Source organism: Salmo salar, chromosome ssa14 (genome assembly GCF_905237065.1).
Source record: "Salmo salar chromosome ssa14, Ssal_v3.1, whole genome shotgun sequence".
Lineage (NCBI taxonomy): Eukaryota > Metazoa > Chordata > Actinopteri > Salmoniformes > Salmonidae > Salmo > Salmo salar.
Window position 1 is genome coordinate 13,052,101 of NC_059455.1, and position 62,224 is coordinate 13,114,324.

Genomic DNA, 62,224 nt, shown 5'->3' on the forward strand with positions numbered 1-62,224 from the left:
GGCTGCAGGTAAGAAACCCAATAATAAAAAAACATCAGCATAGTTATTGAAGATAGAAATGATAATGCTTTGCAGTTGTGTTTTGGCATTACAACATTAATGATAGGCCAACACAAACAATTGTTAAGCCACGTTAGGGCAAACATGCGTTTCTATTTTTCTCTAGGGTTATATTGTGATTGTCAATTGCTGTTTTACTAAACGAAATAATAAACGGTTTATATTGGGCACAGTTTTATGGCCAGTTCATGTGATCACAAATTATGGAAATCTCAAAGCAAATTCGCATCCCATGTATTGTGCCACCTTGTTTTGAAATGGTCATGGATCGGTTACCGTATCGATCCATTCTACACACATGAATGGTGCGTGCGTTGGCACTCAAGGGCAAGCTTGTGGATGCGGAAGTGTAGTTAATAAATCGTTTGTTTCTACAGACAGACAATTTTCTACAGATTGTCTCATTATTGCCAACACTAGGTTGCTGTGGTGATATGGGCGTTGAGGTCAATTAAATTCAGGGGTGGATGATTGGTAAAGATATCCCTTTTTATGTTAACGTATGTGTCTTATATCCAGTATAGATTACTCAATTCTAGTCCTTCTGACGGCCCAACGTGTTCAGTTGTTTTTAATTCCAACCAATTACTCAGATGGCGGCTTTTCTGTTAAAATCCCTTCAGCATTGTTTGCTCTAAACCTATTATTATAAAAGACATGTTGATGGGAATGTGCTTGCCCCATATCCAAAATAAGTGTCTTCATTTTATTATATTGATTGACACCTTCATCTTACATGAGCTTGCAATGAGAATGTGCTTTTGGTTGTGAAACGACCTGCTTGTATCTTTGAAAATACAGCACACTGAGGCACATCATTTTCGGCATGCTTATGCTCTGTACATTATCATGCATATTCTACATACAAGGGTTTCAGAATCAGAGCAAACGGAACAACCTACAAAATGACTATTAATGAGAAGACCTACAGAACTAGGCCAGAGCTATAATATCTTTACATATAGGAGGGGAATGAACAGCAGGGGACATGGCTGTCATAGACTAAGTTCATAATCAAACAGCCTTTACCTTTTGCAAGACTATCTTTACTGCCATTGTCACCATTTTAATGAGTTGCTCTATCTCAATTCCAGAAAGAGCTGAGCCTTCCACGAAGGGGGAACATGTAAGTATCACTAAAGATCATCACTGGTTAACTGTGCTCTTGTTAGTGTTTGATACAAAACCAAAGGGTGTCACAAGGTGTTATTTGTCACAATAGCTGACATGTACTTGGCACTTCCATGAGGCAACACCTCTTAAAAAGCTGCTTGTGAATTGTCTGTAGGCAAATGTGGTTTCACACCCCAAACCAGTTTTGCTAGTGCCTTGAGGTGGCAGATAGGCCTTACGTTAGAAAATATAGTTGGACATGTTAACAAACAGCAGTAGATTGAATGAGAATATCAACTGAGTGCACAGAACATTAGGAACACCTGCTCTTTCCATGACATAGACTGACCAGGTGAAAGCGATGATCTTTAATTGATGTCACTTGTTAAATCCACTTCAATCAGTGTTGATGAAGGGGAGGAGACGGGTTAAAGAAGGATTTTTAAGCCTTGAGACAATTGAGACATGGATTGTGTGTGTGTGTCATTCAGAGGGTGAATGGGCAAGACAAAAGATTTAGGTGCCGGGGCCTCCCGAGTGGCGCAGCGGTCTAAAGCACTGCATTGCATTTCTTGAGGTGTCACTACAGATGGGTTCGAGGCTGGTAACAAGGTGTCGCACAATTGGCCCGGCATCTTCCGAATTAGGGGAGGGTTTGGCCGGCCGGAATGTCCTTGTCCCATCGCGCTCTAGCGACTCCTGTGGCGGGCTGGGTGCATGCACGTTAACACGGTCGCCAGTTGTACGGCGTTTCCTCCGACACATTGGTGCGGCTGGCTTCTGGGTTAAGCGAGCAGTGTGTCAAGAAGCAGTGCGGCTTGGCAGGGTCGTGTTTCGGAGGACGCATGGCTCTCGACCTTCGCCTCTCCTGAGTCCGTACAGGAGTTGCAGCGATGGGACAAGACTGTAACTACCAATTTGGATATTGAGATCATTATATTTAAGTGCTTTTGAACGGGGTATGGTAGTAGGTTCCAGGTTCATCGGTTTGTGTGTCAACTGTAACGCTACTGGGTTTTTCCCACGCTCAACGGTTTCCCATGTGTATCAAGAATGGTCCACCACCCGAAGGACATCCAGCCTACTTGACACAACATGGGCAGCATCCCTGTGGAACACTTTCGACACCTTGTGGAGTTCATGCCCTGTCGAGTTGAGGCTGTTCTGGGGGCAAAAGGGAGTGCAACTTAATATTAGGAAGGTGTTCCTAATGTTTTGTACACTCGGTGTATAGATGCATCTAATCAAACGTACACCCACACATTTTATGAAAGGACTATACGTATGTTTATAGTATGTGTGCATGCATATCCAATGCTTTGAGATCTTGTCAATTAGTATGGAAATAAAATCTGTGTGATTCAAAATAAATAATTTCACATGTCATGCATTGAATTCTACACATGTTTCCTAATGACAGTCAGTCAGTCAGAATTTGTGTATTTGCCTAGTGACCCTGTCATAGCCTATTGCAGAGCTCCAAGATGAAGCTCTGGCATATTCCATTGGTGTGCAATAAGACAGATATTGTTCTGTTGTGGGCTTCTTATTGGCATAGTCAGACAGTAATGTGTGTCATCAGGGCCTTCTGAGGGCCCTGAGTGAGATTTTGTCATGGGGTGGAGAGAGTTTTAAACTTGGGTATGTGTTCTTGGGCCCGTGTCTGGTCTGTATTCGGCCATGATAGCTGGCTAGACTAATTTACCAATCTAAAAATTGTTAGCTGAAATGGCTAATTGAGTGACTGACTGACATGAGAAGGGAGAACTGCTGATGCACAACCAAATGTCGAACTTGCACCTGGTGTATTCTACTATTCGAACTCTGAACAGTAAGTGTTGCAGTTTTAAAGTGAATTTTTTACATATTTTGCCGTGGAGCGTAGAGAGAATTTTGCAGTTTTAAAGTTCATTTCTTGCAACTCTATTGACATAAGATAAAAATTCCTGACGCAAAACCAAATTTTGAACATGCAGCTTGTGTATTCTACTATTCTAATTCTCAACCGTAAGTTGAGAACCTGATTAAGTTCCTAAAAAAATGTAATAATTATTATTATTTTGGGATCCCTCTAGCGGCCTGGGCCCTAAGTGACAGCTCATGCCTGGAGGCAGGCCCTGGGTGTCATAAAGAATGGAGCATATAATGGGAAAGTCTTGTAAAATAGACATGTCAATAAACAATTCAAATCTTTCTCAACATATAGGCTAAATATATTATTTGTTTTTCATTTCTGTCGCGCGTTTTTGTAGAAGATTAATGATTTATTACGGAATGATAAAAAAAATAGGCCACTTTAATGGTTGCACTAGGTAATATTTGATCAATTTACTTGAGTCTTTTTGAAATGGTCATAACCACATAGGCCTACAGTGACCACGTTTACATGCCCACACTGTATTCCGATAGTAGCTCATGTCACGCTTAAGGTCTTATTCGGCATAAGCTGTTTACAAGCACCTTTTTGATATCTCGCTCACAAGTATCCATGAATTAACAGAATATTATAAAAGGTTTAAGTTCATATGGGTTATATGGAATAGTAACTAAAATATGGATACTGACTGGAGGCCTATAACTTCTCACATATCGCGTAATATATTAACTCCTGCAGAATTATGCGTTTCTTACAGTAAAAGGATACAACAAGTGTTAATTTTGTCTCGAACAGGTCGTGGAGAAATATTTTTTGGAGAAAATGGGAATGGGCATGTAACGTTATCTTTGACACTTATGCAAGCAGACAGTATTTCAACCACATAAAGTAGGCACCCAAGACGAACAGACGTATTATCAGAAATGTGTTTAATCGTTTTCTCAGCTTTTTATTTCCTTAAAACAAGTCAAACTGTTGATATTTTGCACAGGACCAATCGTTCCACTGTTTTGGAGTTATTGCGTCTTCTCCCCGGTCCCTAAATGAAACTGACAACTTTACCTACACTGAACAAAAATATAAACGCAACATGCAACAATTTAAAAGATTTTACTAAATGAGTTAATAAGGAAATCAGCCAATTGAAATAAATTGAGTAGGCCCTAATCCATGGATTTCACATAACTGGGAATGCAGATACCTTTAAAAAAAATGAGGGGCATGGACCAAAAAAAGTCAGTATCTGGTGACCACCACTTCCCTCATGCAGCGTGAGTTGATCAGGCTGTTGATTGTGGCCTGTGAAAAGTTGTCCCACTCCTCTTCAATGGCTGTTCGAAGTTGCTGGATATTGGTGGGAACTGGAACACGCGGTCGTACATGTCGATCCAGATCATCCCAAACTTGCTCACATGTCGATCCAGATCATCCCAAACTTGCTCAATGTGTGACATGTCTGGTGAGTATGCTGGCCATGGCAGAAATGGGACATGTTTCAGCTTCCAGGAATTGTGTACAAGTCCTTGCGACATGGGGCCATTCATTAACATGCTGAAACTTGAGGTAATGGCAGCGGATGAATTACATGACAATGGGCTTCAGGATCTCGTCACGGGAAGTCTGTGCATTGAAAATGCTATCAATTAAATGCAATTGTGTTCATTGTCCGTAGCTTATGCCTGCCCATACCATAACCCCACCATAGGGCACTCTGTTCACAACGTTGCCATCGGCAAACTGCTCTCCCACATGATGCCATACATGCTGTCTGCCATCTGCCTGGTACAGTAGCGGGATTAATTCATGAAGAGTATACTTCTCCAGCGTGCCAGTGGCCATCGAAGGTGAGCATTTACCCACTGAAGTCGGTGATTACGCCGAACCGCAGCCAGTGCAAGACGGTTTCAGACAGTTTGTGCAGAAATCCTTTGGTTGTGCAAACCCACAGTTTCATCAGCTGTCCGGGTGGCTGGTCTTAGACGATTCCAGAGGTGAAGAAGCCAGATGTGCAGGTCCTGGGCTGGCGTGGTTACACGTGGTTGAGGCCGTTTGAACGTACTGCCAAATTCTCTAAAACGACGTGGTAGAACATTCAGTTCTCTGGCAACAGCTCTGGTGGACATTCCTGCAGTCAGTATACCAATTGTACACTCCCTCAAACTTGAGACATCTGTGGTGGTGTTGTTGTGTGACAAAAATCCACATTTTAGAGTGGCCTTTTATTGTCCACAGCACAAGGTGCACCTGTGTAATGCTCATGCTGTTTAATTAGTTTATTGATATGCCACACCTGTCAGGTGGATGGATTATCTTGGCAAAGGAGAAATGCTCACATTAACAGGGATGTAAACACATTTGTTAGTCATATTTTGTGCACAATCTTTTTGTGCATATCGAACATTATTTCAGTTCATGAAACATGGGACAACACTTTACATGTTGCGTTTACTGATCAAATCACATTTTCAAATTGTATTTGTCACATTCGCCGAATACAACAGTGAAATAGTTACTTACAAGCCCTTAACCAACAATGCAGTTTTAAGAAAAATAACAAGTAAAAAATAAGTATAAAAATAACACTAGCGAGGCTATATACAGGGGGGTACCAGTACAATGTGTGGGGGCACAGGTTAGTTGAGGTAATATGTACATGTAGGTAGATTTATTACAGTGACTATGCATAGATAATGAACAGAGTAGCAGCAGTGGTAAAAGAGGGGAGGGGGGGACAATGCAAATAGTCTGGGTAGCCATTTGATTAGCTGTTCAGGAGTCTTATTGCTTGAGAGTAGGAGCTGTTAAGAAGCCTTTTGGACCGATGTGAGACATTATTCTGGTGAACACTACTTTATTTAGTCTTCTGGCGCAACAAGTTATGACAAGAGAAGCTGCATGTATCTAACTATAGCCTAGTTGACAAACAAATGGACTCCCTAATGTTGGAAATGATAAGTGGAAACGTATAAGGGGTGAAAGTAGCCTAAGCCAGTAGGCTCGGTGTATCAGAAAAATACATTATTATGGCGGATCAAACTGCGGCATGTGTAGCCTACTTTTTAAAAGTGATTTGTTTGACAATCCGACGACTCATCACACCACACCCATGATATGCGAAACTGAGCCTGCGCAGACCGTGAAAAACAACAGTAAACGGGATAAGGTGTCGACATGTCACAGTATCCCGTCTAAAATCAGCTTATCCCGGGCATCTTATCCGGGTTTCTCATGAACGGGAATCAAGATTTTTAGGGTTATTGTAAACGGGATAAGATGTTTATATGCGTCAACTCAAAAACAGAATACTTTAGTATCCCGAGAATAACTTGATATTGGTATAGATGTAAACGTAAAACCCATGATCAAACTTTCCTGTGAGCGCAACAATCCCCAAATGACAACTTCCTCCCATCGGCGGCAATCCCTCCTCCAACCGATGGGCTGACACATTTATCTGTACAATTATTAGCTGTATCTGGGAAGTTTTTTTTAATCCGTTTTGGTGATTTGGAAATATTGATGTGCGCGAAAGACTTGTAATGTAGTGCGCGAAAATTCACAGGGAAGAAATAAAGCGATGACGGCATCATTTACGGTTGCTTTATCGCCTGAACTGCCACGGGTATGAAGTTAGATAGTGCTAACCATTGTCGGAGTTTTTGGTTTCGGACTCCGAGTGCTTTCCGAGGAAATAACAATTATGTTACTCAAGAGATAGTGAACATTTACGAAATTTGATTCAAAGTATCGCTTTAATTCATCATGTCTGATCAGAATTACTACTGGACAGTCTTGCCCAGCTACAAAACAAGTTTTGTGACTGGGGCCATGATGAAAAGATCGAAAAGGTAATCTGATTTTCTTCTATCATCTGATTTGTCAAACTACTTCAATCAGTGATAGTGTAAGACTTATGGATGGGACCCGCGCATTTTAGCCTATTGCTTTGACTAAGACAATTGAAACGCAAAATGCAATCACCAGACGACAGACTAAAATGACGTCGCTTATTTCATGTTTTTTGTTTTAGATTTTCTCTTAACAGTAACTTTCCCATTTACAGCCATAGTACAAATTTGCCTTTGCTTTCATGTTGTTCACTATGGTTTCGCGTTATGGTCTCAACTACTGTATTTTGTCGGTTTACATCCGCCCTAGTTTTGTTTTTCCGATAGAGAAACGTGGCCATTGTAGACTATGCGGTTATTGTTGCCTATGTATTGTCTTATAGAAGCAGCAGCTGTCCATAGGGACACGGTATTGTTCATGCACAAGGCTCACAACTTGTTCATTACAGTATAGGCCCCACAAACTCAACTCTTGACATCGAAGCCAGTTCCATTTTTTTTTTTTTTTTTTAATTGTTCCCCTCTACAGATTTAGACCTGGGACACCAGGTGGGTGCAATTATCAGGTAGAACAGAAAACCAGCAGGCAGCTGACCAAGCATAGGGTAGGAGTTGAATGCAATTGGTATAAGTTATACAATAGTCGAGCTAAAAATGCAACCTGGACTCAGGGGTAGATGTAACATAGTAAATGGAAATCCAGGATACTCAAATTAGTATATGTAGTGCTGAGCGATTAACCAACATTTGTTATTTTTTGGGTTAATTGACCAACTTCAGATCAATTATTTGAATGCCATTTCTGTAGAGAGAAATCAGATCAAGCCTGAGTTGTGCGATGTTGTAGGGAGTTGTTGTTTCCAACAGGCAAATATTCTGTGTCGTTTAGCACAGAACATGGTAATTAACTACAATGACCATAATCCATTGCGTGCCCCCTTAAACTTGTCCGTTCTGTGCGGTGCAGACACAGAGAATGAGAGAACGCAAGATCTAGAGGGATAGAAAGCAGTTGTGTCGTGACCCTGAAAATGCATGATCTAAGTGATTTGATAGTTGGTATTCAGTAGTCATAAAAGTATACCTTATTTACTTTGAACTACTAAAATGATTTTGTCCGACTGCATAGGCAACAGCTCTATAGAGATGATGACTTGGAATGAAATCATATCACCAAATAAAACAAAGATTTTATTAAAGTAATGTGAGAAAATGATGGATAATAAGCAGTAATGTGCAGTCACTACCATCATGGGGCTTTTATTACATGTTTTATTCCGTGTTACAGCATTCATCCCACATAATCCATAGTGCATTTAATGTCTAAAAAAATGTGAAAGGGAAAACTTTCTTTTTATTTTTTTAATCGAACCGAAACTGAATCACTCAGCACTAATGGAAAGGAAAGGGGGATACCTAGTCAGTTGTACAACTGAATGCATTCAACTGAAATGTGTCTTCCACATTTAACCAAACCCCTCTATATGTTAAAGTTTGGTATGATATGTATTAATTTGTCGACATCCTCATCTATTTTGTATGTATTGTTAATAATTACTTTGGATGTCCATCAATTTCATATATGTTATGAATTTTTGATATGTACTGTATGATATGTTACGAATCCCAATTTGTTGTGGCTAAAGTTGGCTAGGTGGCTAATGTTAACTAGGCTAGTGGTTAGAGTGACCTTAGGGGTTAGCTAACATGCTATGTAGTTGCTAAAAGGGTAAAGTTATCCATGATGAGATTCAAACACAACCTTTGCGTTGCTAGACGTTCGTGTTCTACACCCACCCAACTTTTTGTTTCTGCCTTAAGTAACCTTCTGTCTTATGTAACCATATCTTACTAATTTCCTAGATTCTCATTTATTATGTTACGTCTAGTGTATGAGACTAGGCTGAAATATAAAGCAATACTGTATAATTTACCTTTTAATAGCTGGGCAAAGGCGCACATTTCAGCAAATAAACGCCTGTTTCAAAAAACGCCGATGTAAATAAATTGTTTACGAGGTTACCATGAATTGAGGTTTAAATTAGCAAAAGCTGTGTGCATTAAAGCTGCAATATGTAACTTTTGGGGCGACCTGACCAATTTCACAAAAATATTGTGAGTTACAGATATGTCATTCTCATTAAAAGCAAGTCTAAGAAGCGGTAGATCTGGGGCGACCTGACTGATTTTATTGCTTTTTGAGGTCAGTTCACAGATCTGTTCTATGTGTGCTATTTCTACGTTTCCCGTGCTTAAGATTTTATTTTTTTGTGTCTAACTTTCTGTTTTTTACACCAGCTGAAAATACAATATTATTGGTTATGGAAAATATATTTCAGTGGTTTAGATGGCACAATGATTCTCTTCGCTATACTTGCTTGTTTTGTCACATAATCTGAAATTAGGCGAACTATTCGAATTTTAGCAACACGGAGATGGCAGAGCGATTTCTGCATAGTGAGTCCATCTTTAAGAAAATAAACACCCTGGCTATTAATTGAAGTTGTATGGTATTCACATGGGTTCTCTATTTAGTGATATGAACTTAATAGAAAAAGCAGGGTTGGCACTGAATATTTATTGGCACTCAATGTCCTTTAACATTTTAGTATAATTTTTGTAACATTTTGTAGAAAAGGTATTTCACTACAGTAGCTTACATTGGCGATTCATTAAATGTCTGTAGCCTACATGTTTGACCACAGCCTACTACATTTTTTTTAGAATCCCGCACCTCAAGGTGCGCCTGACCGCTAACACCAGCAGTGTCAACAGCCAAGCATTCACCACAGTCTCTGTTCATGACAAACCTGCCTATTTTTTTATTTATTTATTTACACTTCGCTTCCTTATGCATGGTACTGGGTAAAGTCCCTACTAGCAATACAGGTTGTTGATAGACTGAGACAGAAATCATTTCCATTGCCTCTGTGTTTTGATTGTGATTTGATTTCCACAAAGTTTGACGAAATAATAGTCATGAAAATAATTTTATTACAAGGGGCATCTTTTGTAATCCGATCTCTATGCCAACCCAGAAATGTCAGACTCAGTTGTCGTCTGAGCTCCTCAATTATTTTAGGTCACTGCCAGCGAGATGGTTTTGATATTACAGTGGCAGCCCAACATCAACAATGGGGGCTGGGGATCCGTCATCTCCGAAAACAAACAAACTGAAAATGAGTTCCTTCCATTCTGTAAATCTACCCCTGGCCATGGAGCCTGGTGGGTACACACCCTGCAGCACTGTAGCCCTCTAATAACAGAGACAGTTTTGAACCAATGGACTGCTGAGCTCACTCATTTGGGTTTATCAAAATTGTGCAATTCAACCAAATTAGATGGTCATTACGGCCCTGCCTAGATTGTGATGGGGAACTATAAGCCAAAAACAGAAGGTCCAAATTATTTTCCAACACAATTTGAATGATAAATCTGCTGTACCATGACTTCTCAAAACTTGTGGTGAAAGTATGTACTGTATCATACAGGCAAAATATTCATAACACCTGCATGTTACATTCAAGCCCCATATCACAACTCTGTTTACATTCCACTATAATGTGTCACAAAGCAATTCTCTCCCTTTTTTTTCCCACGCAGTTGCCGTAACAACAAAAGGAGTCTGGCGGTCGGGACCCCCTCGCCCTCACTCTCCCGACCACTCTCACCTCTCCCCCTTGCCACAGGTAGGTGTTGTTGTGAGCTGTCTCCGCACTGCACTCTGCATGCGATAGAGATACCAGACCTGCATGCGATAAACACATAGCAAACCAATCAGCATGTGACATTAGAGACAGCAGACCAATCAGGCCTTTCCAGTGCATTGTGCCAGCAGAGCACAATGCACACACACACAGCTAACCACATGATATGTGTTCAGAGTTTTCTCAGACAGGCGAACGCAGCAGCTGAGCTGACAAAGCTCAAATTACTGTTTGGCTTCTGTTTTGAAGCTGAAGTTACCGAAGACGTTCATGTACAGATCACGATCTCCCTACTGCGAAACCGGAGGGGTTTGTATCGCTTTAGGGGAATAACATGAAATATACTTCACATGAAAGAGAGAAAGGCTTCATTCATGGTTATTGGTTGTGAGCCAGTGGAGGACTTAGTAAATCTGAGACTTGTTATCCTCTTCCATTGTAACAAGCAGACAGTCGAGCTTATTTTCATCATAACAAATCCGGATGGCCAGACAGTTAATAAAAGTTCAATGCTACGGATGGAGTTGAGACTTATCAAGGGAGCGTGAGTTAGGCCCATCACAAAAACCCTGTCCTCTCCAGATCATATGGTCGTAAATATGCGTTGAGTTTATTGAATTCAGTTCCACCTGAGACCGATTGCTTTGCATTTAGGGTCGCTTGTCCTTTACTTGTGCGTCATCAGCTCCCAAGAATGACAGCGGGCTACAGTTATAGCAACATGGCCTATTTCTTCATAGTTAAAAAAACATGTCCCAGTGATAAAACTCTGACAGTCTGATTTGTTGTGTTTCAGCTGGAAGTAGTCCCCAAGAAAGCACCAGAAATGTATCCGCCAGTGCCTCTGCCAACTTCCAGTTTGCGCGCAGGTAAGAAAAAGTCCTATCTTTTCAATAAATTCAGTTTAATAGAAGCAATTTAGTTTTTAATTTGGCTGTGTTATTGAAGTTCCAAAAGTATTGGGTCAGTGACAAAGGTTTTGGCTCTGTACTCCAGCACTTTGGATTTGAAATGATACAATGACTGAGGTTAGTGCAGACTGTCAGATTTAATTTGAGGGTATTATATCGGGTGAACCGTTTAGGAAGTACAGCACGTTTTGTACATAGTCCTCCCATTTTAGGGGACCAAAAGTATCGGGACAAATTCACTTATGTGTATTAAAGTAGTACAAAGTTAAGTATTTGGTCCCATATTCCCAGCACCCAATGACTACATCAAGCTTGTGACTCTAAACATTTCTTGGATTCTTTTGCTGTTTGTTTTGGTTGTATTTCAGATTATTTGGTGGCCAATAGAAATAAATGGCAAATCATATAGTGTCAAAAAGTATAGATCCTTCCAGAATTGCAGAGGAACGAGATGGTTTGGTACAGTAGGTAACCTCCATCACTCCCATGACCACAGCATGAAAAACCTATTAATGAGGAGGACAGTGCTTTAGAACGAAGCCAGCTGAATGGCTAGGGGCACTCGCGGGACATGGGACTTGTTATTTATCAGTGCAATTTTAAAGGGAGCGTCACTATGCATTGCCCATGCTCATTATTCGTGGCTGCCATTATGATGTGTTCCGAGCAGAGCCTCATGTCAAGTCTATCATGCTTCACATTGTATCCAGTGGTGGGCTTGCTCACAGTCATTCATCCACTTTGGTGGTTAACAGCGCAACCCAGTCAGGCTTGAGGACGGTGAGGTAAAGCCTTTTATGGTACAGTATCACTGTACCATACCATAAGCCTTAAAGATAAGCGGGGGAAATCACACGGGACATTTTAGCCGTGCGCAAGTTTGCGTTAACTTGCATGACACTGCTAAATTTACGGAGGTTTCCGAGATGCTGCTGTGGACAGATGCTGTGGCTGCACTATGTAAGGTGTTGAGCTGGGATAGTTGTTGACCTACTCATAGATTGCAGTCTGTTGTGCATGCAATTATTTGGCCACGTAAACAACACCATGCGAGTAATACTGTCACATAATAAAATGGGTGCCATGGGTATCTTTCAATCAAAGCTGTTACCGGAACTTTGTTATGGTGGAAAGCTCCCAGGTTATGTCCACATTTTCCAGATGCTACAACCAAGTGTGTTTTTGATTTAATGTACTAAAGCAAATGTTTAACCGTGTGAAACAAGAAGGGACTCAACTGTACACTAGGCTGTCATTGTAAAGGAGAATTTGTACTTAACTGACTTTCCTAGTTAAATTTAAAAAAAAAATCGAATCACATAATTCGCCAATTGTTTTGGCTTGCCCGGAAACCTCTGTACACAGGTATTGATAAAAAAAAACACACATCAAAACAGCCTCCCTTTTCATTCCTCTCCAGCGGTATGGTACCTTAATATTAAATAATATCACTATTATTAACCCCTTACACTCGTGGAAATTGGCCTATATCGATAGAGTCCAATTGAAATGTTTCTAACACAATTTTAAAAAGCATACGCATGACTATGGTAGCAATTGAAAGGGAACACTGGGAGATTATGGGGAGAGAATAAGATCAGAAAAAAACGGTTACTGGCGTTTGAGTAATAGATCTAACTGGGCGGCTACACACCTCATCAAACTGTGCAAAGTTCCTGAGTGATTTCAATGCACCTTTTATGACTCAAGGAAAGAGCCTTAAAGCTCTCCTAGCTTTGCCTTTTGAGGAAGTGTTTGGAACACAGCCCTGCATTCCCACCTTCGCACAATTATAGAGTGCATCTAATTTACTGTTGTAATCCAAAAACCTTCCATTATAAATCGCAATCTGGTTCAGGTGGGCATCATTTTGAAAGCGTATTATATTTCCAACATGGCTACCTCAGCTATAAAACACAATCTTACGGTGTTAGGCTTTTTAAAGGCACTTCAGACCAACCGATTTGTAATTTTGGTGCGCAAAGAATGGAGTCATGAGTGCATTCAAGTGCGTGTTTCCGTGGCAAATGTTCTTCACAGTACGACAAACAGGCTCATTGTTGTCAGGACAAGCCAGGGTATAACGCATGTCATCTTTAGAACTGTGGATCAAACACAGCGATCATAAACGTTGGTACTGTAAATTACAGGAGTTTTCCAATATGTAAATGTTGTTTGGACTTAAGGGTGTGTGGTTTTGCGTGTATGACATCAAAGTGGTGTTTATTATAATCTTCAATGTCTCATCTTTCAGAACACATCGACTCCTTTCGATTCGCAGCGTTTCCCTCACTTGGACAACAACAAATGTGCAAAAGTAGCCCAATTAGCGGGGGTGGGGGGGGTTGTTGCGGGCAGTGCTTAAGTTTAATGTCTGTCAGTCAAAACCCATACAGCGATCTGAAGCGGAGAACCTGAGATCTGACGTCATGTATATAACATGTTACTGTACAGCCACTGCGTTCCAATTTAGGTGCTTATCAATGACAAAATCTGCCGTTTTCAACCCATCTACGGGATTGACGAGTCCTATGAGTGGAAAGGTTTAATAATACATCTGAGATATGAAGAGAAAGGGACATATTTCAGCCGACTAATCCTTGCCCTGATACCCACAGAAACCCCAATCTCATTAAGTCAGACCTGATTTGTCGACATGTCAGTCAAGCTGGTTGTACAGGACGCTAACCTGATGCATGAGGAATATTGTGGCACACATGCCATTATGGATCAACTCCATCCTAGAACCTGTCAGGGGAAATGGGCCCCGAAGTAACATGTTTGTCAACATGGCGTGTCACATTTTGTAAATGAAGATGTTTTAGTGAGTTGTGGTGAGGTGGGAGATTTGGCTAGGATGTAGACTGAAGTGATTGAGCTGAAGGGGTAGTGCAATGTGTGTGTGAAATGACTCATTAGGCAGGTGCCAATGTGTTCATAGCATTGTTGCCTGATATCAGCTGTTCAGATGTTGCCTGATGTTCTGAACCTTGACTCCAGTCTGTGAGCTTCTGACCGCTCCACCGTCTCACTGACTGTTTTTGTCTGTCTCTCTGTCTGTCATAATGTGATGAACCAGTCACCTGGCCCGCACTGAAAGGTAGGAAAACATTTGTCTCCTTTCCCCCCCCCCCCCTCATGTCAATTTTAAATGCTACTCCATTTAAACACATTAAACAGCTTTTGGTAGTGCTTCGTGATTAACTCTCAAGAGGATGTGTAAGAGATTGAAACGCTCACAAGCGCCATGTCTTTCCAGAGCGGATGGCCGGAGATGGTCTGTGGCCTCCGTCCCCTCGTCTGGCTATGGCACCAACCCCCCCCAGCTCCTCAGTGTCTGTAAGTGGTCCCTCTCTTCCTCATTTAAATATTTAAGCCCTTCTTCCTCCAAGACCAGCAAGGGAGTTTTTTTTTTTTTTTTTATTTTTTTTTCCTTGTCGTCAATACTCAATATAGCTGTCAATCAAATGTCTATGTAGCAACACCACCTTAGAACATGTGGCTGTTAAGTTCAGTATTTTAAGGTTAGTAATAGAAAGTAAGACATTTTATACAGTAGAAGACCTCTAAACAGGAACCAGGGAAGACGAGGCACATGTAAAAAAAAATATATATATATAAAAAAAAATTGGGGGGGGGGACGACTCGTCTGGGATATTCTGTCCTTTTTGGGGCTTGGGTTGCATATTCTGTTTTAGGCGCTTGTCCGGGATATTCTGTGTGTGTGCCTTGTCGTTGTTCCGGGATTTAAGTCTCCTGGCCTTGACGTGGCTGTAATGGTTCACCACAGAATGGGTTTAATGTTCATCTCTATATTGTCTGTTGGCAATATCCCCTATAAACAGCCGAGTGTCCTTTTCAGCACATCTGTGAATGATGTAAACCAGCTGTGGAACAGTTGTAAGAGCAGGACTCCAGAGTCACCTGATGGGAGAACAGTAATACTGATGAAACGCCTCGCAAGCCCTCCTCATCCATCTTAAGCTTTTTGTCAGTGTTTTGGCTTGAGGGAGTTATGGTAGAGTGGAACTTAGGAAAATGACTACTTTGTAGTTTTTGTACAATGATTTATTCATTAACCCCCATGATTAAAAGCCCAAAATAACCTAATTTGATGTGAGATCCTCACTTAACTTTTCAGTTGCTCAGGGCATTGGTTGTTTGCTTTGCACTGCTTAACGTTATTTCTGTAAGGTTGATATACTTTGGTATTTTTATATTTGTTTTTATTCCCATTTAGTTTTTTAAATTAGTCATTCATTTTATTTTTAGTTAGTTTTCAGACCTGACTTGCTAGTTTTAGTTATATAAAAAAAAGTGTGTCTTAGTCAATGTATTACAATTATAAAGTCAATTTCAATGTGTCTTAGATTCAATAGGAAGAGTGCCGAGACAAGTAAAAAAAAAATGGTGGAAGGAAACTCTCATCCATGTTTATATCAATCTAATCCTTTAGAATTTTAATGGTACATGTAAGAAGAATCAAGTTAGCTACCTGTTGATAGTCATGCACAAGCTAGGCGTGAAAAGCTTGAGGCCATCTCCTGGCCGCACTTAACAACCATATTCAGTAAATCCTCCAAAAAGCTTGAAAACCTCATTAATTTTCTTTTTATTCCTCCCAAAATTTTAAAAAAAATCTAAAATTGAATATAATTCCTGATGGTATTTAATTAGTTTTGGAGTCAAAGATAATAGTTTCAGTATAGTTTTAGTTTTTCGAACAGGTTTGTTATTTTATTTCAGTTTACTAAGTCGTTTTTTTCTTGACTAGTTTTGGATTAGTCTCCCAGCACCATTTTAGTGTGTCGGACCCCTTTTTCCTAGCTATATATCCCCCCCCCAGCCTAAGATAACCTGGGTTCACCCAATAGGTGACAAATTAACAATAAAACCTAGACCTGTGGAAAAAACAGTACATTACCAGCCAGACAAGTACTGGATGACATTGCAAATTTTCCTCGTACTGCACTGTATACAGGAAGTCAAACCAAGGGCAACTAAATCTGTCAGCTGTGTCTGGGTCTTGTGGCATTGTTTTCTTTTTTTGGAGTTGTCGAAAGATACCCCAGCCGGCGGACAAACGAGGCCCATTCTATTCAGGCTGCTATGTCTGGGCTGTGATTTTTTTTTTTTTCTTCTTTTTCCTATGGCTAAATGCATGGCTTAGGCAGTGAGGTCAGTCCCTCCCCTCCCACACAATGCCCCATTCACTGCCTGGTGTCAGTTAACTCATTATGTAGTGCTCCGGTTCCCTCCTCAGAGAAAAGGTCAGATGATCCTCCTTCAGGGAAACACAAGCTTTTGGACGCTAATAAATTCCACTGTCTGCGTGTTGCGCATTTTGGTTTTAAATGAAAATACATTGTCATCTATGCCTCGGGCTACTGTGGAAACAAATACTGGTTCTGGTGACACACTGAAAGCTCACGGAATCCTTTTTTTAAGACCAAATTGGATGCAGGACGTTGTTCGCAGTCCCACAAAATCCAATTTAGCTTAGACATTTAGTTGGCTCTATAGAAACATCAAAGACAATTCAGCTACTAAGCATTATGCGTTGACTTATAATACGTGGCAAGGTGATGTTATAGCTTACTTATGGAAAGGGAAATCTTTTCAGCCAAATCTCATTCATCTTCAGAGCTGAGTTAACCTGAACACTTTTTGTCAGCACTTTTAAAATCAACTTAGGTAATGAGTTCACAAAGGGCGTTGCGTTGATTGCATGTACGCATATTTACAGAACTCTAGCTTGTTGTTGGTGTATCAAGGCCTCAGGGCCCCATCTTATGGAAGAAAAAAACCAACTTTGTCAGAACACATACTGATGATCTGTCTCGTTCTCATCTCTTTCTCTCTTTCTTTCCTTTCTTTTACTCTTTCTCTCCTTCTTTCTCACTCTCCTCCCCCAGTCCTCCTCCTCCTCCCAGGAGCACTTGCACCAGCTGCCCTTCCAGCCCACGGCAGATGAGCTTAATTTCCTGTTTAAACACTTCCGGAGCACAGAGAGTTTGGCGGACGAGGAAGGGCAGCCTTCATCCCTTGTGAGGCTCCGCTCCCGCAGTCTTAGGTAGGCACGCCACCAATCAGACCACCAACACACTTAAAGGGACCGTTCGCCCCCAGATAAAGGTTTTTCAGATGTTCCTAATGCATTTATGAATCTACACAACAGTTGAAGTGTTAAAAGAAAGATTCAAAATAAAATTGTATTTGTCCCATGCGCCAAATACAACAGGTGTATACTTTACCGTGAAATGCTTACTTAGATTCCCCCATTTTGAATTATTGTTTTTGCGCCTTTCTCATTTCATGTTTTCATTTGTATCTCAGCCATTGCCGTTCAAGGAGGCAGAAATCCACCTGGTATGATGTAGAATTGTGATAAACTACACTGGAAATTCAATAGGAATACTACTTTTAGATCGAAAACGTCAATCATGCATTTCAAATTTCAATACTGTTCGATGTCATAACGCAGAAGGTTGTCTTCTCTCGAATGAGCCATTGATCATATAACTAGCTACTTCACATGCTGATATTAACTTTCAAATTGTTGTGTGTAGCTACGTTTGTTTGCTTGCTAGCTAGCTAGCCAGCCAGCCAGCCTAAAGAGAGCATTGCGTTGTTGGTTTTGTAGTGGAGTTGAGCTGCAACAGATTTCCACAACGATTTTCACGTTGCTACCAACCTTATTATAACTACAAAATTAAACATTTGTTCACCAAAAGTATTGTTCTCACATATTAGTGTTATTTAATACTGTAAATGATAGGAATTTGTTTTTTTTGCTAGGTACCGTGAGCTTGCGCTAGTCGGCTGTACCTGCGCCAAAACTACAGCATTGTTCATCCTATAGCTTGCTCGACAATATCTTTTTAAATAGTTAGCCACATTTTTTCAGCACTTTTTATTTAATTTTCGTGACTCATTTTCTCATGCTTTCCCTTGTCTCTCTGCAAATCAAATGTTATTTGTCCCATGCGCCGAATACAACAGGTGTAGACCTTACTGTGAAATGCTTACTTACAAGCCCTTAACCAACAATGAAGTTTTAACCTCTATGGGCTATGTGGGACGCAAGCGTCCCACCCCTGGTACACCCAATCAACAACAGGTGAAATATCAAGAGCGCCAAATTTGAAAACAATTAAATGTCATAATTCAAATTTCTCAAACATACAACTATCTTACACCCTTTGAAAGATAAATATCTCCTTAATCTAACCACGTTGTCCGATTTCAAAAAGGCTTTACGGCAAAAGCATAAAGTTAGATTATGTTAGGAGAGTACATTGACAATAGTTGTGTGTAATGTTTTGTCAATTCAAAGACAGGCGTCACCAAAAGCAGAAAACCAGCTAAAATGATGCACTGACCTTTGACAATCTCCATCAGATGACACTCCTAGGACATTATGTTAGACAATGCATGCATTTTTTGTTCTATCAAGTTCATATTTATATCCAAAAACAGCGTTTTACTATGGCATTGATGTTGAGGAAATCGTTTCCCTCCAATAACCTCCAGTCAAGCAGCACAACAAATTAAATAATTACTGTTCGAAAACATTGGTAAAATATTATATTGTCATTCAAAGAATTATAGATTTACATCTCTTGAACGCAACCGGATTGCCAGATTTAAAAATAACCTTACTGGGAAATCACACTTTGCAATAATCTGAGCACTGTGCCCAGAAAAATACGCTTTGTGATACAGACTGACCGCCATGTTGGAGAGATCGAAAATACTATGTAAATAATCCATTACCTTTGATTCTCTTCATCAGATGTCACTTCCAGGAATCCCAGGTCCATAACAAATGTAGTTTTGTTCGAAAAAGCTCATTTATGTCCAAAAAGCTCCGTGTTGTTAGCACATGATCTATGCCAGCCGGACTTCTCGTCATGAACGAGGGGGGAAAAAATATTTACGTTCGTTCAAACATGTCAAACGTCATTAGTGCCTTTTTTAACCAGAACATGAATAATATTCAAGGCGGACGTTTGCATTCTCTTTTAAAACGTTTTGGAACGAGAGTACCCAACATGAACTCAGAGTCTAATCGGCCACCACCGTTCCAAGGCTCTTGTTCGTTCAGGTCTCACAGTATAAGACTCAAAACACTTTCTAAAGACTGGTGACATCTAGTGGAAGCCATAGGAAGTGCTCAACAATTAATAAGCCCCTGTGTGTTTCAATGGCATAGGCTTAAAGGTAATTCAACACATCAGGTATCCACTTCCTGTCAGAATTTGTCTCAGGGTTTTGACTGCCATATGAGTTCTGTTATACTTACAGACACCATTCAAACAGTTTTAGAAAATTCAGAGTGTTTTCTATCCAAACCTGAACAATAATATGCATATTCTAGCTTCTGAGTTGGTGTAGGAGGCAGTTAAAAATGGGCACATATTTTTTTCAAAATTCTCAATACTGCCCCCTAGCCCCAACAGGAAAGTGTTAACATATTTACTAAATAAAATAAGAGCAACAATAAAATAATGAGGCTATATACAGGGGGTACTGAGTCAATGTGTGGGGGTACAGGTTAGTCGAGGTAATATGTACATGTAGGTAGCTGAGAGAACAGTCTATGACTAGGGTGGCTGGAATCTTTGACAATTTAAGGCCTTCCTCTTACACCCCCTGGTATAGAGGTCCTGGATGGCAGGAAGCTTGACCCCAGTGATGTACTAGGCCGTACGCACTACCCTCTGTAGAGTCTCTGACCACCTCCCTATAGGCTGTCTCAATGTTGTCGGTGATCAGGCCAACCACCGTTGTGTCAACGGCAAACTTAATGATGGTGTTGGAGTCGTGCCTGGCAGTGCAGTAATGAGTGAAAAGGGAGTACAGGCGGGGACTAAGCACGCACCCCAGAGGGGCCCCTGTGTTGAGGATCAGTGTGGCAAATGTTGTTACCTACCCTTACCACCTGGGGGCGGCCCGTTAGGAAGTCCAGGATCCAGTTGCAGAGGGGGGTGTTTAGTCACAGGGTCCTTAGCTTAGTGATGAGCTTTGAGGGCACTATGGTGTTGACTACAGCTTGGCATTCAATGAACAGCATTCTCACGTAGGTGTTCCTTTTGTCCAGGTGGGAAAGGGCAGTGTGGAGTGCTATAGAGATTGCATCATCTGTTGTGGTGGTATGCAAATTTAAGTGGCAGCAGACATGTAGTGAGCAATATGTTCCCAGATAGCACACACATCTGCCCAACGTAGGCACGATGTCTACAGGATTCATTGGGAAGATGCAGTTTAGACAGCGTTTGTTCGTCGGCAAGATGTCTTGCAGATCTATGTAGCATTCTAAGTTCTACATTGTTTATACTGTACGTTGGCCAGACATCACGACTCTATTCTGTCTCGCTGACGTCTTCCCAAGGTGCCAACCCTCTCCAAACGACATACTCCCCACGCAATTTGATACGTAGGCCAAAGTTGTGCGTGTGATCTAGAATCATGAGAAATCGCAATACTGTACATAAGTATTGCGACTATATCGTATTGTGAGGTCCCTGGCAATTCCCAGCCCTTGCAAATAGCCACTTTTTCGATAAGCCTTCGTTTTTTTACTGAATGAAAACATACTAGAAAATAGATGGTATTCATGTTATGATTAATCTCTCGTGGACTGACGAAACGGCGAGATCCTGTCCATGTTCACATAGAATTATGTGACTACGAGCAGCAGTAGTTCCTGGTTTTGGGTTTTCGTTGTTGCTTATTTGGACGACTCAAGATTGAGCGAAGGCGGTGTTTAAACTGGTGCAGTGATTTTCAAGCCCATGTGCGGATGGTAAATGGTTTCCATTAGATTCCACAGCCACAAAGTCAGAATTGGCTGTATCGTAAAAAAAAATGTATGAAAACAAAAATGTTCTTTTGGCCATGATAAACACTGAAATTTAGTGAAGGGAGGGGATTGGCTGATCGTTTCTGTTTGCAAGGGAGGAGACTTAGCTTCTTTGCAAAAAGGTAATCGCAATAGTGAATGGCATTCTCCCAAGACGTAAAACAAGAAATGAGACTTTTGCAACAATTTTACTTCTGGGTAACTGAGATTGTCATGATTTGCTTCTCACTCACAATTCTTTCACATTGGTTTCGGTTCGTATCTATGCACAGAGGTGAAGGCTTTTGCATCTGCTATGCATAAAGCTATTGACGACTGAGATTGGTGACTACATCCAGCCATCCAGTCTCTACTTGCATCAATAAAAAAAATGGACCCTTTTCTACACTGCTGCTACTCGCTGTTTTATTATCTATACATAGTCACTTCACCCCCACCTACATGTACAAATTACCTCAACTAACTTGTACCCCCGCACACTGACTCGGTACAGGTACCCCCTATATATAGCCTCGTTATTGTTACTTTTTATTTTCGTCTACTTGGTAAATATTTTCTTAACTCTTTTTGAACTGCACTGTTGGTTAAGGGCTTGTAAGTAAGCGTTTCACGGTAAAGTCTACAATTGTTGTATTCGGCGCATGTGACAAGTAAAGTTTGATTTGAAAAAGCAAAGGTGTCAGTCAGCCGCAATTATGAAATGGTGTTCTGGACAAATGTTTATTTTTACCGGTTATGGGGATCCCCACAACCTTACTATTTTTAACTGATGCGACTGTCCTGGTTTATTAATAAAGGGAAAACTCTACTTCATATTCATCTCCAGCACTACATCTACAGTGCCTTTGGAAAGTATTGACCCCTTGACTTTTTCCACATTGTTACATTATAGCCTTATTCTAAAATGAATGTAAAAAATCTACTCAATACCCCATAATGACAAAGCAAAAAAAGGTTTTAGCAAATTTATTAAAAATAGAAAAACAAAATATTACATTTACATAAGTATTCAGACCCTTTACTCAGTACTTTATTGAAGCACCTTTGCCAGTGATTACAGCCTCGAGTCTTCTTGGTTATGACTCTACGAGCTTGGCACACCTTATATTTTGGGAGTTTCTCCCATTCTTCTCTGCAGATCCTCTCAAGCTCTGTCAGGTTTGATGGGAAGCGACGCTGCACAGCTATTTTTAGGTCTCTCCAGAGATGTTCCATCGGGTTCAGGTCCGGGCTCTGGCTGGGACACTCAAGGACATTCAGAGACTTGTCCCAAAGCCACTCCTGCGTTGTCTTGGCTGTGTGCTTTGGGTTGTTGTCCTGTTAGGTGTACCTTCGCCCCAGCCTGAGGTCCTGAGTACTCTGGAACAGGTTTTCATCAAGGATCTCTAGTCTCCCAGTCCCTGCCGCAGCAAAACATCCCACAGCATGATGCTGCCACCACCATGCTTCACCGTAGGGATGGTATCAGGTTTCTTCCAGACGTGTTGCTTGGCATTCAGGCCAAAGAGTTCAATCTTGGTTTCGTCAGACCAGAGAATTTTGTTTCTCATGGTCTGAGAGACTTTAGGTGCCTTTTGGAAATCTCCAAGCAAGCTGTCATGTGCCTTTTTACTGAAGAGTGGCTTCCATCTAGCCTCTGCCATAGAGGCCTGTTTGGAGGAGTGCTGCAGAGATGGTTGTCCTTCTGAAAGGTTCTCCCATCTCCACAGAGGAACGCTAGAGCTCGGTCAGAATGCCCATTGGGTTCTTCGTCACCTCCTTGACCAAGGCTCTTCTCCCCTGATTGCTCAGTTTAGCCAGGCGGCCAGCTCTAGGTAGAGTCTTTTTGGTTGCAAATTTCTTCCATTTAAGAATGATGGCGGCCACAGTATTCTTGGGGACCTTCAATGCTGCAGACATTTTTTTTGATACCCTTCCGCAGATCTGTGCCTCGACACAATCCTGTCTCGGAGCTATATGGACAATTCCTTCGACCTCATTGCTTGGTTTTTGCTCTGACATGCACTGTCAACTGTGGTACCTTTTTATATAGACAGGTGTGTGCCTTTCCAAATCAAGTCCAATCAATTGAATTTACCACAGGTGGACTCCAATCAAGTTGTAGAAACATCTTAAGGATGATTAATGGAAACAGGATGCACATGAGCTCAATTTTGAGTCTCATATCATATTGTCTAAATACTTACGTAAATAAGTTATTTGTTTTTATTTTTTTCATCCAAAATGTCTAAACCTGTTTTCGCTTGGTCATTATGGGTTACTGTGTGTAGATTTGAGGATTTTTATTTATTTAGTCCGTTTTAGAATAAGGATGTAATATAACAAAATGTAGAAAAGGGAAGTGGTCTTAAATATTTTATGAAGGCACTGTATGTGAAAATGGTGCGTTTCTATGTGTTGTAGTAAAATAGAATAAAAAAATGAGCTAGGCAAGTCAGTTAAAACCTCTTCGGGCTAGGGGGTGGTATTTTCACGTCCGGATGAAATGCGTGCCCAAAGTAAACTGCCTGCTACTCAGGCCCAGAAGCTAGGATATGCATGTAATTGGTAGATTTGGATATAAAACACTCTAAAGTTTCTAAAACTGTTAAAATTATGTCTGTGTATAACATCCAGGAATTTTTGTTGAGGTGACGGTTTTCAATTGGTTTTCTATGTGAATCTAGATTTCTGAGGCATCTGGTTGCAGTTCCTAGGGCTTCCACTAGATGTCAACAGTCTTTAGAAATTGGTTGATGGTTTTCCTTTGAGAAATGAAGAAGTAGCCCTTTCCTTTCTGGGTGTATAGCCAAGTGGACTGTTTTGTTTGGGACGTGGGACCTGAAGCTTGTTCCACTTTAATTTTATCTGCTATTGAACACAGTTTATCCCGTCTTAAATTTAACGATTATTTACGTTTTAAAATACCTCAAGTTGGATTAGGAGAGTTGTTTGGACAAAGTTTACAGGTAACTTATTAGATTTTTTTTGTAGTCATATTGGGCGAGTTGGAACCGGTGTTTTTCTGAATCAAACGCGCTAAATAAATGGACATTTTGGAGATATAACGACGGAATTTATCGAGCAAAAGGACCATTTGTGATGTTTGGAACATTTTGGAGTGCCAACAGAAGATCTTCAAAGGTAAGGCATGAATTATATCGTTATTTCTGAGTTTTGTGTCGTGCCTGGCGGATTGAAATATGATTGTCATGTGTTTGAATGATGGGGTGCTGTCCTCAGATGCGTGGTTTGCTTTTGCCATACAGCCTTTTTGAAATCTGACATGGTGGGTGGATTAACAAGAAGTTAAGCTTTAATTTGGTGTATTGCACTTGTGATTGTATGAAAGTCAAATATTTCAATTTTTTATTTTATTTCACGCTCTGCAATTTCACTGGATGTTGAAATTGCTAGCGGAACCCCTAGCCATAACATTAAGAACAAATTCTTGTTTACAATGAAGGCCTACACCGGCCAAACCCAGACGATGCTGGGCCAATGGGAGTCCCATAGGGCGGCGCACAAATCATGGCTGGTTGTGATACAGCCTGGATGGAGGAAGATGTGTTTCCAATGACATCAGTGTGCATCCTGTGATTTTTGACCAAATGTGAGTAGGCATTGTCTACTAATTGGTTGATGTCATTGGAAACACTTATATATCGTTATCTTTTTTTACTACAAAACATAGAAATGTGCCATTTTAAACACAGTATGTTGATGTTAAGTTGGTGCTGTGAGCCCCACACTTCGGACACCCATGTAAGACAGCAAGGTTGTGGCAAGTGGCATTTGATACATGTTTTCTCTGCTTACAGTTGAACTACTAGTCTTTTTAAAATTGCTTATAATCGTGCTATAATCCCAAGTCCCAGAATGTGAGTGATTTTATGAATTGTTTTCTTCCTCCAGCCCTGGTCGGACATGCGGCAGCTTTGATAATGAGATTGTAATGATGAATCACGTTTACAAAGAGCGTTTTCCCAAGGTAGGTATTATTATTTTCTGACTAACCCCACTATTTTCCCTAGCACATCAATAGATTCATCGTCTTCACAAAATACTTTTGTGTCCACTTTTATATGTAGCTTTTATCTGCTTTTCATTTGCCAGTCTTATCTTGGAGATGATTCAATCTTTTTAATTATCTATGATGTGCTTTGTGACGTGCGTTGTTTGTGGTGCACACTTTCTCTAAAGTTTATCGTAACAGTTGATGTGATCTCCAGGCCACAGCTCAGATGGAGGGGCGTCTGTTGGACATCCTCGCTGACTGCTCCCCAGACTGCACCCTGCCTCTGGCTGACGGCGTGTTGGGCTTCATCCAGCACCAGCTAGTGGAGCTGGCCAGAGACTGCCTGGACAAGTCCCAGATGGGCCAGGTCACCTCGTGCTACTTCATGGAGCTGCAGGAGAAACTGGAGAAACTACTGCATGAGGTGAGGTTCTCTCCAGAACAACTCAGCAAAAGTCTAATGCAATATGTGTGCATGAGGTAGGCTCTCTCATAGAAATAGCTTTACATGAGCGTATTCAGGGACGGAGCTTTTTAGCACTGTCAAATTGCCGTGGTCTGAGGAGCTGCTCTCATTTCTATTGGCTCTCTCCTGAACGACTCCGTTAAGTCTGATGCAGTATGTGGACTGTTCCCTGAAACGGGTGCCTTTTTGGACATGCGCGTTTTTAAGAAATTAACTTAAATGCCTGTTCTTTCAACATTCAGTTGCATGGAGGATATGTTTAGCCTATGGGGGGGGGAATACATTTTCCCATCTCAGGCATTAAAAGCCTATGAAGGTAGAGCTTTTTATATGAACTTGTACCACGCTGTCTGTTAAACCCTATTATGGAAGCCGCCTAACTCTTTGAGATAAATCAAACGTTTTGTCATGGTTCAAGTATTCCTTGTACAAATAAACTTGCATATAATATAATACTGATAACGTTACCGTTGGGCCTCTGACAGGGTTGATGATGACAGGGTTGATGATGACAGGGTTGATGATGACAGGGTTGATGATGACAGGGTTGATGATGACAGGGTTGATGTTTTAGGTGAAGATCGGCCATTACTCCTCATGTGGTGAAAACCATGGAACCACATAGTGTTCATGGAATTGGGAATTATACTTATGTTCCACACCTAATGAAAGTCAAATCAAAGTTTTCCAAAAATGTATTGAGCAAATGGGTTTGCTGTGTTGAGCTCGACCACTTCAGTCAAAGCTAAAACAATTATAAATAGGCCAAAAAGGAAGACGACTTACTTCCTTTTCTACCATGCTGTTCAGAGAACTCAAACGATGTCCCCTGTGAATCATTTAACTTGGTGGCATGGGGTCCATTATTTTAAAGGGGTAAATTGTTTCCATAACAGGGTGGCCTTAAAATGAGGGACAGATGTAAATGCATCACTAATCACATGAATATAAACCATCTTCAGAAATGACTTTTGTCAAAGCAGCAAAATAACGAGGCCTTTACAATGTTGGTGAAACCTTTGAGGCATTTTGGGATTAAGTGTGTTGACATCGTCCTTGAAGTGACACAGGGTTGATGGAGGGACATCATACCCCCCAAAAAATGCTAACCTCCCCTGTTATTGGTAATGGTGAGAGGTTAGCATGTTTTGGGTGTATATTTATTCCAGTGGGTCAGAAGTTTACATATACTAAGTTGACTGTGCCTGTGGATATATTTAAAGGCCTACCTTCAAACTCAGTGCCTCTTTGCTTGACATCATGGGAAAATCAAAAGAAATAAGCCAAGACCTCAGGAAAAAAATTGTAGGCCTTCACAAGTCTGGGTCATCCTTGGGAGCAATTTCCAAATGCCTGAAGGTACCACGTTCATCTGTACAAACAATAGTACGCAAGTATAAACGCCGTGGGACCACGCAGCCATCATACCGCTCAGGAAGGAGACGCGTTCTGTCTCCTAGAGATGAACGTACTTTGGTGCGAAAAGTGCAAATCAATCCCAGAACAACAGAAAAGGACCTTGTGAAGATGCTGGAGGAAACGGGTACAAAAGTATCTATATCCACAGTAAAACAAGTCCAATATCGACATAACCTGAAAGGCCGCTCAGCAAGGAAGAAGCCACTGCTCCAAAACCGCAATAAACAAGCCAGACTACGGTTTGCAATTGCACATGGGGACAAAGATCGTACTTTTTGGAGAAATGTCCTCTGGTCTGATGTAACAAAAATGGAACTGTTTGGCCATAATGACCATCGTTATGTTTGGAGGAAAAAGGGGGATGCTCGCAAGACGGAGAACACCATCCCAGCCATGAAGCACGGGGGTGGCAGCATCATGTTGTGGGGGTGCTTTGTTGCAGGAGGGACTGGTGCACTTCACAAAATAGATGGCATCATGAGGATGGAAAATTATGTGGATATATTGAAACAACATCTCAAGGCATCAGTCAGGAAGTTAAGGCTTGGTCGCAAATGGGTCTTCCAAATGGACAATGACCCCAAGCATACTTCCAAAGTTGTGGCAAAATGGCTTAAGGACAACAAAGTCAAGGTATTGGAGTGGCCATCACAAAGCCCTGACCTCAATCCTATAGAAAATTTGTGGGCAGACCTGAAGAAGTGTGTGCGATCAAGGAGGCCTACAAACCTGACTCAGTTACACCAGCTCTGTCAGGAGGAATGGGCTAAAAATTCACCCAATTTATTGTGGGAAGCTTGTGGAAGGCTACCCTAAACATTTGAACCAAGTTAAACAATTCAAAGGCAATGCTACCAAATACTAATTGAGTGTATGTAAACTTCTGACCCACTGGGAATGTGATGAAAGAAATAAAAGCTGAAATTAATCACTCTACTATTATTCTGACATTTCACATTCTTAAAATAAAGTGGTGATCCTAACTGACCTAGGACAGGGAATGTTTACTAGGATTAAATGTCAGGTATTGTGAAACTGAGTATAAATGTATTTGGCCAAGGTGTATGTTAACTGACTTCAACTAGTTTCCCATAGTCTGATGTAATATTTACACCCAAGTAACGCATGCTTGTATCAGTCCACTTAAATGTGTAGTTGTCTTTGACACTTGAGGGTGCGTCACAGCAATAGTTTTACAAATGTTTATTTTATAGCCTGATGTAGCACTCTTCACCTATTAATTTGAATATATTTGGAATCGTTGTCTCAGCCTCTTATGTACAGGATTCTTCAAGACCCAGTAGCGGGGCATCCGTTTATCATTTCTCTAGAGTAGCCTTTATGCCATCGATAGAGATTTGTGTTTTGCCGAGTGAGGTGGCTGTTAATCGTCGAAATAACATCAATTCTGCCATGAGAGGTGAACCTCCGCCATCACTGTTTCAGCTGTGATGGTGGCCTCCACCACCTCGTGGAGTTGGGCTCGTTGAGCGACTTGAACACGGTGAACATAGCGGATTATCTTCTTTGGTGCCGTCTTTCACTTGAATACTTACCCTTACTCATTGCCAGTCCAATTTTAGAAGGTCAAATATGTACTTTTAACTTGTGGAGTGTAACTTAGGCCAAAATTGTCAGAGCTTGATCAGCACACAGCCTTTCCCCAGAATTCCATGCAGGAAGTCCCTTTGTAATTTATTTTCTACATAATGTTGATGGTACCGTCTCTTATGACCGAAAAGAGCTTCTGGACATCAGAAAAGCAATTACTCACCTCGAATTGGATGAATAATTTTTCTTTCATTAGTTGCACGGGAAGGATATACTCAACACCCGAACAGGCCCTCATCCCCATCATTCGCTGGAGAAAGAAAGAGATTGTGGTGCCTTGTGAGGATAAGGCGACGAGTGACTAATCTGCCTTTACCATCAGTACTGTTAGCGAACATTCAATCGCTGTAAAATAAATGGGACGAACTGAAAGCACGTATATCCTACCAACGGGACATTAAACACTGTAATATCTTATGTTTCACCGAGTCGTGGCTGAACGACAACATTAATAACATACAGCTGGCGGGTTTTACACTGTACTGGCAGGATAGAACGTCAGCCTCTTCTTTTTTTGAGGGCCCATGTCAAATCAGACATGTGGAGGTCTACAACAACAGAAATATTTGAGTTCTTGGCTGATTTTTCTTTTGATTTTCCCATGTTTCCCAAAGAGGCACTGAGTTTGAAGGTGGGCCTTTAAATGCATCCACCGGTACACCTCCAATTGACTCAAATGATGTCAATTAGCCTATCAGAAGCTTCTAAAACCATGATTTTCTGGAATTTTCCAAGCTGTTTAAAGGCACAGTCAACTTAATGTATGTAAACGTCTGACCCACTGTATTTGTGATACAGTGAAATAATCTGTTAACAATTGTTGGAAAAATGACTTGTGTCATGCGCAAAGTTGATGTCCTAACCGACTTGCCAAAACTATAGTTTGTTAACGAGAAATTTGTGGAGTGGTTGAAAAACGAGTTTTAATGACTCCAACCTAAGTGTATGTAAACTTCCGACTTCAACTGTATGTGTTTTGAACTACCTCCCTGTGATTAGTAAAATCACTGAAGATCTAGACTGTTGGATGCCCCTCCCTATATCTGTAGCAGGTCGGGTTGCTTCAGTGAAAGAGTAGTCTTGGTAAGACATTCATTATCTGTGTTCAATGCTTCCTGTGAAAAATCCCTGCTATAACTTTTACTCGCCTAAATGCCGCTAAAAGCACTTTTTTTTTTTTGTGCAAAAATAAAAAGGCTCGTGTTAGTTATAAAAACTACAGCTGTTCAAAGAATTAGGTGGGCTTGGCCTCCCTAACCTTAAATCATATTACTGGGCAGTGCAACTTAATCACATAGCATTGTGGATTCAACAACCAAAGGATTTGTCATGGGTTGAAATTGAGTCAATATTGTGATATGCCTTTACATTGTCTTCTCTTTATAGCAGACCCTATTTTCTATGGTTCGGCTTAAACAAAACCCAATTATTACTCTTACATTGAAGACATGGAGGGAGGTTCAACGCCAATATAAACTGAGTAATTACATTTCTAGACACGTGCCTATATTTCACAACCCAGCTTTTCTCCCTGCTAATATGTCCCAAGGATTTAGGGAATGGGAAAAGAGAGGGCTTTGTAGAGTGTCATAACTATTCAAAGGCTCAATTAAAAAATATATATCATTTCAAGAAATCCAGGAGGAATTCATATATCCCAAACAAATTTTTATAGGTACCTTCAAGTAAGTCAATTAATTGTTAAAAAAAGGATTGTTACAAAAAATGACTGAGCCAATTACACCTATTGACGAGATGATTGGAGCACTTTATCAAGGGGAAAACATTGGAACCATTTCAAATTTTTATCACTATCCTTAACATTCCAATATTATCTTTAGATAATCTTAGGAACACATAGCAGGTTGAATTACAGGTGCAGATATCAGAGGAGAGTTGGGGAAATGTATGGAAAACACGATATAAAGCCACTCCATGTAACCGAACAAGGAAGTTTCAATTCAAAGTATTACATCGTTTTTTACATGTATTTTTTTGAGCCCTGATATTCCTTTTTTAATTTTATAAAGTTTCAGCTACGTGTTGGACGCAGTGTGGACAAATGGGTACTTTATCACATATTTTGGCAATGTCCAAAATTATTATTTTTGGTCTGAAATTCTCCATGTTATTCAGGACATCACAGGTATTAGTATTCAACCGGACCCATGTCATTTCCTCCTAGGTATTGTTCCTGTGGATACACTCCAATCCTCTCCACTTAAATTGATAGTCTTATCAGCAGCAATGAAATGTGTAACAAAATGCTGTAAAAATGAACATGCACCCTCAAAAGATATGTGGTTAGGTCTATGCGGGGAACTTGCTGACATGGAGAGAATTACATCAGTCTTGCAACATAGACAGCATAGGTATGAAGGTGTCTGGTCAGAGTTCCTGACATATCGTACGTGTCTTATTCTGTCATTTTTGTGTGGCTTTTTGTTTGTTTGTTTGTGGCTTAATCCAAGTGGTATACTTATTCATAATCTTGAAATATTTGCTCTATACAGCCAAAATGTACCCTTAACGTGTGAATGTAACTATGCTCCTTAGTAAAGAGAGCAAAGATAAGTTGTGTATGTATGGTGCATGCTCTTTAATAAAAAGTTACAATGTGAAAAAACAAACAAAATAGCACGGTTGGTTACGAGCCAATAAAACGGCAGCCATCCCCTCAGGCGCCATCATGTTGTTGTTAATAATATGGACAAAAGAGCGAGACCTATTTTAATTTGTCAAACTGCAGCAGAGCATCAATCGTGTCACCAGAATAAGACCCTCAATATTTATTGGAAAAGAGCGTCAAGCGCAACGCCATGCACTTTCACTACCCTGTGAAGAGCATCATAATTTACGTAGTCTGTAGCCTAAAACTGCATGTTTTCCCGTGTTGTAATGGCAGGACCACACATGTAATTGCGTGACTCCAAGTTTACTTCAATGGTTGGATGGTTATTTTATTAATATTTGCGCAGAAATATTTTTACTGCCCATTCTCACACAATTCATTATACAGACACACACATATCCCACCTTTCCTATGTTATTGGCACGTTCACTGTCCTCAAACTCCCTGCCATAAATCAGCCAAGGCGCAGCGTGCAGGTAATTCCACATTCTTTACTGCAGAAAACCAAACAAAACAATAAACAGAAAGAAACGTGACGCAACTGTGGAGCACACAAAACACTCACAGAAATAATAATTACCCACAAACACAGGTGGGGAAAAGGCTGCCTAAGTATGATTCCCAATCAGAGACAATGATAGACAGCTGCCTCTGTTGGGAACCATACCCAGCCAAAACAAAGAAATACGAAAACTAGATTGCCCACAACACACCCTGACCTAACCAAAACAAAACGGCTCTCTAAGGTCAGGGCGTGACACCCATTTTGTTTTGTCGACATTAGGAACGTTTACCGACACTTGTTGTTTTATCCGATACAGTGCATTCGGAAAGCATTAAGTCCCCTTTTTCCACATTTTGATACGTTACAGCCTTATTCTAAAATTGATTAAATTGTTTTTTTCCCCCCTCAATCTACACACACTACCCCATAATGGCGAAGCAAAAAGTTTTAGACATTTCTGCAAATGTATTAAAAATGAGGAACCGCTATCACATTTACGTAAGTATTCAGACCCTTTATTCAGTACTTTGTTGAAGCACCTTTGGCAGCGATTACTGCCTTGAGTCTTCTTGGGTATGACGCTATAAGCTTGGCATACCTGTATTTGGGGAGTTTCTTCTCTGCAGATCCTCTCAAGCTCTGTCAGGTTGGATGGGGAGCGTCCCTGTACAGCTATTTTCGGGTCTCGAGATGTTCGATCAGGTTCAAGTCCAGGCTCTTGCTGGGCCACTCAAGGACATTCAGAGACTTAACCCAGAGGTACTCCTGCGTTGTCTTGGCTGTGTGCTTAGGTCCGTTGTCCAGCTGGAAGGTGAACCATCTGAGCTCGAGTGCACTGGAGCAGGTTTTCATCAATGATCTGTCTGTACTATGCTCCGTTCATCTTTCCCTAAGTCCTGACTGGTCTCCCAGTCCCTGCCGCTGAGAAACATCCCCACAGCATGATGCTGCCACCACCAAGCTTCACCATAGGGATGGTGCCAGGTTTACTCCAGACGTGACGCTTGGCATTCAGGCCAAAGACTTCAATTTTGTTTTTTTTCACACCAGAGAATCTTGTTTCTCATTATCTGAGAGTCCTTTAGGTGCCTTTTGGCAAACTCCAAGTGGCCTGTCATGTGCCTTTTTACTTAGGCGTGGCTTCCGTCTGGCCACTCTACCATAAAGGCCTGATTGATGGAGTGCTGCAGAGATGGTTGTCCTTCCGGAAGGTTCTCCCATCTCCAAAGAGGAACTCTGGAGCTCTGTCAGTGACCATCGGATTCTTGGTCACCTCCTTGACCAAGACCCTTCTCCACCGATTGCTCAGTTTGGCCGGGCAGCGAGCTCTAGGGAGAGTCTTGATGGTTCCAAACGTATTCCATTGAAGAATAATGGAGGCCACAGTTCTTGGGGACCTTCAATGCTGCAGACATTTTTTTTTGGTACCCTTCCCCAGATCTGTGCCTCGACACAATTCTGTCTCGGAGCTCTACGGACAATTCCTTTGTTTTTGCTCTGACATGCACTGTCAACTGTGGGACCTTATATAGACAGGTGTGTGCCTTTCCAAATCATGTCCAATCAATTTAATTTATGACAGGTGGACTCCAATACTTATGTAAATCTGTTATTTCTGTTTTGTATTTTGAATACATTTGCAAACAACATTTCTGAACCTGTTCACTTTGTCATTATGGGCTATTGTGTGTAGATTGATGAATTGTTTTTTAATCCATTTTCGAATAAGACTAACTTAACAAAATGTGCAAAAAGTTAAGGGTTCTGAATACTTTCCCAAATGTATGTACTTTAAGCGCATAAAAAAAGTTGGCTCGAATCCTGGTTATTGATTTAGACTTTTTAAAGGCTCCAGAGTCCTGTGTATTGAGAACAATAGATTGGAATTGGTCATTTGATACTGTAGGTTCTCGCCATGCTTTGATTCTAGACCATTAGTTGGCGCCTGCCAAATGGATCTCTCCAGTCTTAGATGTAATTGCTTAAGTAGGGCTCATTGCCTAATTTTCCATAGGACCAATGGCTTGTTTTTATTTTCTGCTTTGGTAGTTTTTTGGCAGTTTTCCCTTGTATGTCATACATTTTTTTTTAAATATAGGACTCATCCGAGTTCATTCAGTCCACTTATAATGGTTTGTTTTTGTCCCAAGACCAAGGATGTACCATCTCTTCAAAAAAAACGTCACATCCTAGACGGAATTACAGTATTATGCAACCCTGTCAGTGTTCATACACTTTGTTGTACTTTCTTGTTAGACGGTGTTGCAGGCTCCTCAGTATCTCCTATCACAATCACCATTTGTTAAAGCATCGACTACAACTTTGCAACTTAGATTTTTCAGAAAGATGATTGCCGGTCTCATGCCTTAAACATGATTCTGAGCTATTTCTGCCACATTTGTAATAACTTGAAACGGTGAATACTAAGCCAACTACCAACCGATTACTAATAGGAGCAGTTCAAAAACCTCTCTTTGACCCTAATCCTTAAAGGGGCAATCTGCAGTTCAAACAATAACGAAGATCAGGGATGGGGCTGGAGAAATGTAACCACTTTAAAATTCATAGACGGAGCTACCTCACAATTATAGTTTTCAATATGTTTTGATGCTATACAGTGTTTGTTTACAATTACATTTAAAAAAAATTTAAAAAAAATTACAAACTTAGATTTTGGGTTCTGATGGGGTGCAACAGTTGAACTAAGCTCATGAGGCATTCATAAGTTAGTCTTCAAGAATCAAAGGATAGATATCATTAATTTATAAGTCAAGAAATGTCTGTAGCAATCGCAGATTGTTCTCACTTAAAGGGTCAGTCTGGTTATTTGATTATGAAAGAATTAGTCATACTGTAAGTGTTCTATTTGATTATCGTTACTATACAGACTAAGCCACTGACATTTATAACAGATTATTTTGTAATGTTTCTATGGAGTTCCATACCAATGTATCGCAGTGGTGTCATGATGATAAATATAATTATTATTATGTTTTGGTGGATGCTTATGTACATGTATAATACAATGTGTCAATTGTATTATATTGTTTTGCATATCCCAACACCCTCAGAGTGGGGACGCTGCCAGGGTCAGACATTATCAACAGTGACCCTGGAGCATTTAGGGTTAAGTACCTTGCTCAGTGGGACAGGTTTTCACCTTGTCTTCTCGGGGATTCGAACTAGCGACCTTTCGGCTCAACGCTCTAACCGATAGGCTACTTTTTATAATTTATTTTACTTTTTATTTGGTAAATAATTTTCTTAACCCTTTCTTGAACTGCACTGTTGGTTAAGGGCTTGTAAGTAAGCATTTCACGGTAAGCTCTACACCTGTTTTATTCGGCGCGTGGGACAAATATAATTACAATTGATTTACCTGCTGCCTATGGCATATACCAGGCATATAAGGTTCTGTATTGTTCTTGTCATGGTCATCAGGCGTATGAGCGGTCAGACAGTGAGGAAGTGACCGTCATCATCAAGCTAGTGAAGAAGATTCTCATCATTATCTCCAGGCCAGCCAGGTTACTGGAGTGTCTGGTAAGATTCCAACAATCATGAAAATATATATGTATTTTTTTTTTCTTCTCCATTTCAGGAAGTGGTGCTCCTAAAGCAATCGCTAACCAACACAACTAATATGATACGTAACATCCACGATGCATTTTGCCCAGCCTCTGATGTTGTTAATCATTTTTCGTAGGTTAAGTACATTGAGCGCTAGACTTAAGTACTCCACCACCGAGTGTACTCACTAGCTTGTTACAGGGTCATAACACTAATAACCCTGGTATACATCGACCTATGTAATGCGAATCGTGATAACCAATATTCCTATGGTCTTTACACCACCAATAGGAGTTTAACCCAGAGGAGTTCTTGCACCGTCTGGAGGCAGCAGAGGACCACGCCAAGGTGGGCCAGGTCATCAAGACGGACATTCCCCGCTACATCATCAGCCAGCTGGGCCTCACCAGAGACCCTCTGGAAGGTACAGTACCGTGGGGCTTTTTCTTCCACCATCTCTTTTAATATGAAGCACGTTAGTGTTATTTTAAAACCTGGCTAAGCGGCTACCTGTTGATTCTCCCTTATTGTCTCAGAGTATAATGTGCAATAGATCAACTTGTGATCGCACTGAGTTGCGGAAGGGTGACAGTGTGAGGATGGCAAGGGTCATGTTCATCTGGGCATGCAAGATAAAGCACTTGCTACAGTGAAGGGGTGTTTCGTATTGTCCAGGTAGTCTCTACAGGTTTCAGTCTGTTTCCTTTCGTTTGGAGCCTGACAATTGTCTCTCTCCCACTGTTGTACTGTAGACATGGTCCACCTGGAGCAGACCTGCCCTGGTCACGGAGCGGCCTGCAGAGACGGTGACGACACTGGGGAGGTAAGGCAACCAGAAACAGTTTCACTGCAGGATAAGGTCAGCCCCATGATGGTTTAGAAAAAAGGGATGTAAAGCAATATATTAGCATAGTGTAGCGTGTACTGTGAAGGCCTATAGCATGAACGAGCACGTTCTACAATTCGCTTGGCTTTAGATGAGATGCATAGAAGACCGTTAAGGAAGTTCTATAACTATATAACACATACTATGGCAATTACACGGCATGTTTAATCGTTTGGACCTGGCAAATGTGTTCAGGAGAAATTTGCTTTGTTCCTCAATTTTATCTCTTAGAACCGGGCAGCCTGCACTCCTTCTCGCAGGAAACCAGTTGAGAGCGACTTTGACACCCTCAAGCTCATCAGTAACGGGGCCTATGGGTGAGTACGAGCTCTTCGTTTGGAAGCGGTCTGTCTTTTTGAGGTAATCTGAGTGTGCAGAACACAGAAGTGAAACAGAAAGAGGATATCTTGAATGCGTGTGCTGCCATGCAGTTGGCCAAAATGCCAGAATGACATTTCTTCAACAAATACCACGCCAATATTTATGACCAACTGGCCAAATGCCTGTTCAAATATGTTGTTAGTGGACCAACTGTACCATATTAAGTACCATATTGTACACTATATGATTTTGGCCCTGATTTAGCTGTCCCAGACACGTTTTTAAGATCAGAGACAAAATACCCATGTCGTTGCTTACTCGAGGCACACGGCCGTCACAGGCGCTCGTTTATTGTGAGCGGGTCAGAGACCCAATCTGAGGGCTACCAATCCCGTCTTTGAGCAGTCCCGGACGTCCCGATTTTATTTTCAAACTCTGTTTGATTTATCAGCACAAAGTCCGCACTGTTCTTCTGGGTGAGATGTGCATTCTGGGTGAGATGTGCAACGACAAGTTTTGAGAACGGTGATCAGCAATAGCCAATGAGAGCTCGCCAGAGAAGACGCCAGTGGATTGACGATATTGTTTTGCGTCACCCAGAATGCGTAGACACTCGAACAGGAGCGACGACTATAACTAGTATGTGTCCGTACTTGCCTTTTAGCCAAAGTGTCAAGTCGTTACAGCTCTGATGTTCACAAGCAAATGTTATTCAGTAAAAAATATTAGCTAGAAATGTTTACTCTGTATGGCAAGCGTGAATGTCTGACTGAAAACGTTTTGAGGCTGCTTCAAGCCACCACTCGTTCTAGTTGCGTTAACAATGATGTGATTCGGTTGTTTTTCGCAAGACCGCGCGGTATCGACAATCCTCACGATCAAGTAAAGAATCTTGTAGTGTCTGACACCCAGTCTGTGCCACATTGTTTAGTGTGCGCACCGCTACGTTGGCGAGACAAAAAAAAAACGACCGGAGAGACAATCGCGAGGCTCAGCGACGTTAGGGTTTAGAAAGTCGTGTAGTGTACACCCTGCATTGCTTACACTTGTCCAATCCTCTCAGATCTCCAAAAGTGACTAGGGGCTGTTTCTGAAAAGGGCCTGTGTCTTAATAGTTTTACAGAAGACTACTTCCTCTTTCATCTCCACTACACAATATGGCAAAAGCAATATGATGGATGCTTACTGGTCGTACTCTCTCACATCAGTGTAGAAGAAGTAATTTAAGACTGTTATAAGAAGCACCGAAGTAACTGACTTTTCTTCTCTCCATTTTCTTTCTCTCTCGCTCTCGGTCTCCCCTTCTCTCTCCTTTTCCGTGGTCGCAGTGCTGTGTTCCTGGTGAGGCACAGGGAGACCCGGCAGCGTTTTGCCATGAAGAAGATCAATCGGCAGAACCTGATGCTGAGGAATCAGATCCAGCAGGTATTTGTGGAGAGGGACATCCTGACTTTCGCTGAGAACCCCTTCGTCGTCTCCATGTTCTGCTCCTTCGAGACTCGCAGACACCTATGTATGGTCATGGAGTATGTAGAAGGTAGGTTCTTAATGAAGATATACACCCCTGCAGACTCACATAGACTTATGTATACAGTGAGGGGAAAAAGTATTTGATCCTCCGCTGATTTTGTACTTTTGCCCACTGACAAAGAAATGATCAGTCTATAATTTTAATGGTAGGTTTATTTGAACAGTGAGAGACAGAATAACAACAAAATCCAGAAAAAACGCATGTCAAAAATGTTATAAATTGATTTGCATTTTAATGAGGGAAATAAGTATTTGACCCCTCTCAATCAGAAAGATTTCTGGCTCCCAGGTGTCTTTTATACAGGTAACGAGCTGAGATTAGCAGCACACTCTTAAAGGGAGTGCTCCTAATCTCACCTTGTTACCTGTATAAAAGACACCTGTCCACAGAAGCAATCAATCAATCAGATTCCAAACTCTCCACCATGGCCAAGACCAAAGAGCTCTCCAAGGATGTCGGGGACAAGATTGTAGACCTACACAAGGCTGGAATGGGCTACAAGACCATCACCAAGCAGCTTGGTGAGAAGGTGACAACAGTTGGTGCGATTATTCGCAAATGGAAGAAACACAAAATAACTGTCAATCTCCCTCGGCCTGGGGCTCCATGCAAGATCTCACCTCGTGGAGTTGCAATGATCATGAGAACGGTGAGGAATCAGCCCAGAACTACACGGGAGGATCTTGTCAATGACCTCAAGGCAGCTGGGACCATATGTAACCGATGTGAAATGGCCAAGGGTCCCTGGTTCGAGCCCGGGTTGGGGCGAAGAGAGGGACGGAACCTACACTGTTACATTGGTGCCGTGACCCGGATCATTGGTTGCTGCGGAAAAGGAGGAGGTCAAAAGGGGGGTGAGTGTAACCGATGTGAAATGGCTAGTTAGTTAGCGGTGGTGCGCGCTAATAGCGTTTCAATCGGTGACGTCACTCGCTCTGAGACTTGAAGTAGGGTTTCCCCTTGTGTTGCAAGGGCCGCGGCTTTTGTGGCGCAATGGGTAACGATGCTTCGGTGGGTGTCAGTTGTTGATGTGTGCAAGGGTCCCTGGTTCGAGCCCGGGTTTGGGCGAAGAGAGGGACGGAACCTACACTGTTACACATAGTCACCAAGAAAACAATTGGTAACACACTACGCCGTGAAGGACTGAAATCCTGCAGCGCCCGCAAGGTACCCCTGCTCAAGAAAGCACATATACATGCCCATCTGAAGTTTGCCAATGAACATCTGAATGATTCAGAGGACAACTGGGTGATAGTGTTGTGGTCAGATGAGACCAAAATGGAGCTCTTTGGCATCAACTCAACTCGCCGTGTTTGGAGGAGGAGGAATGCTGCCTATGACCCCAAGAACACCATCCCCACCGTCGAACATGAAGGTGGAAACATTATGCTTTGGGGGTGTTTTTCTGCTAAGGGGACAGGACAACTTCACCGCATCAAAGGGACGATGGACGGGGTCATGTACCGCCAAATCTTGGGTGAGAACCTCCTTCCCTCAGCCAGGGCATTGAAAATGGGTCATGGATAGGTATTCCAGCATGACAATGACCCAAAACACACGGCCAAGGCAACAAAGGAGTGGCTCAAGAAGAAGCACATTAAGGTCCTGGAGTGGCCTAGCCAGTCTCCAGACCTTAATCCCATAAAAAATCTGTGGAGGGAGCTGAAGGTTCGAGTTGCCAAACGTCAGCCTCGAAACCTTAATGACTTGGAGAAGATCTGCAAAGAGGAGTGGGACAAAATCCCTCCTGAGATGTGTGCAAACCTGGTGGCCGACTACAAGAAACGTCTGACCTCTGATTGCCAACAAGGGTTTTGCCACCAAGTACTAAGTCATGTTTTGCAGAGGGGTCAAATACTTATTTCCCTCATTAAAATGCAAATCATTTTCTAACATTAGACATGTGTTTTTCTGGATTGTTTTGTTATTTTGTCTCTCACTGTTCTATTAAATCTACCATTAAAATTATAGACTGATCATTTCTTTGTCAGTGGGAAACGTACAAAATCAGCAGGGTATCAAATACTTTTTTCCCTCACTGTATGGAAGGGTAGGGTCCACTGGAATGACATACAAGATGCACACAGTCACACACACATTGATTTTTACACTCAGATGCTACATATTGATTTACAGATGGTACTGCTGCATGGTTCTGGAGCATGACCGTACGTCAGAATACCACCTTACCCTCCCTCAACCCACATATTCTAAACGTAATGACTCCAAATTCACTCTTTGTGTGTCGAGGAAGCCCAAGGCGGAGATTAGTTGAAATGATTGTCAGACAAACATCTGTTATAGCAGCTTTAACTCTGCTGCCTTGCAGTTCAAATTCAAGTCCCAGCAGCACACAAATCAAATAAGGTTCTCATGGTGGTTGCTGCCAGCCTTTTACACAGTCTGTTGGCGTGTCATCTTCCTCCTCAGGTGGGGACTGTGCCAACCTGTTGAAAAACATTGGCCCGCTGCCGGTGGACATGACCAGGATGTACTTTGCGGAGACTGTCTTGGCACTGGAGTACCTCCACAACTACGGCATCGTACACAGAGACCTGAAACCTGACAAGTGAGTCTGGAACCTGACTAGCCAGGTGTCCTGCTCATATTATAAGTTAATGGCAGTGTGTCTTCTACTTTGTGTTCATGTGTATAACAAACATTCTGGATTTGTTTTTTGTTTTTTTTAACACCAAGGCTTCATTCTGCATTGTTCACTATCCAGCATCAACTTCTGTTTGTTTGTAAACTATTGTTTTCTAATGTATTTTCTTCCTGTGTAGTTTGCTGATCACGTCCATGGGCCACATCAAGCTGACTGACTTTGGCCTGTCCAAGATCGGCCTGATGAACATGACCACCAACCTGTATGAGGAACACATCGAGAAGGACACAAGGGAGTTTATAGACAAGCAGGTGAGGTCTCCATTTCTCTCTGTCCTCTTTCTCTAAATGTTTGTCTTAATTGGTTTCTAATGTCCTCTACAACTGTCTTGTCTGTCTGTCAGTGTCATACCTTCTCATTCGGTTTAGCTACCTGACTTATACTCTCTCTTGTCCAATCTCCATTCTTAAATCCTCCCTTCTGGTTCTCTCTGTCCCAGGTGTGTGGTACTCCGGAGTACATTGCTCCAGAGGTGATCCTGAGGCAGGGCTATGGGAAGCCGGTGGACTGGTGGGCTATGGGCATCATCCTCTATGAGTTCCTGGTGGGCTGCGTGCCTTTCTTCGGGGAGACACCCGAACAGCTCTTCGGACAGGTGGTCAATGGTGAGAGTCATCTCCTGAATGGGGGAAAACGTTAGCCTGGTTAAATTAGACCGAATGCTATGTTTTACTGTTTTTAATCGTTCGCTCTGGTTTATCCAGGCTAGGGTAACATGGCTCTGACTGGTCAAATGAATTCAATGAGTAGGCTCTACAAGCACCTTCTGTCTTTTGCCATGGATTGCCTCTGTTGCGTGGTGCAAAAAGACTGTGATCCAAACACACCCTCTAGCTTTTCTTACTCTGGGATAGGCAGATGTCTTTGAAACATCTAGTCACCAATGTCAAGATGAACTTCTCGTCATCAATATCACAGTTCCCACCTACCAGTCTGTTTTGAATTATTGTCAAATGTTTCATGTTGTGTTGTGTGTAATTCAGATGATTATAGTATTCAGGAAATGTGTGTGTCACAGATGACATCATCTGGCCTGAGGGGGAGGACGCCCTGCCTGCTGATGCCCAGGACCTGATCACCAGGCTGCTGAGGCAAAGCCCTCTGGACCGCCTCGGGACTGGTGGGTGTCTTTTTCTTTTTTATATTTTTTTACCGCTTTCTTCATTTCTCATTTTGGAGTCTACGTTTATTGTAATTAAGATTTAGGAATATGTTTCGGGAGCATTTCTCCGTCACTGTGGACGCGCTACCGTGATGTTTCCGGATAATCGTGAATAATGATGAATGAGAAACTTCTAGAGGCTCCACGCACAACTCATTGTATTTTTTTTTCTTCACTGAAACGTATTTCAATGTCATGATTGTTTTTATTACTGAGATGGTTTGATGAGATTCATCAAAAAAGCATCACCTAAAGTGTTGTGGGTTTGACTATCTTGGCCATATTGATTACATGGTTTGATGAAAACACTTATCCCTATGTTACTCCCAGGGGGGACACCAGAGGTTAAGATGCACATGTTCTTTGTGGGTCTGGACTGGAACGGACTGTTACGACAGAAAGCTGAGTTTATCCCCCAACTGGAGACTGAGGACGACACCAGCTACTTTGACAGTAGGTGGCGACCTTTACCACTCTCATTTGGGAGTATTTAAATGTTGTTGTGTAAGACAGTGAAGGTAGAAGTTGCCTGTAAACAAGGGCGGTGAACATAACCTGCTCTATGCTGGATGAGTGTGTGGGCTACTGACTTGCAATGTGCGTTTGTGTTGCTCTCCAGCCCGATCTGAGCGGTACAGTCACCTGGGCTCAGATGATGACGACGATGATGAGACCTGTGATGAAGACACGTCCCTGGAGCTCAAGCAGTTCTCCTCTGTGGCACATCGCTTTAGCAAGGTGGGAAATGACCCAATGTTTGTTCATATCGTTTAGATTTAGAGTATGCCAAACATATATTTTACTGAAGAATACTCCTTGCAACACTGCCCCTTGTAAAATCATCATGTTTTGGTTTGTCGAAATACAACAAATATTTGTTAACTGGAAAATAACTTCCCTTCATGCGAAAGTCTCACTGTAATGACTTCCCCTTCAAACGGCTTTACTGAAATAACCTGTGGTTTTGTTAGTAAGCATTAAAAAATTTTTAGGAGGTCATGCTTGTTTTTTCTGACCTTTTTCTGACCTCTGAGTGCCCCCCCCCCCCCAGGTGTACAGCAGCACGGAGCACCTGTCCACCTCCACGCCATCCATTCATAGCCTGTCTTCGTCAGAGCGCAGCCACAGTGAGGAGAAGGTGGGGAGGTGGGAGGGGAGGAGTTTCCTCTCCCCAGGAGAGGGACACAAACAGGGGGCCAGCAGGGACCAGAGGAACGAGGGACACAGAGGAAGGTAAGCAATGAAGTTCCTTGGTACAATAACACAGCACTCAGACTACACTGTTTTGTGTGAAGTTGTGAGAGGAGTCTAGCTTTAGCCGGAACAGCGGCAAAATTCACTAAACAGCGTTATATTTGCGTCTTTCTATGCTTATAAGGGAGACATCACATTCCACTCCAAATAACTATTGAAAACATGCACACATTTTAAAGTTAAATATAAATTAGTGGGCAGCAGGTTTCATTCTTCCATCAATTTTAGCATAACCAGATCGCAACTGCCCTCTAAGTGTATCCTTCCATTCAGTCCTCCCCTCAAGTCCTCTAGCCTGCGTCCCAGGGCCTCCTCCGGTTCGTCCCAGTCAGAGAGGAGTGCCAGTCCGCTGGTGATGAACAGCACCCAGAGCCTGGACACCATGCCACGCTTTGCCATCTCAGCCGAGGATGAGGGTGAGTTGAGACTACACACAAATGTGTTTAGGGCTACACACGCATAGTTGGAGACATAGACACACTGTCATAAAGTAAACATACACACAGGATTTTCTTACTGGGCTTACATTTCTAAAAGATAAAATTGCACACACTCCAGCCAGCACATTCACTTAACCCCCCCTCCTCTCTCAGATGGCGTAGTGTCCAACTTGCGGCGTATCCGTCTCCGTAGTAACAGCACCGGTACGCGGCCCTCCTACAGGCGTGGGGGGTCCCGCCGCTTCGGGCACCAGCCGGACACCCCTGAGAAGCCCAGATCCCCCGCGGGCTGCATGGTCCCCAAGTCTGCCTCCGTCTCTGGCCTGTCCCTCATCACCCCAGGTTGGTAAACCTCCTGGAGCTAGCTATCGTGTACTAGCCTACACTGACACATTAAGAGTGTCTGGTCTCAAGTGGTACCTTATTCCTGGTGCATGTGTCGCTTCATAGAATTCTATTTCTGTCGATTTTGCTTTTGTCCAGAGCTTTGACTAAAAGTATACTTTTTATATGGGCCATTCATTTGAGATGTAGCCACTGTCTCTAGGTTAGCATAATGCTAGCAACAACAACACACCTAGTATTGTACTGTATATGTAGCCTACAGTGCCCTGCAAGCCTGTGTGATTTGATATGCTTGTTCCGGCTTCATAAACAGACTATACTTTGCTAAATTTCCCAAGAAATTCCTCAGTCCTAGCATATGGCCTCTCTCCATACCCCCCCAGACACTGCGGATGGTGCCCCCGCCAGCCCCAAGTCATCCCTGTCCTCCAACCCCTCGTCCCGGGACTCGTCCCCCAGCCGAGGGGACCCGTCCCTCAGTAGCCTGCGCCCCCCCGTGGTCATCCACAGCTCTGGGAAGAGGTTCGGCTTTTCGCCGTGCGAGCCATCCGTGTCTACATGGGTGACTCAGACATCTACACCGTGCACCACATGGTTTGGGTAAGTGTACCTACCACAGAATGAAATGAAATGGAACACTAGAATGGTCTTTGGCAACCCGGCAACGCAACTACAGGACGGCCATCTTGGTCAGGGAAATCTGGCTATTCAATCTTAGTCTTACAGTTTCTACTTTAGCCAACATGTTATTTTGTCTTGTTGTACATTTTAGTTACGTATTTCAAGGCTGCGTTGGAACAATAACTTTTCAATGATCCAAGACCACTCAGTTAATCCCTACCATTGTGACAATGAGTTGTCATAATGCTGCATCAAATGTACATGATCCTAGGGGCATTGGCAAACACAATGTACAGTGGCTTGCGAAAGTATTCACCCTTTGGCATTTTCCTATTTTGTTGCCTTACAACTTGGAATTAAAATGGAATATTTGGTGGTTTGTATCATTTGATATACACATGCCTACCACTTTGAAGATACAAAATATTTTTTCTTGTGAAACGAACAAGAAAGTACACAAAAAACAGAACTTGAGCGTGCATTACTATTCACCTCCCCCAAAGTCAATACTTTGTAGAGCCACCTTTTGCAGCAACGACAGCTGCAAGTCTCTTGGGATATGTCTCTATAAGCTTGGCACATCTAGCCACTGGGATTTTTGCCCGTTCTTCAAGGCAAAACTGCTCCAGCTCCTTCAAGTTGAATGGGTTCCGCTGGTGTACAGCAATCTTTAAGTCATACCACAGATTCTCAATTGGATTGAGGTCTTTGCTTTGACGAGGCCATTCCAAGACATTTAAATGTTTCCGCTTAAACCACTCGAGTGTTGCAGTATGCTTAGGGTCATTGTCCTGCTGGAAGGTGAACCTCCGTCCCAGTCTCAAATCTCTTGAAGACTGAAACAGGTTTCCCTCAATAATTTCCCTGTACTTAGCACCATCATACCTTCAATTCTGACCAGTTTCCCAGTCCCTGCCGACAAACATCCCCACAGCATGATGCTGCCACCACCATGCTTCACTGTGGGGATGGTGTTCTCGGGGTGATGAGAGGTTTTGGGTTTGTGCCAGACATAGCGTTTTCCTTGATGGTCAAAAAGCTAAATTTTAGTCTCATCTGACCAGAGTACCTTCCATATGTTTGGGGAGTCTCCCACATGTCTTTTGGAGAACACCAAATGTGTTTGCTTATTTCTTTTCTTTAAGACAATGGCTTTTTTTCTGGCCACTCTTCCGTAAAGCCCAGCTCTGTGGAATGTACGGCTTAAAGTGGTCCTATGGACAGATACTCCAATCTCTGATGTGGACCTTTGCAGCTCCTTCAGTATTATCTTTGGTCTCTTTGTTGCCTCTGATTAATGCCCTCCTTGCCGGATCCATGAGTTTTGGTGGGCGGCCCTCTCTTAGCAGGTTTGTTGTGGTGCCATATTCTTCCCATTTTTAATAATGTATTTAGTGGTGCTCTGTGGGCTGTTCAGTTTTGGATATTTTTTTTTTAACCCAACCCTGATCTGGACTTCTCCACAACTTTGTCCCTGACCTGTTTGGAGAGCTCCTTGGTCTTCATGGTGCCGCTTGCTTGGTGGTGTCCCTTGCTTAGTGGTGTTGCAGACTCTGGGACCTTTCAGAACAGGTGTGTGTGTGTGTGTGCGCACAGGTGGACTTTATTTAACTAATTATGTGACTTCTGAAGGTAATTTGGCGCACCATATCTTATTTAGGGGCGTCATAGTAAAGGGGGTGAATACATATGCACGCACCACTGTTCCTTTTTTTTAAACTTATTTATTTTAATTTTTTTAAACAAGTAATTTTTTCACTTCACCAGTTTGGACTATTTTGTGTATGTCCATTACATGAAATCCAAATAAAAATCTATTTAAATTACAGGTTGTAATGCAACAAAATAGGAAAAACGACAAGGGGGATGAATACTTTTGCCAGGCATTGTAATTAATTTATGTGCATCTAATTGCACGGTATACCTCTGTTTATCCTACAGATATTGTATGCAGTAATCATGAGCCTATGAACTGGAGTTACACTGTTAGTACTTGAGGCGGTGTGCCCTAGTGGGAAGACCACTTGGTGCAGCTCACCCTGCACTATTGGCTCCAATATAAATAACATGAGCAAGTCTACTTCTGATAAGCTTCCCAGTAAAGCATTAAAAACAATCAAGCAACCCAGAGAAGTGCTAAAAAATTGCTCGTATTAACATATGCAGCCCGAGAAACAAGATCCATGAAGTCAATAACTTGCTTGTAACAGATGACATTCATATTCTGACTATCTCTGAAACGCACTTAGATAATACCTTTGATACAGTGGTAGCAATGCATGGTTATAACATCTACCAAGAAGACAGAAATGCCAGCTTAGACGATCTAATGTTAAATACTGTTGAAGTAAAATGGCTACAGGATGATCTGCCTCACCTAAAGCCCATTATTGTGGGAAGCTGCTATAGACCAAGTGCTAACAGTCAGTATCTGGATACCATGTGTGAAATGCTTGATAATGTATGTGATAAGAGAAGTATATTTTCTGGGTGATTTTTAAATATTGACTGGCTCTCATCAAGCTGCCCACTCAAAACTTTAAACTGGAACTAGTGCCTGCAACCTGGTTCAAGGTGTCAGTCAACCTACCAGGGTAGTTACAAACGGCACAGGAATTAAATCAAGATGTATTGATCACATCTTTACTAATGCTGCAAAATTTTGCATTTAAAGCAGTATCCAAATCCATAGGATGTAGTGATCACAATGTAATAGCCATATCTATGAAAACCAAAGTTCCAAAGGCTGGGCATAATATAGTGTGTTAGAGGTCATACAATAAGTTTTGTAGTGATTCATATGTTGATGATGTAAAGAAATATTTGCTGGTCTGTGGTGTGTAATGAGGAGCAACCAGTCGCTGCATTTGACACATTTATGAAATTGCTTATTCCAGTTACTAATAAGCACGCACCCATTAATAAAATTCCTGTAAAAACTGTTAAATCCCTGTGGATTGATGAGTAATTGATACATTGTATGGTTGAGAAGGGACGAGGCAAAAGGTATGGCAAATAAGTCTGGCAGCCCAACTGATTGGCAAACGTACTGCAAAATAAGAAATCATGTGACTAAATAAAAAGAAACTATACTATGAAACAAAGATGACATGGTAAAAAGCTTTGGGGCACTTTCAATGACATTTTGGGGGGAAAAAAAGCCAACTCGGCTCCATTCATTGAGTCAGATGGCTCATTCATCGCAAAGCCCACTGATATCGCCAACTACTTTAAATTACTTTTGAATTTTTTATTATTTAACCTTTATTAACTAGGCAAGTCAGTTATGAACAAATTCTTATTTTCAATGACGGCCTAGGAACAGATCTGCCTTGAACGACAGATTTCAACCTTGTCAGCTCAGGGATTCGATCTTGCAATCTTCCGGTTACTAGTCCAACGCTCTAACCACTAGGCTATCTGCTGCATTGGCAAGATAAGCAAACTTAGGGATGACATGACGGCAACAAACGCTGACGCTGCACATCCAAGTATATCGGACCAAATTACGAAAGATTACTTGTACTTTTGAATTCCGTAAAATCATTGTGGAAGAGGTGAAATTGTCTATTAATAATGACAAGCCACCGGGGTCTGACAATCTGGATGGAAAATTACTGAGGATATTGCCACTCCTATTTGCCACATCTTTGATTTAAGCCTACTAGAAAGTGTGTGCCCTTAGGCCTGGAAGGAAGCTAAAATCATTCCGTGAGCAAAGAATAGTAAGGCCCCCTTTACTGGCTTAAATTGCCGACCAATCAGCCTGTTACAAACCCTTAGTAAACTTCTGGAAAAAATTGTTGGACCGGATACAGTGCTATTTCACGGTAAACAAATTGACAACAGACTTTCAGCAAACTTATAGGGAAGGACACTCAACAAGCACGGCACTTACACAAATGACTGATGATTGGCTGAGAGAAATTGATGACAAAAGCTTTTGACATTATCGATCATAGTCTGCTGCTGGAAAAACGTACGTGTTATGGCTTTACACCCCCTGCTATAATGTGGATAAAGAGTTACTTGTCTAACAGAACACAGAGGGTGTTCTTTAATGGAAGCCTCTCCAACATAATCCAGGTCGAATCAGGAATTCCCCAGGAATTCCTGATTTGGCCCCTTGATTTTTTTTTTCAATCTTGACTAACGACATGCCACTGACTTTCAGTAAAGCCAGAGTGTCTATGTATGCGGATGACTCGACACTATACACGTCAGCCACTACAGCGACTGAAACACAAAGAGCTGCATTTAGTTTCAGAATGGGTGGCAAGGAATAAGTTGGCCCTAAAATATTTCTAAAAGTAAAAGCATTGTATTTGGGGCAAATCATTCAGTAAACCTCAACTAAATATTGTAATAAATAATATGGACATTGAGATGACTAAACTGCTTGGAGTAACCGTGGATTGTAAACTGTCATGGTCAAAACATATTGATACAACAGTAGCTAAGATGGGGAGAAGTATGTCCATAAAAAGCACTGCTATGCCTTAACAACACTAAACAAGGCAGTCGTGTGGTCAGGTGCCACAAAAAAGGACTTAAAAAAATTGCAATTGGCTCAGAACAGGGCAGCACGGCTTGCCCTTGGATGTACATAGAGAGCTAATATTAATAATATGCATGTCAATCTCTCCTGGCTCAAAGTGGAGGAGAGATTGACTTTTTGAGAGGTATTGACATGTTGAATGCACCGATCTGTCTAAACTACTGGCACACAGCTCGGAAACCCATGTATAGCCCACAAGACATGCCACGAGGTCTCTTCAGTCCCCAAGTCCAGAACAGTGTGGGAGGCGCACAGCACTACATGTAGTCATGGCTCTATGTAACTCTATTCCACATCAAGTAACTGATGCAAGCAGTAAAATATGTAAAATAAAAAAGCACATTGTGATGCAACACAAACATACACATGCATGCACATACACACACGATAACATACGCACTATACACATGCATTTAGTACTGTAGATTAGTGGTGGAGTAGGGGCCTGAGGGCACACAGTGTGTTGTGAAATCTGTGAATGTAATGTTAAAATGGAATAAACTGCCTTAATTTTGCTGGACCCCAGAAAGAGGCAGCAGCTAATGGGGATCCATAATAAATACAAATGCCAAAGCGGTCAGGGTAACGTTCTGATTGGCTCTTCTTCATGTGTTCCTGTAGTGTGTGGAGGAGGACACCCCGGCTCATGAGGCAGGGCTGAGAGCCGGTGACCTCATCACCCACGTGAACGGAGAGTCGGTCCAGGGGCTTGTGCACACTGAGGTGGTGGAGCTGCTGCTCAAGGTGAGACCCCCACTGGAAGATGACTGTCTTAATACTCCTCATTCCCTTCCATTGGTCTTTCCTTCTCTATCTCTACTATTTCCGCTACCTGTAATATTCCTGAGCCTAATGATGTCGGCCTAGGTGTAAAACAGCCGAGGTGATAGACCAACGACCCTGGAATTAAAAAAAAGCTGTGTGTGAAGAGGGTTGGATTATCAGTACAGCGTGTATTCTTGGCTATCGTTCCATGTCTGGGTCATTCGATTTGTTAGTTAAACTTGAAAGGAATACCCATGGGGTAGTGTGACGCCTAAGACCAATTTTAATTTGCAGTCATCTTCCTGTTGTTGAATAAAACAGGATATAATGACATTAAATATGTCTTGCATCTAATGGACATAGATAAATGGCAAGACCAGTTCTTTATCTGTCGTTTTCTCTCTTTATTTTAATTATTTTGAACAATGTAATCCAATGAACTGAGCAGGCTGGGCTGACATGCTTATAGCCTTGCTGGGACTTTCTAAATATGAGTATGGTTTTATAAGATTGTGCTGTTATTTCCATAAATATGATCTATTATTGCTACCATTTTTTTTTCGGTCTGTTATTTGGTTAGTTCTCTTAAAATGCCCATATTTCCCTCTGGCCTACGCCAATTGGCGGCCAAGGGTTTGTCTTAGGATGCAAAGGTGTGTCATGAGTCAGGGAGATGGTCTGATGGTCTTAGTGACAACAGACCTAGATATGGGGGGAGGTTTTAGTGGGTGGAATATTAGGACAATTGGAGGCTATGAGGACACTTAATCATCATGGCGCTTTTTAATGGTAAGTTTACGAACATTGTTTGTGGTAAGTATAATTGAAACTTGGCTGTCATTATGGTAAGTATAGCCGCTTATAATTGTAATGGCTTAGCAGATCATTAAAAAAAGAGATTTATATTCTAAAAATGTATATTGTTTACAGGAAACTCATTCTACAAATATAGATGAGGTTGGGTGGAAAAAGGACTGGGAGGGAGAAATATACTTTTGTCATGGGCAAAGAAACTCAAAGGGGACCAAATATGGGCCAAATAATGATGATCCACGAAGAAAGAAATGTATATAATCTATTGAGCTCACAAGCAACCAAATAATCTATTATTATGGTGGGAGATTATAATACGGTTTTAAGTACCTCAATGGATCGTAAAGGAAATCACACTACAAACGATCACACTCGAGCACTTAAGGAGATCGCAAAGATCATGGATACATTAGAAATAGTGGATATATGGAGGCTGAAAAAACCCTGACCTAGTGAGATATACATGGGTGAGGCTTCATCAAGCTAGCCGTCTTGATTACTTCCTGGTCTCGTTCTTGCTGGCATCAAAAGTAAAAAATTTTTTTTAAGTGTCAATAGGAGACCGAATGCGTTCGGACCACCATCTAATTGGCCTCCATATAACTCTTACAGAATTTCCACGTGAATGGGGATATTGGAAATTGAATCAAAGCCTATTGGATGACAATTTGTTCTTAACTAAGACAAAATAATTCATAATTGACTTTTTTTGCACAACATAGGTACAGCAGATCCCCTTATTGTATGGGGTACTTTTAGAGGCCATTAAAACAAAATAAGTTTAGGTCAAACGAGATTAGATTAAGTAAGGAAAGTGACAGTGCAGGTAGATGGTAATGGAAACTACTATAGAGGCACAAAATAGATTAGAGGAAAAACGAAAAAATGGAGGTACTTATTCAAGTACAATCAAGTGTAATGTATCACAAAAATAAAGCGAATTGGACTGAAAATTATGTGAAATGCACAACATTTTTCTTGAACATAAGTGCTCTCAAAAAGAATTTACAGAAATCGTTACAAATTATGGAGTCATACATGATTCACCAAATGTTTTCTTTTCAGTCTCCTCCATTTCCACTGAATGACGTTAACTGTAAGGGATTTTTCCCCAAAAGAATAACACATTTACAAAAAGACTTGTGTGAAACCCAACTTGCAGAAGAACTTTCTGAGGCAATAAATCTTTTCAGTCTGTAAAAACACCAGGGCTTGATGGTATTACCAGTAGAGGTATATCAGACCTTTTTTGATGTACTCAAAGATCCATTATTAGCATGGTTTAATTACTCCTATAAAAATGGTAGACTTTCAGGTACTCAAGGTCTGATTTCAATACTACTAAACCAGGACTCAGGCGGTAAGTATAAATATCCAGTCAATTTAAAAATACTGGAGGCCTCTTACACAAAGGTTTTACCAGATATTGTTCATCCTGATCAGACAGGTTTTTTACATGGACGATATATTGGAGATGATATATAACAATTACTTGAAACAATTGAACATTATGAAACATCCAAGATACCAGGCCTGGTTTTCGGAGCAGATTTTGAAAAGACGTTTGATTTAAAGTACAAAAGTGTCTGTATGCCGATGACTAGTTTTTTCTTAAGTCCGCAATCTGGATCCCTGCACAGTCTCATTGAAAATCTTGATCACTTTTCTAGCCTCTCTGGACTGAAATGTAATTATGACAAGTGTACCATATTATGTATTGGATTATTTAAAAAACAGTGTTTACACTACCTTGTAGTTTACCAATAAAATGGGTGGATGGGGAAGTAAACATACTTGGTATTCACATCTCAATTCTTTATTGAACTTAACAATTTCAATAGAAAGTTAGCAAAAATAGATAAGATTCTGCAACCATGGAGAAGTAATTACTTCTCATTTATGGAAAAATCACATTGATTAATTCTTTGGTCCTATCACAGTTTAATTACTTACTCCAGATTATTTTTTTTTTTAAATCATATGAGCAAAAAATATTTAATCTTATTTTGAATACAAAGCCAGACAAAATTAAGTGTGCCTATTTTATATAATGAGTTTGGGGGGCTCAAATTAAATATTAAAGCTTTAGACCTCTCACTAAAAGCTTCACTCATACATCAATTATAGTTAAACCCAAAATGGTTCTCCAGTAGAGTATCAAGAAAAGCTCATCCTTTGTTCAAAAATTGCTTTTTTGCCTTTATACAGATTACAACTTCTCATTTCCGACTAATTGAAAACGAAATCTTCTTAAACAAACCATACAAAGCTGGTTAGAATTTCAGATTTATCCTGCAGAAAAGATATAACAAATGTTATGGTTAAACGCAAATATACTGATTTAATAAATAAAAAAATACATTCACTATGGAAAAAATGTTTAAAATTGTATTATATTTATTAATGATATTATGAATAGAAACGGAGGAGTTATGTCACATTTGCAGCTATCGAAAATATATGGGAATATCTGCTCAATCCAAATTTACAACCAACTGATTGCAGCATTACCACAAAAATGGAGGAGAAAAGGGAGAAGGTAGGGAACTTGTTTTCCCGCCATATATTAAAGATACAAATTGGCTGAAAGGAATTGGCATAAATAGAAAAATATACCAGTTTCATTTGAGGACAGAAATGTTGACAGCTGCGCTATACATGTTGCAAAATAATGGGGAGAAATTATCCATGTACCGATTCCATGGCACATGGTTTATGAACTGGTTCAAAAAACTACACTTGATTCAACACTTAATTTTTCAATTTAGATTATTATATAAAATTCTTGCCACCAACAGAATTATATATATATGGGGCATACAACACTTTTAGCTCTGTAGAGTTTGCTATGAAGAGAGAGAATCAATAGATCATGTATTCTGGTATTGCCCCTATGTAGCTTGTTTCTGGTCACAGGGTCAGGAATGGTTAAAAAATCACAACATGCACTTAAAATTAACCTTACAAATAGCAGTGTTGGGCGATTTGGAAAGCCATAGTCAATAAAATTGAATAATACTCGTAGGAAAAGTTTTCATCTTTAGCTCACAATCTGTGGATACTATACGATTTAGAAAGGTAAAACATTGAAAAATATATGGCACATGGAAACCAAACGAGGGTGGTCTTTGGTGATAGGAGGGATGGGCTGAGGGGTGGGATTAAAGAGCTTATGTTTGGTAAAGTATTATTGTTATGTGACTGTTTTATATAAAAGTACCATGTATGTTTATGTAGCAGAAAAGCTGTAAAACATATTTGTCTTCCGAAGAGGACATGGCGGATGGGTTAATAATAAATATAAATTCCTTCCCTTGGTTGTTCCTTTGCTCCCTCTCTCTCTGGCCTTTTTTTTGCCTTCCTTTATCACTCCAGTATTTGGAGACCAGTAAACCAATATCCCTTCTATTCACAGAGTGGCAACAAGGTGATGCTGCAGACCACAGCCCTGGAGAACACCTCCATCAAGGTGGGCCCAGCCAGGAAGACCAGCTACAAAGGCAAGATGGCCCGACGCAGCAAGAAGAGCAAGAGGAAGGACGGCCAGGATAGGTAAGTGCAGAACATTTACAAGGCTCTCCTTTAAATGAGGAGCAGTTACTCCAGTCACCACGACCAATGTGTAGGACCTACAGTGAGCTCAAAAAAATATATATTTGGACAGTGACCCATACAATGACTTTTAGATTCAAGTGCAGACTGTCAGCTTTCATTTGAGTGTATTTTCATCCATATTGGTAGTGGTGAACCGTTTAGAAATGACAGCAATTTTTGTACATAGTCCTCCTCGATTTTAGGGAACCGAAGGGATTTTGACGTTCACTTATGTGTATTTAAAGTATACTGAACAAAAATATAAACGTAACATGTAAAGTGTAGGTTTCATGAGCTGAAATAAAAGATCCTAGAAATGTTCCATATCTACAAAGTATATTTCTATAAAATTTTGTTTGAGCATTTCTCCTTTGCCAAGATAATCTATCCACCTGAGTGTGGCATATCAAGAAGCTGATAAACAGCATGATCATTACACAGGTGTACCTTGTGCTCGGGAGAAAATGCCACTAAAATGTGGAGTTTGGTCACAACACAATGCCACAGATGTCTCAAGTTTCGAGGGAGCATGAAATTGGCATGCTGACAGGAAGGAATGTCCACCAGAGCTGTTGCCAGAGCATTGAATGTTAATTTCTCTACCATAACCCACCTCCAACATCGTTTTAAAGAATTTTGCAGTATGTCCAACCGGCCTCACAACTGCCGACCACGTGTAACCACGCAAACCCAGGGATTCCACATCCGGCTTCTTCACATGCAATATCGTCTAAGTCCAGCCAGCCTGATTTTATCAATGGCATTATAATAAACAGAGTTACCGTGACGAGATCCTGAGGCCCATTGTCGTGCCATTCATCCGCCGCCATCACTTAATGTTTCAGCATGATAATGCACAGCCCCATGTCGCAAGGATCTGTATAGAATTCCTGGAAGCTGAAAATGTCCCAGTTCTTCCATGGTCTGCATACTCACCAAACGTGTCACCTGTTGAGCATGTTTGGGATGCTCTGGATCGACAGTATGTTCCAGTTCCTGACAATATCCAGCAGCTTCGCACAGCCATTGATGGGACAACGTTCCACAGGCCACAATCAACAGCCTGATCAACTCTATGCGAAGGACATGTGTCGTACTGCATGAGGCAAATCGTGGTAACACAAGATACTGACTGGTTTTCTGATCCACGCCCCTAATTCCTAGCACACAATCACTACATCAAGCATGTGACTCTACAAAGTTGTTGGATGCATTTGCAGTTTATTTTGGTTGTATTCCAGATGTGCCCAATAGAAAGGAATTGTAAATAATGTATTGGGACATTTTGGAGCATATATGATTGTAAATAAGAATATAATAACAACAAAAAATATAGAATTCTGTGCCGCCTAATGCTAATATTGCTATCTTTTATATCCACAGAATTGGTGTATTATAACGTCACATGAAAAGGACTGCTGGAAATATTCATATCCACTTAAATTGATTCCCATTTCTCTCTGGTAGTAGACGACGTAGTGTCTTGAAGAAGATGACCAAGCACACCCCCTCTCCCATGCAGAGCAGTCGCAGTTTCTCCACCGGCTTCCAGCATTCAGTATCCTCCAGTGACAGCTTGTCTGGCTCCCCCACCCAGAGCCTCTCGCCTGGGCCCAGCACACCCTGCCACTCCCCCGGCCCCGACCAGTCTGGAGGTAAGTAGCTAGCCTCTATTGGATGGAAACTGTGGTTCGATAGTCGGCCATTTTGTGATGTGCATATTTTAATGTAATAAGGTGGGTGTATGACCATGTTTCGACCGTTACCAAGTCAATTGGTATCTGAATAGAAGATACCTGGGTTATGTAAAAGCTCTTGGTTTTCATGGTACATGTCATACAGAAATGCAGGCAAAAGTTGATTCTCATTCTCAAACCGTTTAACAGCACTACAGCGAGAATGCTTTCTTTGTCACTGAAGAAATCAAAGGCTTATCTACAGCATGTTCTATCTCTTCTCAGACTCCAACTCCCCCCCAGAGCTCCTCTCCCTGCTCCAGCTCTCCCAACTCCCCCGTCCCCCAGGCCCGTCCCAGCTCCCTCCAGGTCCTAGGCCGCTACACCAAGGCAGGCCGCTGCAAGTCCACCAGCAGCATCCCCCCCTCCCCGCTGGCCTGTATCCCCCCTCCGCAGCCCCTTTCCTCCCAGTGCTCTCCATCCTCCCTCCCTGGCCTGTCCAAGGGCCTCCACAGCAAGACCCTGTCCCCTCCCACCGTTGCCCGCCACTCTGTCCGCCCGCGCAGTGCCGAGCCGCCCCGCTCTCCCCTCCTCAAGAGGGTGCAGTCGGCTGAGAAGCTCTCCGGGGGCGTACCACGGTGACAAGAAGGCGTACGCCACCCGCCGACACACCATGGAGGTACCCCTGTCGGAGGGGGAGGGGCTTGAGGACCTGGATACGGCCAGAGGGTTTGTCTGTGTGGGGGAACAACATGGCCGCCAGGGCCTGTATCTGGGCGGTCAGAGAATCCACAGGGAGTCGACAAGCAGCGACCACCGCAGTGACCACTGCTCCAAGGAGTTGGTGATGAGGAAACTGGCCCTGTCCGAGAGGAGGGACTCCTTTAAGAAGCAGAAGGCGGTGCAGGAGGTGAGCTTTGACGACCCGGATGAGAAGAAGGAGCCAAGACCCACCCTCCCTGTCAGACAGCCGCGGTTTAAGGCATCGTGGATTAACTTGGCTCAGTCCGACTGGAGCCTGGAGGCTGCGGGGCGAGGAGCACAGGGTACAGCAGCACAGAAATCCAAACCAAAAGAGAGGGAGGGGTTTTAGCCTAGCGTTGCTCCAAAAAGGTGAAAGGTAGAGTCTTTCTCAAGACAGCAAGACTCTAGACTAAGGTTTACATACTCTCTTACCGACAACTGTACAGTATATGAAGGGCTTGCATGTTTATCCGCAAGTATATAGTCAAGTTGTGCCAATCGAGGCAACCGGAGGGAGAGAAGAACAAAAATAAAATTGTTACATGGTGGAGTTAACATTACAGTACGCATCCTACCACACTAAACAAAAACTTTTGAGTGCCAAAATTGGTTTACATCCTATTTTTGGTTTCCCCCCCCTTCCCCCTTTGGTTTTAGGTTCACTGTAGCACCTGTAACATGTTTGTACTTTGTAAATATGTTTTTTTTTTTTATTATTTTTTTTTTACTGAAATAACCTATTCATGACTTTTTAATGTTCATTTGATTTTATTTCAGGGCTGAATATGACATGTATTATTGGCCCTATTTGTGTTAATCGCACAAATTAGGTGCAGCCATTCTGTTATGTGAATTGATAGGGACTTGAGGAAACTAAATTAAGAACAAATGTTTTAGATGTGGTTTCTAGATGGAGACAGAGGATGAAGCAATTTTTTTGTCCATTATCTCTTACATTTTTAATTGGTTAACATTTTATAAGTATTCCAAAAGTGTTTAATCTCTTGGAAAATGGCTGCTGATTTTTGTCTGATCAAATATGGCCTTTCAAACGTATGTTGAGTGTTTATGTACTTAGTGTGTCCAAGCCCTTTTAATTCAGTGCTGTCTTTTAACACACTAGAACAATAATGTGTTGGTAATGATTTGTAGTCACTATCTGGACTGGATCCAAGAGAATCAGGGAAAGTGTGTCACGTTTTAAAAGGCCTTGGCACAAGTTTGAAAGGTATCTACGTTTGGTATGCTTTGAAATGGTGCCCCCATGCCAAAGCGTGGATTTCTCATAGGAACCCTTCTAAAAAAAAGAGGTAGTGTACATAGGAGGCTTCAGGAATGGGGCCCTGCTGCCATGCTCTGTCAATCATCCAGTGAAATCATCAAATGGATTCCACCAATTCTCTCATTGGTTTAAATCACAAAATGATTGACAGGACACAAAATAAATTAAGCTAAGTTCTGCCATTACTACCTTTTTGATACTAGATTGTTGGCGATCCTGCAATGCCATACTTACCTGCTTGTTGACGCAAGCTACCCTACAATCTAATTTAGCAGGAGAGCGTTTGTACAGGTTAGGCATTTCCTCTTAACGCAGTTCTCGTTGTTTTTCAGAACCCTGGTTTAAGAATCGTAGAGTGTATGTAGGAACTGGCTCTTTTTGCTGTTTTTAACCATGTTATATGAATGTTTACATTTTTTGGGGTCAAGTGTACTGTATTTGAAGTTTTTCCATCTGCTGTTAAATTATTACAACGAATGACGGGAAACGGCAGGATTCCAACAGAAGCCCTGAAGGATAAATAAATTGGAATATTTTTGGGTTGTATATTTTGACATGGAAGCAGTCTTGTTGTATTGCTGATTCGCCTATGCTATTCACACACACCGTAACTAATCTAAACGGCAGTTGGCAACGATTTAAAAAGTGACTTTTTGGGGGGTAGAACAGCAGACTTGATAGAATGACAGTGGTTTGGTGAGAGATTTGAAGATGGTTTTGCTCTGAACTTTGTGTACTCTCATTGGCACATTGTTTTCTTCTGCAACTATGGAATTAACAACCAAAATGCTTCCACTCTTGGTTATTTCAAATACGCTGTAATATCAGGATGAACTGTCATACTCTGTCAGGTAATGTTAGAAACGCGTGTTTCACTGTTTGCTTTGGCGAGGGGAATATTGACAGAGTTAAAATACTAATTTAGCACCAACTAATACTTGAACAACTGGAATGAGATGGGATAGCGCAAGGTCAAATATAAAACGCATCTACTTTTATTACCCAACATTTGTTTACTTAATTAGTACTTGAAACGTGTGTTTCTTGAGGATATAATCAAATAAGTAATTCAATTCACAATAGATTTCCCAGATCTTGATATTGTCAAAAATGTGGTCCCTTTATTGGAAATACTGCATCATCATACTAGACATTTTTACTGAATAACTACATGTTATATTTGTCAGATGTTTTTATGGTCTAGCTTGCTAGAGAATTTGTCTGATTCTTACAGTATGGCAAAGCTGACCAAGATTGTGAACATAACCATTCTGCATTTCTACTGTTCAATGTTACACAAAAAAACACTGGTTCTGAATGCACCCAAATTCGTGTACATTTTTTACGTCACTGAATTGTATTCATTTAGTTTTTTTTTTAAATTCAACTTCATTAACACTTAATAATAATGGGGGTGAAGTATGAGGTGCACCCGGTATACAACCAGCTGATGATACTTTCTCACATTTTTCCTGATACTGTATATGGAAAAAGGGGACATCTGTAATGTTGATTTCGCACATGGGTGGTCAATTGTAATTCATATAGATAATTCACATTGTTTTGTTCGGTCTTTACCTTGGTGGCCCTCGAATGACTTCATTTCATATTTCCCAAACTGGTTTCTGGTGAAAGTTGGTGTGAAATCTATTGCTTTATACGGTCTAACAGCATTTGAAATAAATGAATGGCAGAAGACTAATATGAAGTGGACAATTTATTTTTGGATTTGTTTTTATGAACTACAATTTTGATAAACACATTCACAACACTAACTACTCAAGGCTCATTGTGATCCAATGCATATTTTTCCATTCAAAACAATTATATACGCTGAACAAAAATATAAACGCAACATGCAACATTTTCAAAGATTTTACTGAGTTACAGTTCAAATAAAGAAATCAGTCAATTAGACCCTAATCTATGCATTTCACATGACTGGCAATACAGATAAGGATCAGAAAACTGGAACAGTCGATCCAGAGCATTTCAAACATGCTCAATGGGTGACATGTCTGGTGAGTATGCAGGCCGTGGAAGAACTGGGACATTTACAGCTTCCAGGAATTGTGTACAGATCATTGCGACATGGGGCCGTGCATTATCATGCTGAAACATGAGGTGATGGTGGCGGATGAATGGCATGACAATGGGCCTCAGGATCTCGTCACAGTATCTCTGCATTCAAATTGCCATTGATAAAATGCAATAATGTTTGTTGTCCATAGCTTATGCCTGCCCATACCATAACCCCATCTCCACCAGTGGGCACTCTGTTCACAACATTGACATCAGCAAACCGCTTGCCCACGCTATGTCTGCCCGCTACAGTTAACTGGGATTCATCCGTGAAGAGCATACTCCTCCAGAGTGCCACTAGCCATCGAAGGTGAGCGTTTGCCCACTGAAGTTATGACACCGAACTGCAGTCCGGTCAAGACCCTGGTGAGGATGACAAGCATGCAGATGAGCTTCCCTGAGCATGTTTCTGACAGTTTGTGCAGAAATTCTTCGGTTGTACAAACCCAGAGTTTCATCAGCTGTTGACTAAGCCTGATGTAGAGGTTCTGGGCTGGCGTGGTTACACGTGGTCTGCAGTTATGAGGCTGGTTGGATGTACTGTACTGCTAAATTCTCTAAAATGACGGAGGTGGCTTATGGTAGAGAAATTAACAAATTCTCTGGAAACAGTTCTGGTGGGCATTCCTGCAGTCAACATGCCATTGTGTTGTGACAAAACTGCACATTTCAGAGTAGCCTATGTAATAGTTTTGCTTCTGCCCCTCTCCTCGCCCCTACGTGGGCTCGAACCAGGGACCCTCTGCACACATCAACAACTGACACCCACCAGGCATCGTTACCCATCGCTCCACAAAAGTCGCGGCCCTTGGGGTGCTGCGAATTTCATCACCGGGGGGGTGTAGTGGTTTAAAAAAAAAAAGGACTAATTTAATACAGACTGATTGAGGACTAGCACACTACTTTAAAGGGGGAAAAAAACTAATATTTTCTTTAATTCAGATTTTTCAGGCGGTGCCTCAGCACCCGACTTCCCGTGGCTATGGTCGAAAGCATTCCACAGGGATGCTGGCCCATGGTGACGCCAATGCTTTCCACAGTTGTGTCAAGTTGACTGGATGTCCATTAACGGGTGGACCATTCAAAATCAAATTTTAATGGTCACATATACATGTTTAGCAGATGTTATTGCGGGTGTAGTGAAATGCTTGATACAGACGGGAAACTGTTGAGCATGAAAAAGCCAGCAGTGTTGCAGTTCTTGACACAAGCCGGTGCGCCTGGCAGCTACTACCATATCCTATTCAAAGCCACTTAAATATTTTGTCTTGCCCATTCACCCTCAATGGCACACATACAGTACACAATCAATTTCTTCTTGTGTGGGGTTAAATGGCAGTTGGCATCGAATATGTTGCATTACCATCCCCAACTGGACTATAGTATAAATCCATTATACTGTGATACAATTTTTTAAATAACCCCCTTCCAACCAACCCTACACTCATTAAAAACCCACTAACCTGTTACACTACTTTGACCCCATCTGCTCATGCAGCATGTCAATGCCCTGGGATTACGGGACACCATTGCTATGAACGCTAAGAAGCCAACCTTACTGAAGCATACTTTATACAAGTATCACTCGTTGACCTATCCCTCAGTGTTCTCAGGATCCCTCACCCATCCTCTACTTTCTTCACTGCCTCAGCTTCTACATTACTACTCCTCCTCAGCTTCTGCACTACTCTGGCCACCTCAACCTGCCTCTCTCGCACCGGACACTTCCGATCCCCAACAACATGGGACAATCCATGTACCAAGGCTTAAAAATAACCTGTCTCTTCCCCATCTACACTGATTGAAGTGGATTTAACAGGTGACATCAATAAGGGATCATAGCTTTCACCTGGTCAGTCTGTCATAGAAAGAGAAGGTGGTCCTAATGTTTTGTACACTCAGTGT

The 62,224-nt window shown here is 41.6% G+C and overlaps 2 protein-coding genes across 2 annotated transcripts; both read left to right on the plus strand.

Moving 5' to 3' along the window:
- The first annotated feature begins 7,427 nt into the window (after positions 1-7,427).
- Positions 7,428-59,939, plus strand: LOC106568951 (microtubule-associated serine/threonine-protein kinase 3-like). Its single transcript, XM_045693922.1, is given in 28 exon segments — positions 7,428-7,446; positions 10,501-10,586; positions 11,401-11,473; positions 14,595-14,615; positions 14,775-14,854; positions 17,431-17,588; positions 25,275-25,350; positions 25,592-25,801; positions 35,452-35,553; positions 35,872-36,004; positions 36,333-36,403; positions 36,698-36,783; positions 38,116-38,324; positions 40,749-40,887; positions 41,102-41,234; positions 41,423-41,588; positions 42,002-42,103; positions 42,476-42,598; positions 42,765-42,883; positions 43,197-43,378; positions 43,673-43,815; positions 43,993-44,181; positions 44,568-44,719; positions 44,722-44,784; positions 49,985-50,107; positions 54,357-54,493; positions 56,003-56,190; positions 56,497-59,939. Coding segments are annotated over 26 exon segments (3,477 nt in total). The 5' UTR covers positions 7,428-7,446; positions 10,501-10,586; positions 11,401-11,430; the 3' UTR covers positions 56,826-59,939.
- On the plus strand, positions 56,848-59,939 carry LOC123726656 (microtubule-associated serine/threonine-protein kinase 3). The gene has a single exon (XM_045693923.1). The coding sequence runs from the start codon at positions 56,885-56,887 to the stop codon at positions 57,302-57,304; it is 420 nt and encodes a 139-aa protein (XP_045549879.1). The 5' UTR covers positions 56,848-56,884; the 3' UTR covers positions 57,305-59,939.
- Positions 59,940-62,224: the final 2,285 nt, after the last annotated feature.

Coding starts and splice junctions, on each gene's coding strand:
- LOC123726656 (XM_045693923.1), top strand. CDS start 56,885: ATGGAGGTACCCCTGTCGGAGGGGGAGGGGCTTGAGGACCTGGATACG.